This window comes from Acipenser ruthenus, chromosome 28 (genome assembly GCF_902713425.1).
Source record: "Acipenser ruthenus chromosome 28, fAciRut3.2 maternal haplotype, whole genome shotgun sequence".
Lineage (NCBI taxonomy): Eukaryota > Metazoa > Chordata > Actinopteri > Acipenseriformes > Acipenseridae > Acipenser > Acipenser ruthenus.
Genome location: NC_081216.1, coordinates 15,630,664 through 15,693,562, shown reverse-complemented (window position 1 = coordinate 15,693,562; position 62,899 = coordinate 15,630,664). Strand labels below are relative to the sequence as shown.

The following is a 62,899-nucleotide window of genomic DNA, read 5'->3' as shown; positions in this document are numbered from 1 at the left end:
ACACTTTGTCAGATATCCGTTACCCAGATACACGGCAGTCGCGTTTTACCGCCCTTGTATTAAGAATAAAATCAATCCCCATTATATATATATGTAACAAATTAATGCACTTACCCGTCACACATGATTTCCAACTCCGTCACCAGTTTGCTGATACAAAGCCCAACTCTTCAAAGTTACGATTTATTTGAATATCCGTCACAGCCCGTGTTTTTTCTCTCACATGCCAAATCAGTCTGTTTTTATTGTGCAGTTACACAGCGCTTCCTCCAGTTTCACCTGAGGAAAATGCAGCCAAAACAAAGGGAACGAGACAAGCTACAGTAATTTAACAGTTAATCATTAAACAGTTTTAGATACTGTGATGTATTTTTTTTGTACTCTGTGATCTTTAGTTGTTTTTGTGCATTTTCATTTGCAAGTGAACTGTGACATTAGGGCCTTATCAAGCACTGTAATCTGCAATTTTGAACACTGACTTTGGATGTGGTTTTTATTGTGGAAACTTTTTTTTTTTTTGCTAAATTTTATTACTTTTCTGTTGTATGCAGTTCTGTGCATGGGTAACATTTTGATTTCATTTTGCTATTGGGTCGTTAACAGGGAATTTTACATACTGCTATAATATGTACCAGATATCGTTCTGAATTAAAATATGTCTGTTGAAAATATAGTACTGTACCAACAAAACCAATACATCTAAATGGAAGCCTACTTATTTTAAAACGCTATGTATTTTTGACATTGTATCTTTTTTGTGTTCCCTGAAAAACGGACAAGGGTTGGGACGGGCCAAAATGAAATAATCAGATATGCGTCACAGGCGTTTAACTGTCACCACCGGCGTAGATTTAGCTAGGGACGGTAGGGACATGTCCCTACCAATGTTAAGGGACCGTTGAATTGTCCCTACCAATAATTTTGATAAATCTGAAACGTCTTTTGTCATGTTATTTTATCCGCTCCACAAAGGGTTAACTCTCTCAAGATCCCCTCGTTGCTCCTCCCTCCTCCAAAAAAAAAAACACAAAAAAAACGCTAATTTGATTGGCTTAGGCACTAGGTTCTCAACCGGGCGGTGAACGTTTGAATAATAACGTACTAGTAATAATAACAGTGACGTGCCAAACGATACTCCCGATTTCGCCCTTTGAGTGCAGCGAGTTATTAAAGAGAGAAAAAGAGATAGCTTTAAAAAGAATGGCACCCTGGGATTTGTAGGTGTTTGGTGGGGTTTTGGGGTGTAATCAGCAGACAAGAAAACTACAAATTCCATAATGCATCACTGTAACACGGACTCAGTGCGCGGCTGACGTCAGGGACCAAGCAGAGTGTTCTGTTTTCATTGAGGCGCGAAAGTGAACAAGGATTCGGGAGTTAAAGGTGATTCTCCGGGTTTAAAATAAGGAACATTCTAGTCAATCTTAAACGGTGTATATTGTGCCACATTTTTCACATTTATTTTAAAAAATAAGAACAAATGTAATCAGTTAAATTCAATATTTATTTTGTGTTTGTTGGTTAATGCGTTGTCACATTATTTCAATCCTCCTCCTTCCTCCCTTTGTAACTAACTTACTCCTTGCTTGATATTTTTGTATCGTGTGTGTAAAAAGCGAACATGAACAGTGTATTTGATCGAATGGACAGTGTGACTATCCAGGCGGCTAAATAAACGCTATATATTAGATAGGTAGTCATAAAAAAAAATATATTAAAAAGTCAAATTAACCGGGGGGGGGGGGGGGGGGATTTAGATATAAAAATAAATTTCAGTTGGGCTTGAGTAAAAAATGGTTGAGACCCGCTGGCTTAGGCTGGACTCTGGAAAGACGCTCATCTGAAGCTGCCGCTTGCCGGTCAGGCTGATATGAGTGTGAGCCACTGACTGAATGAAAGCCAGGTACCACGGCTGAAGGTATTGTCAGCTCGTCAGCAACATAGTTTGAGAGAATAAACCTACCTAATGGGTAGGTAAGTAGGTTTATTACGTTAGCGACCCATTGCTAGCTGCTAACCCCACGTCCTTGGTGGCTAGCTAGCTTGTTTCACAGCTAAATCATTATGTGTGTGTGTGTGTGTGTGTGAGAGAGAGAGAGAGAGAGAGAGAGAGAGAGAGAGAAAGAGAAAGAGAGAGTCAGTGTGCGTGAGCATGTTTTTATATCGTCAACCAACTAACGTTAGCTAATCACTTCAATTTGGCTTTAGGTGACTAAAGCATAATGGCAGCCAAAAAAATAAAGATGGACATAAGGAAGTTTTTTTTACAAAAAGTCAAAGTGTAAGTAGGAAGATGTTGTTAAAGTAATAAACACAATTGATACTGATTCTCATAGCAAATGAAAAAATAATTTACTAATGAAGTTAGCAGTCATACTTTCTCTCTAAACAGCATGCATCAATTTATCATTTTAACAGGTGAATGAAGCAGTGCAACCTGGTAAAAGCAGTACAGAGGCAGGTGGAGCAGCAGGGTCGCAGGTGAGATCTGTAATGGCTTAGTGATTATAACAGTGAAAGTGTTAGACTCAGTTTTGAGATATATTATTGTTTGAGGCACATTGTGATATGATAGTAGGCTAATGCTGTATAGTAATACTCAGCAAATAAAGTTAGCATAGCCATATATTTTCTCTCTATATGGCATGCATCAATTTATTATTTTATCAGGTGAATGAAGCAATGCACCCAGGTACGAGCAGCAGCACAGACACAGGAGAGTCAGGCAGAGCACGTGAGCGTGCATGTGCTCATGCTTGTAGTGGCAGGGGTAATGGTAGCTTACAGTAAGGCTGGGATAGGTTATAATTCAGGTTATTAGTAATTCTATAGCAGGGATGTCAAACCAGCTTCCAGGAGGGCCACTTTATCATAGTGTTTTAAGCGTATACCAGCCAACTTCATGTCAATCAGATTATCCTCGATTCATTCATTTCAAGCCACCAGAAGTGACCATTTAACAGCTGTCTCCTAAAAAATGTCTTCCCGGGGGGGCACGCCCCTGAACCCCCCCCTGAACCCCCCTAGCGACTGCGACTCCACCCCCCTAAAAAATTGTGTCCCCACCAATGTTCAAACCAAACCCACGCCCTTGACTGTCACTGAAGTCAAAATGTTATAGGGCCGGATATGTGAGTGCTGACTGTATAACTTTAAAGTATATTTAGAACTACACATTTGATATGTGTAGCTAATGGAAGTGCAGAATGGCTGAAATGTATGGCATTATTTTGTTAGCTACAATTGGAGGGTAGATAAACTGTGCCATATATAAGTAAGATACATTTTACAATTCTGTTTTTTTCTAGTTATATTAAAAATGTGTATCAGCTATCCTGTTTGAGTTCTGGAGTGTAATTTCAGGCCTGACGCGTGCTTTGGGGTGAGCTTGACGAGGCATATCCCCGACACCTCTTCATTATTATTATTATTATTTATTTCGTAGCAGACGCCCTTATTTCAGCACTACATGGCAATGCCTAGAGGTTGGAATAATGGCAGGATGCACCATTTCTCCACTGGCTTTTACCATGGCAATGGAAGTAATCATTAGGGCATCAAAATGGGTAGTAGGAGGAGAGCGCTTGGCTTCTGGAATGCGACTACCACCAATTCGAGCATACATGGATGACATGACAACCATGACTACAACAGTAGCCTGCACTAATCGATTATTGGGCAAATTAACCAATAACATTGAATGGGCACGAAAAGCAATTCAAGCCCACTAAATCAAGGAGCATCTCTATAATTAAAGGCAAAGTAGTAGATAAAACATTCTTCATTAATGGTGAGGCAATACCAACAGTGTCTGAGAAGCCAGTGAAGAGTCTTGGGAGATGGTACGACGGGGATCTAAAGGACACAGTTCGTGTGGGAGAAGTTAGACAACAAGCAGTGGAAGGGTTGAAGAGCATAGACAGCTGCGCTCTACCAGGTAAACTAAAACTCTGGTGCTTTCAGTTTGGTCTACTGCCGAGGTTGCTGTGGCCACTGACTGTGTATGAGGTTTCTTTGACAACAGTAGAGAAGCTGGAAGCTTTAATCAGTTCATACATCAGGAAATGGTTGGGAGTTCCACGCTGCCTCAGCAGAGTGGGACTTTATGGTAAAGGAATACTGCAGCTACCAGTCTCTGCTCTAACCGAGGAGTTTAAGTGCGCCAAGGTCAGACTGGAAATGACATTAGTAGAGTCACGCGATAAATGCGTAAGGGAGGCAGCACCTGTGTTGAAAACTGGAAGAAAGTGGGCGGCAAAGAAAGCTGTGGAAGATGCAAAGGCTGCCCTTCGAATTGGTGATATCATGGGGCAAGTTCAGCATGGAAGAGGGGGTCTTGGTTTCAGTTCAACTCCTCCTACATGGCACAAGGCGGCCCCAGCTCAAAGAAGGAAGCTGGTAGTCAACGAGGTGCAAAAGCAGGAGGAGAGGATGAGGTGTATAAAGGCCATTTCCCAGGCCAAACAGGGAGAATGGATGAGATGGGAGAGTGTGGAACAACGCAAGATTGGCTGGCAAGACCTATGGTCAATGGAACAGAGCAGGATCAGTTTCCTCATCAGGTCAACATATGATGTTCTCCCATCACCACAGAACCTAAACCTCTGGGTTGGAGAGGATCCCTCATGTCCTTTGTGTTCATCACCTGCAACATTAAGGCACATTTTGACAGGATGTAAGGTGGCTCTTAGCCAAGGACGGTTTACTTGGCGCCATGACCAGGTGCTGCGATGTTTGGCCTTAGCATTGGAAGACAAGCGTAACATGACCAATAAGTTGCCACCTGTTCCATCAAAACATTACACACAAAAGACAACATTCCTCCGCCCAGGAGAGCAACCACCAAGAAAAGGTGTTAAAACCAATCCTCGCCCAGGACAACTGGAAGCTGCTAGAGACTGGAAAATGCTGGCAGATGTTGGTCAACGGCTTATTTTTCCACCTGAGATTGCCACCACTAACCTTCGACCAGATATTGTCTTGTGGTCTGGATCAGCACGCCTTGTTCACCTGGTAGAGTTAACAGTGCCATGGGAGGACGCTGTAGATGAGGCGTATGAGAGGAAGAAACTGCGGTATGCTCAACTAGCCACTGAAGCGGAACAGCGAGGATGGAGAGTTCGGGTTTACCCATTGGAAGTGGGTTGTCGAGGATTTGTGGCACACTCTACAACCCGGTTTCTCAGAGACGTCGGATTCAGTGGCCAAGAGTTGCGTCGCACAGTGAAGAACTTATCTGAAGCAGCAGAGAGGAGCAGCAACTGGCTGTGGTTGAGACGGAAAGATTCTGGCTGGGGACAGGTAAGTAAGCTGGGCTGAGTTGAGTGGGGGACGGAGGGGGGTGATGCTGGGACGCCAGAATCACCGTCGAGCCCTCTTGAGGTGTCGTGGGCTAGTCGACGAAACACTGAGGATGGAAGGTGCCCACTTGAAAACCCCAGAGATGTACCCTACTTAGCTCAATCCAGACGGTTGTCATGCTGATGCGCTGGGGAGGCCGCACTTTGGTTGATCCCCGGAGCCAGCATCGCAGCCGTTGTGTGTGCTGATGCGCCAGGGAGGCAAAATAAGCTGATCCCTGGAGCCAGCATTACACTTCAGCCATTAACACCAGACGGAAGGATATCTACATCATCATATGGAAGGAAACGTAAATGGATGGAGATGCATATGGATCACATTAGTTTACTGTAAAGCTACGTCTTAGTTGGTGCTTATCTTGGCGAGAGCCGAGTTCAAATCAGCATGAAGTTTTAACATCTACTCTCGTGTAATGGAAATCAGGGCGACTTACAATTGTTACAAGATATCATATTATTTTTTACATAGTTACCCATTTATACAGTTGGGTTTTTACTGGAGTAATCTAGGTAAAGTACCTTGCTCAAAGGTACAGCAGCGTCCCCACCGGGGATTGAACCCACGACCCTTCGGTCAAGAGTCCAGAGCCCTAACCACTACTCCACACTGCTGCCCTTTGCCTATGAATGTTAAAAACGTCATAAAACGTTTTGCACTCAATTGCGTTTTCTTAAAAAAAAACATCCATGCTACAAGTTCTTGAATACGCTAAACAGAGAGTCCGCTGCCAGGGACATTTAATTACTATACCACTTCGCTACGTGTCATATAGATGACACTGGTTGCGAAAGAAGGACTGCGACTGGATTGTCGTTTTTTATTCACAAATAAGCTTACTTGACTTGAAAAAAGTCTTGAACGATACAAGCAAATTCATACACTACTTGTTTTATTGAATGACACAAAAAGTTTCAATATGAAAGCTGAACATTAATTTCAATAAACAACAAGTTTTTAATGAAAAATAAATATTGTAGCCTACTTCACTAAAGTGAAAACTGTCTTCTGTTAGTTTTAAATACCACTGCTTCCGATTATTACTACTGCTTAAAAACAGGACAGCATTTTATTCAGGGTTGATGTTGAACTTAAACGTGTTCATGCCTGCCTGTACCCCTATCCCTACACAGGAACATTACCCTGTTAACTTCCCAAACAAAACAATAATAAAGGTCTGGTTCTCTCTTGCATTTTTTCAATGAATAGAATTTAATTGACAGAGAACAAAAACAAAACAAACTATCTATCCTAAAGTGAATTTTTTTTTTTTGAAATCTCCACAAACTGCGCGTTCTGTTGCATTCACAGCGCTGATAATGTTCGATATAACTAGATATTACTACAGTGCGGACCATGGGCCAAACCAATGTTTGTGTAGGGTAGTCTTAATATTGCACTTTAAATTGCCGTCAATATGAGCAATTGGGACTGTAAAAAGTGTCTTTAATTTATGAGGTGGTCTTTGCAAGCTTTTACTATGTACTTCATGTACTGAAGCTGCTACAGGGATCTCATTAGCCATAGGGTATAAATATGGTACAGATTTGAGACTAAAGAGCCACAGAAGCCGCTTTACTATGTGTATTGCATTGCTAGTTAACAGTTTCTGTCTTATCGGGCTGCCGTGCAACAATTTATTTACACAAACTCTCCCAACTTGAAAACACACAAACTTTGAAGTAATTTTACATAATGACTAAAGTATGCTGTGAAATGAGTCTGGATAAAAGAGCAAATTGCTTGTGACATACCAGTACAGCTTTGTTTTTTTTTTTTTATATGGTCCCTTTCCTTAAAAGTTGGCAAAGGTACATCATAAAATTCATTTCTCTATACAAGGTAATGCAAACTGCCTGCAGTAGACGTGAAGTTGTTTTGAAGATACTGACTGCACTTCATAAACTGCACCACTAGGTGGAGACAAATGTTTCTTAATCTTAATGAAAATGTGCAGGCAGCAGTTTTACATGGCAATTGTTTTATGGTCAGTATCTCTATTTCAGATTTTAATATCAAAAATACATTTTCCAGTCACATTATTTTGTACCCACCTGAACAAACCTTGACCAACTCTTAAAGAACAAATTGGTATGTGTGGTTATCTTAAATGTATTCTTGTTGTTTCCCTTTTAATATCATTTTATGTTTCAATCATCAGCTGTCAGTCATCATCTTTTTAAATACTTGGGACTAAAGCACCCCAGTGGCGTCAATGGAGCTCTCAAAACCAATCTGAAGTCAATCTGATGTACTAGAGTTTATGCAAAATGGAATGGCTCTCCTGTCTGCTGATGAGTTAATAAAGCCAACATGACAGGTTTTTACATCTTGACAGCAATAATCCCTTGCCTTACCATCCAATTCAGTCGGCGGAGATGCCAACACAAGTTCAGCTAATATAAGCACAGATTTCCATGTGATTATTATGCCTCAACAGCCCCTTACCCATGCAAGCAAACATATAATTATAGCCATGCAGCTCCACATCTTGGTTTCGTTACATAGCCACCACCACCGTAGTAGACAATTGAATTTGCGCTGGCCCAGCCACCACTGAGAACTTTTCTTAACCATGCAGTGCTAGAAATACATTTTATCATTAACCATTAATGTGATTATTTCTATAAGTGAGTGTGAAATTGTGCCTCCTAAGATTTATATTAGTGAGAATGTCCCTTACCAAAACAAACTTTAGTTATCCAAAAAAAAAAAAAAAGTGCCCAAAACTGTAATTTTTTTACCCAAAATTCAACTCAAGCTATAGATAAGAAACTCTAGTTTTTTGTATAAAGTTATAGTTTTGTTTAATAATAGTTAAGGCTAACTGTAATTCCCTAAATGTTTAGTATCCTGACTATTCATTTACAATACATCGACCCTCTTCGCGGTTCTAGCCCCTTTAAAAACATGACCCAACACACTGGAATGGATTTTAAAGCACTGGTGCGCTATTTTTAATAAACAAAAATACAAAACAGACACCTAGCTCTGTACGAGCACTAACTAACACACAGGAACACCCTGACTACCAGTGGGACAGCTAAGCTGTTTCCCCACTAAACAATACAACACACTTTACCTTACGACTGCTGGGAAGCAGAGTACCTCTTCCTGCCTCCTTCTACTCAGCAGCCTAGAGCAGACTGGCTACTCTCCTTATAAACCCTGCACCTGGCTCTAATTTACAATCATAGCCAGGTGCAGGTGATAATTAACAATAAAACAATTAACAGAAAACAATTAAACAAATGTGCATTCCACACATGTTTTTACTGCAGAGAGGTTTTAACCCCCTCTCTGCTGTCTCACACATCCCCCCCCCCCCATGTCTTTTCAAGACACCGGTCATACCACGGCCACCTCCCTCCACCCTTAAAAGACCACCCAGCCTCAAGTCCAGCAATGTCCATTGCCGCCCTCTTCCACGGGCGGGCTTGAGGATGGGTCGGTCCTTCCGGCACTGCCAGGAAGGGACCGCGAACCGGCAACACGGGACCCCAACGGTTTGTCAGGGGCGACCGGAATGACAACCGGGGCTCTGGAGGCTGCAGCAGCGGGCAGAGGTCTGCAGCTGGGACCCAGTGCAGCGACGTCCGGTCACCAAGGGGGAGCGAAGCAGTGACCAAGGGGAGCGTAAGAGACGTCTGGGAGCAGTACAGCGACGTCTTAGTGTCCGGGAGGAGCGGAGCAGGGGACCAGGTGGAGAACTGTGCCCGATTCTGCCGACTCCTGGGCTCTAGGTCTAGTGACGGGAGGTCCAGGCTAACCGACAGGGTGTCCAGGAGCGAGGAGCAAGGGACCGCACGCAGCAGTGCCGGACTGGACCGCAGGGGTGGTGGTCGGGGCTGTGGTGGAGGTATGCCTTTCGCCTCCTCCCCTCTGGGCTCCGGAAGCGGCGGTAGCAGCTCCTCCCCTCTGGGCTCCGGAAGCGGCGGTAGCAGCTCCTCCCCTCTGGGCTCCGGAAGCGGCGGTAGCAGCTCCTCCCCTCTGGGCTCCGGAAGCGGCGGTAGCAGCTCCTCCCCTCTGGGCTCCGGAAGCGGCGGTAGCAGCTCCTCCCCTCTGGGCTCCGGAAGCGGCGGTAGCAGCTCCTCCCTTTCTGGCTCGGGAGTCTGCGGAGCTGCGCTAACCTGCTTCCACTCCTGGAGCAACCGTTCCAGCTCGGTTGGCTCCCGCTCCCGAGTCTTCGGCGGTGCCCACCCCACCTCCATCATCCATCTCTCCATTTTCTTTGTCTGCTCCTCCTGAGCAGCGGTGTTCTTCATAATCATTTCTATTAATTCTTTAAAATCCATCTTTGGGTCTATAGGGGCGCCCACCAAATGTAAATGAATCGACCCTCTTCGCAGTTCTAGCCCCTTTAAAAACACGACCCAACACACTGGAATGGATTTTAAAGCGCTGGTGCGCTATTTTTAATAAACACCAAAATAAACAAAAATACAAAACAAACACCTAGCTCTGTACGAGCACTAACTAACACACAGGAACACCCTGACTACCAGTGGGACAGCTGAGCTGTTTCCCCACTAAACAATACAACACACTTTACCTTACGACTGCTGGGAAGCAGAGTACCTCTTCCTGCCTCCTTCTACTCAGCAGCCCAGAGCAGACTGACTGCTCTCCTTATAAACCCTGCACCTGGCTCTAATTTACAATCATAGCCAGGTGCAGGTGATAATTAACAATAAAACAATTAACAGAAAACAATTAAACAAAACAAATGTGCATTCCGCACATGTTTTTACTGCAGAGAGGTTTTAACCCCCTCTCTGCTGTCTCACAGTATCTATTTTATAATACACATATTTTTCAACATTCTGACGGGACAACATCTTGAAATCCATAGAGTTCACACAAACGGTTTTAAAATTTAAGAAAATGAAATAAAAAAAAATGTGACCAAAGGGGATATTCCCAAACTGAAACAGCAACATAGTTTTGTAGTTGTGCTTGACTGTAGGGCACTTCAGCTTCAATTCAAAGGTGTGATTACATATCTGACTTTTTTAATGCTCTTACACCACATCTCTTTTTATGCCCACTCTGTGTATTAATGTAAATATATAATAAGCAAGCCCATTCTCCCTTGATAGACTTTCTCCTGTATTTCCACAGTATTGAACCTCGAGAAGTACAGCATGTGCAGTATGGACAAACAACTTATAATTTTCACTAATTGAAGTTTGTGTTCGTTAGGTATTCACCCTATGGCACACATGTTTGCATTGCAGACCAAGTAAATGAAAATGACCTTGGAGGATGACCCTGAGGCCATTGTAGTGACTTTCGAACGGGTTTGCTGAAGCAGTGAAATGGCCAAAGCACTGCTGGGCAACCAAGCTAGCTCCCTGTTTGATTGGGACAATAAGCACCTTAAACTATTACCTGGTGAAGCAGGTCATTCATTAGAGACTGGGGGTCACCAAAGAGACCTACTACCGGCCATTGGAAACCCAATGTTGCAGGTCAGCCCTTGAAAGACAGACACGGTCCATCAGTGAAACTGTGGAGATTCTCACTGTTGAGCAGCTGACCCAGATACGGACCCGAGATTCAAGTCTGGGTGCGGCATCATCATCCTAAAAAGCCACTCTACTTGCTGAGGCTTTCCAGGACACCTAGTCATAAATATATGTATTTCTTCGTCAAGTTTAATCAGAGATTACATTCTGCCTAGGACTACAATCCCACAATTCACTGCAGAGATCGCGCATATCTTAAGAAACATGCAAAATGAAATCAAATGATTTTATATCAAAAGGATAAAAGAAAGGTAATACAAATAATCGCATATGAAGTTTTAGTTAGTTCACAACAGGTAATATGTGAAATCATACCTTCAGTTTCTCAGTAATTGTGTAGTAAGGTCAACAGAGTGAACGCTTTGTTTTGTATTACGTAATTAACCAGTTTTATTCCATTAATTAATACCAACAACTTAAAACTTCTTAAAGGGAATTACTCGGAAAATACTATAATTATGGGTACACCCCTACATTTTTTACCATCCAAAATAAAAACAAACAATACATTTAAAAAAGCAAAGTCCTGACACCCATTCTGTGTATGTTTATTAAAATACCTACGGCGAGCTTTAGTTTTTCCACATTGTTAAGACACAATCACCCTGCACATCACTTGGCTGTGTCTTTACTAAATGAGCCAGTCAGGGACCCCTAAAATATGTCATTTAAAATTTTAAATGTGTTTCACCTCTCAGGTTACTTGACAGTGTGATTCTCTTGAACACACACCACGATACTACTATTTAAAAAAAAAACATTTATTATAAATTTAACAATGTGTTTATTACCTACTCCACAGCAATATTTCATGCACTTCAAGAGATACCTTTATTCCAAATGGTTTGCTGTGCCATATTTCCCCATTGGATAAATTCCCCTTAATTCAACTGGAAAATAACAAGGACAAACTTGTTTTTATTAAATGGAATTTTAAAAAAATGTATAAACTAGGGAGAAATTAAAAAGGGATACATAAGTAATGAGAAAGGCGAAAATATTTGGAAAATTCAAGGGAAAAATATGAACTTGAAACGGTTTGGATAGTGTTGAAAGTCTCAGCGTATTCCTCTGATAGGAAGGTCAGTATGCGCTCCCTTTAGAAAATCCCCCCATGTATGGCCTAATTTTGTTGCTGCACAAAAGTTTCCTGGCCTCACAGATTTGGACTGATCTATTTAAACAAAAAATGTTCCAGATGCAGTAAATGAATACTTTGCTCCCGGGGGTGGCGCTGAGTCTCTGTGAAGGCAACATTTCCTACTGGTCTGCAGGTCATTCTGCTCATGCTTTGACCTAACTCTGTGATGAAAGGCCCAGTATCAACATTCCACTATTGTATGCCTCAATGGGGTTAAGTTTCCATTTCCATGAATAAATAGAGGTTACTCCATAACCACTCTTAGAGCACCATGTATATTTACATCAGTGAGGGTAGCTGATTAGCCAAAAACCCGGGTACCCGTCAGGTTTTACATTATCTGGGTCTCTTTTTACTACTCGGGTATCGATTTATTGATTTGAGAATTTAAAGAAAATGTAGAAAATATGACAATACAGTTGTAAGCACCAATATATGTTGCAAAGAATCATGTAGCATGACGCACATTTAACATTAATTAAATGTGCATATTTAAACATACGTATTTAAACATACAGGTTTATTATTATTATTATTATTATTATTATTATTATTATTATTATTATTATTATTATTATTATTATTATTATTATTTTGATGTTTCTAGTACTCAAAAAGGGTACACAAAAGTCTACAGATCTGAAGGGACTACATGTATGTGTGCTGTATAGTATTTAAATATGTATCATGCACTTAAAACATTAATACTGTATACATGTGATTTTTTTTTTTTCAATTTTTTTAAAATTGATTTATCTTTGCAGATTTTTTCTTTTTTCTAGCCATTTTATCTTTTGGTTCTGTAGCAACAGCCAGCACAGATAATCACAACTGTACATTTCTTGTTGCTGCTGCTTAGAACATATTATTTCAATACTTCAGTGCATGAGCTTTCCTATAGGTGTTTTTACCCAATCCACCCTCGACTTGACTTGAACTTCATAAAGGTGTGTTCCGGGCTCTGTCTGTGGAACCTGAAAAATCTGGTATGTTGAGATCAGATATAAGAAATCAGTCACAAATGTGCCAAAAAGTGGTAATGGAGCCTAGCTTCCTGTCACCACATTACACAAAGAACAAGGATGTAGAAGAAAAGTTACAGAAATGAACTTGTCTATGGCCACATTCAATTTCATACATGTATCAAATAAGCTCACTTCTATTTTGCTCATTTTAAGGTCATTTATCCTATTTTGCACCCATTTTTTAATGTGAGCGCCATTTCTAAACAATATCAATATTTTGTTTAGCATAATGAGAGTTAGTAAATATTAAAAAAATGATACCTTTTAAAGATTATACCTTATGGTATTTCCAAAGGTAAAATAACTTCTGTACTTAATATTTTATTTTTGGCCGTCACTTGTAGGCAAAATTCTGACAGACCCTTGTTATTTGCTGTGGTGCAAAACCTTAGAAAATCTAGCCTAATGGGTAATCTAAAGAGCTGGGAAAAAAATATACCAGTAATCCAGTAAAACCGCTGATATTAAGGATCCTACAACATTAAAGTATTCATTGTGCTTTTTTTTAACATTATGTCTCTCACAATTCTTAAAATCCATTTCTGTTTTGTCCATGCAAGCACCATTACCATGAACATTTGGGTTGTCCAAAAAAAAAGAAAGGTCAGCGCAAAAATCAATCTGACAAAAACACCAGCAGACTGCGACGTCATACAGTTTAATGTGTGGGTCTAGTGCATTTACAAGGAAGTAATACATTAGCAGTTCTGCCGATACAAACAAGGCTTCTCCAAATACCTGCTCTAATGACTGCCTGAGTGGGGTCTTCACACAGCTAATGGGCCAGCAGATGTCAAAAGTTGTTTGGTCAATTTGTGAGATGAGACCTTTAAAAAAACTTTGGGAGGAGATATATACATGGTTCACTTGTATGGTGAAATACGCTTAGTCGTCCACTAATATATTTAGCATGGTAAACATGTTTAATGAAATGGAAAATCAAATTGCTCCTTTTCAGCCACCTGTGCAAAAGTCTTATTGTACCACATTGGTCGCCAAGTGATGGGGAGTATAAATACGGTCACGCCAAAGCTAACTTTCACAGCTACTTTCCACTCTCTATCCATCTCGCTATCTTCTAACTTCTGGTTTTCCCCTGAAGAGGTAAGCATTATACTTTTACTATTGATATTTTTGCTAAGCATTGCTGTGATACTGCAAATCTAGGATCTGTGAGCCTGGATTGAATGCGTGTGTGTTTGGCAGGGCCATTTCATGAAAGAACTCTTCAAGTTTAGGTATTATATTGTGTATATTGTGTTCTAGTGGTACCAAAAATACAGTCTCAATACTATATGATTCACTTTTTCAATGATATTCTGTCATTGATCTTTAAAAGGGTTCCATTTGTTTACAGAAACCTTTCTGGTTTAAACTAGTTTTTTAAATAGTGTAACATATTGTTGTGGATTTCCAACTTTTGACCTTATGATTCAGTAACAGAAAAGTCAGACATAATAAAAAACTTAAGTGTGTTATCTCAGCTAAATCTGGCAACTTGGCATTTTTATTCCAACCTAAAATGGATTTGTTGTTTTTGTTTTGATTTGTTTTAAAAACAACAACATGTGGCTATTGAGGGCAGTTGAACAAGAATTTGGGCAAAAACAAGAATCAGGATTTACGTCAGTTCGAGTAAAAGAAGTAGGAACTGGCACAAGCCCATTGTTTGGCATTCAAAGAAGAGGCGTACAATGAAATTGTATTGGCTGACAAAGTAATGGGCCAGACAAGATTTGAGATCTGTTCCAGCTTGGGTTGACTGAATTGACTAAAAAAAAAAAAAAAAAAAAAAACAACATCAAAAGTGCCCAGTCACTTCAATTAAAAAAAAACGGTCTCCACCCTTTGCGCCTATCAACCTAAAGCTTGTGCCATCTTTTGGAATGCATCAGACATTAATCCCTGTCAAGTTACTAAGCAAACTATGTGTACATAGCAAGATAGCAACATTCATTAGCACTGTCAGGCCCAGAACCCTGGGTTTTAAGTAGCAGGAGTTATTGTGCTGATTAGAAATGACAAACAAAAATGTTTGTTTGATCTTACCATCTGGAAGGAGTACATCTACATCTGAGGCAACCATGAGATAACATTTCAGTATTAATTAGCCTTGAGCGGATTCACTTTTGTGAAATGAGACAATACTTTGAGGAATAGCTTTTTAAAAACAAGATGCTAATAAGCATCAAAACCTTTTAGTATCTCCCTGAGGAGACCAACAAAAAGGGCTTTGTATTCTGGCATCAATCACACCTGCAACTATAACATTACAGTCCTAGTTTATTAGCCTCAAGTAACCCTAGCATAGCTAGAAGGATTACCATCAATGGCAATACAATTGATTTTAAACAAATACTGCACAGTGGTCCTGATACAGATATACTATGGTACCACTACCAGTTTGTAGTGGTTCATACCACTGTGATGCTGTTGGGATGTCACAATACAACAATATTACCCACTGTACACTGTGCTGCCATTGCCCCCTAATACAGAACCGTTGCCATTGTAATGACAGCACTGCATTTTAATTGAATACTTCAGCTAGAGGTTGGTAAAGCAAACAACTATTATACTGTCATTTATTGTTTATAAAATGTGTGGGTATGCATGGCTCTTTCTTAATAAGGTTATAGTCTTACCCAATGTTTTAAAATAAGTACTGAGTAGGGTTTACTTTGCCAAATCCTTTTTCTGATTTGAAGGACTTTAATGAAGCCCTCCGTAACCCTTTGCACTAGGCTAAATAGATTCAGTTCCCTCAATCTTCAGAATTAATTTCTGTGATTAGTCTGGTTGCTTTTCACACAATGCTGTTCAGTTTTTAAATATTGAAAAGTAAAATTAAACATTCAGGTTAGCACATTATCAGTGACTTGAGAATAGCAAAGGTGACTGAAGGACTCAACCTAGTCTTGTCCCTGTCTTTCTTGCCGTCATCAAGTGAAACAGTTAACATGTGATCTGACTTGATGTTTTCCCCCTCTCTGATGCAGTGCTCTGTACCATATTTACAATGGCCCTCTGGTTCCGAGTGCTCTCTCTGCTCGCTTTGCTTGTCTTGTCCTCTCCGCACGTGAGCAAGGCTGCCGCAAACCAGCATCTCTGCGGATCTCACCTGGTGGAGGCGCTCTACCTGGTCTGTGGAGAAAGGGGTTTCTTCTACACTCCCAACAAAGTGAAGAGAGACATGACCTCTCCTTTTAGTAAGTACAGTAAAAATACGATTTCTCAAGCTCTCCATATGTATTATTATAACAAATAACTACAAATGAATACAAATAATTTACTAGATGACAGACATGCAGGGGCTAATACTCTGCTAAGGATTGCTGCTCTCTTTACAAGGTACTGCATATAGTTTCCTGTGTTCCTGCAGTTATGTACAGTATATACAAATATTCTATTATACCACATTTAAGTTCTACTAAATGACCAGGCTGTGAAACAGGTGTTGATTCTTGTTTCAGAGCAGGGATATAGTTAACGTTTAGTTACAGGAGATGAAGATGTCCTGGTATAAATGTTCCAGTATTGTTTATTTTTCATATCCACAGATAAATATGTGACGATGTCTGTGAATTTATAAATCACAGCATGTGATGAATCAATTAATGGCATATCTTGAAAGACCCATAGTCTGCAAAAACAGGATTTTTTTTCATTCAAATAAACAAAAAAAGTACATGGAAAGGTGTTTCAGTAAATTAATAATTATCAAACTGATTTAATGTTAATGTGCCTACTTTTTTGTATAGTTAACTCTATTTAACTTAACACATAATTGGTTAAAATTAATTTAATTTAATACATAGTTAGTTTGACTGAACAAGTAACACAACCTTTAGACTTTCTTTCCATCAGTTAAACTTAATTATATTTTGTGCACATCTCTTAAATATGTTTGATGAATATATTCCACCATGTGGGCTTTTCTTTCTAGAAAACAAATGGTGCAAAATATTAATAACCCTGTTCCATTCTGCCATTCATTTATTTGCTTTACTAGCCTTTTTCCAATCTTGCCGTCTTAGGCAACAACGGAAAACAGAGCAAAACAAGGTTGATAAAGAACACTAGATGTTTTATTCACTGAAGGAACAGTTCCTTAAAGAACATGTGGCAACCTTAAGCACCATATGGTAGCAGACAACCTCCTGAAACTAATTTGTAGCTTTCTCCTTTGAGGTGACCTTTGCTCCCACAAACCTGGTTATGCCATTGTTTAACAATCAGTTTCTATACCATTGTAATCTCCGAGCAGAAACAGAAAAACCCACATGCATGTAAACCTGCACTCCATCCTCAGGGACACGGTGTGTCATGCGTTGTCTGAAATTTCCGCTTGAGCCTCAGTAATTGTGGAATTTTGAACTGTTTCTAGGTTTCCTGTCTGGAAAGACTGCTTCGGAGAACGATGTGGACGAGTTTCCATTGAAGCAACAAGGAGAGGCGAAAGTGAAGAGAGGCATTGTGGAACAGTGCTGTCACAGCCCCTGCTCCCTGTACGATTTGGAAAATTACTGCAATTAAGCACAATTTCAAGGTGTTTTTCTTTGTTGCTATGCTAACTTAATAAAGAGGCATTGTAAATTAATGTTTCTCATCAATCATTTTGCTAATGTAATGAGCCGTTTTATGTTGCACGTGAAAACAAATAAATACTGAAGACTTAGATCCCCCTTTTTGGACTATATTTGTGAATGAATGAATTAATAAATGCTCAGAGTGTCAAGTACCACAAACAAGAGCAAGGGGAGCACAGTCCAAAAACTGAGAACCACTGGGTTAAGTCCGACCCCAGAATTGGGTGTGTCATTCACCAAATATGGCAAAGCGGTCTTTGTATGATGATCTGTTTTGTAAAAGAGGTGCTCATTTGTAATGGGAATGTATCAGCTAAGTTGTGTTTCATCATTTCTATTTTCAATAACTAATGTTTAACCTGAATACATCTATCTTCAGTGTCTATTAAAGTAAACAATTCCTCCTTTTAGTCTATTACTAACCAAACTATAAACTAACATTAAGCAACTGACAAGTCTAACAACAAGGCCTTTGTTTTGCACAGACTGGCTATAGATATTTTCTTGTACTCCGCTACAGAAGTTCCACCTGTGTGCAAATAACTTTTCCTTAGTATCTGATTTTAAAATATATATATTTAAAAAAAAAATATATATATATATATTGACAAGGCCCTACCCATCGTTTAAACTGTGCTGCTCAGTGTACTCTGAAGGGAGAGCGTAAAAGAGAAGGAGGATGTAGCAGTTAGGTTATAATACACTCTTTTTAGGCAGAGACACAATGTAATGGGAACAGGGCCATTTCAGTTGAAGGATCTGAAAAGCAGTGCTGAAGATGAAATGAACAAAGAGGTTTTATCTGGTACAGACATTGATGCTAACCACTGTTATTTAATACATTTATCAAGGCAAGGTATCCTTTATATTATTTACACTCACTGCAGTCTATTTACTGAGTTGAGTTTCTCTAGTCAATTTCATATTCAACTCTGACATCAGTTGCATGACAATGTTGCTGATGCTTATATCTGCTCAGTTGAGTTAAACAGCAAGCCTGGGTAATAAAGATCTTCTGAGGAAACTAGGTCAAGGTGATTGGGTGTATTTTAGTAACGCTGAGGAGTACCAAAATCTAAGACTATTTTTGACACCACAGAAGAAAGCAAACAAAACTTGTTTCACGCATATAAGCTCAAGTTACAATTTCAAGCGAAGGGTATTCAAAACACAAGGACAGATCCTTCCAGCTTAGCTCCCTTCTGTCTCTTCCTTTGTAGCTTTATACTGTCAGTGTAGCTATTTAAGTAGCCAACCATTCTCTCTTTTAAGGTCTGATTCACAATTTACACATTTAACTTAAAACCATACCAATGATGTCCTTTCATATACAAAGCCCATTGTTTCAGCACAGGTATTACAAAAGCCTTGTGCAACTGTCTTCCTTGCGTGTAAATTGGACTCTTTTGCTAATTTAGTCCTCCAGCAGGAGAGAGATAAGAAGAACATCATCTATTCTAACGTTAGAGAAAACTCATGCAGTCTACCTTGTACATAATACACCTTTTACATGGGGCAGGGACTGTTTTATGATCCTGACACAAACCATGTACTTTCAAAACATGACACTGGTTCTATACCAGGTTAGTTTGCAAGTACACTTTGTCACATTGTGTTGCATGTTCTTGCATTTCAACTGGAGATTGAAATTGTAGCCACCCCTTCAGGTTCTTCTTTTCTCTCAGTAACCAACCAGCTGCTTCCCCTTCTGTAACCAGTATGATAATTTACCCCAGAAGACACTGCTGGGGTGAAATGACCAAGGAATTGAAGCAGTAACAGACTGGTCAGCAAAGCAGGAAAACAAAGAACTTTCTTAACCTTGCGTACCACCAGATGTCTGTTTTTAAAATGCAAATACAATGTTTGCTTTAACTTAAAATGCAAATACAATGTTTGCTTTAATTGATTTCAAAATTGCACATTTGAAACATATATTGTGAATAGAGTTGCAAGACAGGTAAGATTTATGAAAATGACCGTTAGCTAAACCACTTTACTAGCAAAGAACATGTTGATTATTTCTCTATATTTGCCTCTTACAGCATTGGAATTACATTAACTTTAGGCAGAAATCTACAAGCATTGAAAATTCCTCTGCACAAATGTATTGAGGGTTTTTGAATATATGCACAGGTCAGAGGGCTTGGAGAACAAAATAAAAAATGTAACGATTTCCTGTGAATGTTGAGCTTGTACAATGAGTTTCAGGGTCAGAGTGTATATTCCGTATGAATCTTGAAACTGGTATCATTTCAAGTTAGCACTGCAAACAATACATACTATCAGTGTGACATTCTTGAGATAGCAATGCTCTAGCCACCAGATCAAAATTGCTTTGGCTAGAATGGGTATTGAAAAGTCGGATCCTTTCCATATACAAACCTATAAGGAATATACACGCTGGAGTCCATTAGTACTAAAACCCTTTATTCATTTCAGTATTATTAGGGGGCAAACCAGTGTGGAACCTCCACAAAAAAAAACAACTGAAACTTTTTTGGGGGGGGGGGGGGGGTGGGGGGGGGGGGGTACATTTCAGCACATGGTAAATATAAGAAGTGATTGATCTACCATGAGAAATGCTTGATTTTAATTTGTTGCAATGTGGAATGACACCTTTGTAAATTCTAACACTGATAAGTACAGTATGCGTATAACCCTTCAGAATCACTGTGAAAACAACACAATGTCGAAACATTTTTCATCTAAGTTGATATTAGAGTAGTTAATAGATCTCATGAATTACAGAAAAAGCTATCATGGCTACGAGTCCCAGAAATGCATTTGAAACACTGAATTTCAATTGCATTATTTTTGGTTGGTAACAAATGTAATGATCACATGTTATAAATACCTTTATTAGACCTTGGTTTAAAATCTGTGATTCGTTAAAACACCATCACTTGACAGCACTGTAGCCCCCACAAAGTCCCTACAACAGTTTATATTCCTAGCAGTGGTACACATACTTTAGTTATTCGATAGCAACACTACATACTCTCATAGCAACCGCTCTAACCTACACTGACGTTCTCACCTTTCACATCACAAACAAAACATATAATGGAAGCTTGTTTTCCTCACCTTTCTGAAGATGAGCTTTAACCAAAATGTAAACAAAAAAGACCCTAAAAACACAAACGTTGTAATGAAAACATCTGTCGCCACCCTTCAGCAATAACTGGAATCCAAATCGAAGCCTTGGAAAAATATGAGCCCCAAGAGCTGAACTGGATTCTGCGCTGCCGTCCGGAAACAAGGACTATAGTTTTCTCCAGCCCATATTTGAATATGTATGTAATATTGGATTTTAAACTGACTGAAGGGTGCATGTAGTTATACAGTGTTCCATAGCTTTAATAATGTTATCATGGTGCAAAGTGTACAATTCATATGAATCAACTGTTCAAATTCTTTGGGACAAATATGGCTACACAGAGCACCCCACAAGCAAGCATCTTAACCATGAGTCAGGCTAGTCTGCATTTGTGTTTTCTAGAGCTTTTAACCTCATCTCATCAATAGAGGTCAGAATCTGTAACAGCAGTGCATCACACAACACTGCCCATTCCACTCTTCCCCCTTTAACCTCAGCAATCGGCTGCGCACTAATGTTACAGGACGGAGGCTGGACGTGAATCAGTGACCCCACACAAGCAAACCACAGTACTATGCAAAAGAGCCAGGCTCATCTGAAGGATTGGTTATAGAGTCTGTATCACACAATGCTGCCTGTTACACAGTATGACATATAGTACCAGACAACACTTGTGAAAATGGGTGGCTTACATTTAGAAACATCAGCTCATTAAGCACATTTTTGAGAGAACTCAAGGGATTTGTAGAAGATTCCTTCCATACACTTTGGGCTGAATTTGAGGTACTTGGCAAGCACAGGCTGGGAATTGTGCACCACAAACACTGCACTGGATATGCAGGGAGATGTGAGCAGGCTTTGTGGGCTCCTGTCCATCAATGACTAAAAAAACAATGCTTCAAGAATTAAGAGGAATCCCAGATGAGCTGGGGAATTTTGTCAAGGCTAAGATTACTAATTATGGTGTCTTGAATCATTGCAAATAGCTTAAAATGATTGAAGCTAAACAAAATATTTCTACAAACGGTTACACAATTCCGTTCAATATTAAGGTCTCAAATGTGCAGTCTCAAAAGAAACACTTTACAGTAAAGCTTTATTTTTATTTACAAACAGGATATCTGTTACAGTAGTTTCCGTGTATAGGAACACCTCCTAAGAGAACACTTTGCCTAAGAGAACACCCGTGTGGTGAAACACATTTTTCCCATTGTAAATGCTCCACTTAAAGGAACAGGAACTTCGCTTAAAAGAACACCTTTTTGGCACCGCTAGTGATTCATTCACAACTGATACAGTACTGTTTTGTAACCTGCTAACTCATCATCATCAGACTTAAATTAAAATGGTTTATTCCATCTTTTCAAATGTGACTTGTCATTGCGAGAGTGTGCGGCACACTGATTGGTTTATTCAATCTTTCCAGAACCGACGTCATCTCATTTTGCATCGTTTTGTATTCTGACTTCCACGAGTGCATCACATCGCTACAAAATGGCATGTAAACAAACTGCTAAACACGCCACTGTTTCTCTTGCTACAAGAAGTAGGAAATTGTTTGAGCTCCTGAAAAAAACCTGAATCAGACACAAGTTGGCGACCAATTTGGTGTTTTCCATTCTTGTGAATTACTTCACCATTCTGTTCATTTTGTGCATGTCTTGAATATTGCTCCTGTACAGATATTCACAATTCATCTAGAGCTGCTGCTGCATTTTTTAACATGTGTAGGGGTGCTGTGTTGATTTAGTTTGACAGTTAGTTTATTAACGTTAGTTTGTCTGTTACTTTATTATTATAGTTTATTAACATACACTTGCATGTTGCTTTTCTCTTACTTATTCTGTTCATTTCATATATTGATGCAAATATGTATTTATTTATTGATTCATAGTGTGCCTGGTGGTCAAAGAACACCTCAGCTAAGAGAACCCTTCTCTTCCGGAGGGGTGTTCTCTTAGCTGGAGACTACTATATTACGCAAGGTTAATCTCTGTTGCAAGACATTGGTGAATAAAATAATAATTGCAACTTTTCACAAACCCGATTGACAGCAGATCTGCCAATCAGAACATGAAATAAAATTATCGTCATTTTTTTAGGGGTTATGTTGAAGCCGTAAACAACCTATGAATCACTCAAAAAGACAATGATTGGTTAATGCTGCTTTGTGTCAGGAAGACATTCCTCTATTCACCTATCATGGGTGGCTCTGGAGATACACAAGTGGGAGTAAGTGATGCGCATTCAAGTTTGACTGGCCCGTCTCTGCGCCGCGGACGACTTGCTGCAGAAGCAAGTGGGGGCCCAACGCACCAAGCAATTCTGAAAGTACCGCAGCGGTTTAGTTTATTAAATGTTGTAGAGCAAAATTAGAGATAAACAATCAAACATTAATCAAAGCGATATACATTGAATCTATACATTATAACACTTAAGTAATAAGTATAAACGGCAGGATGTCAAAGAGATCAAAATGTCATATTTGACTCGTTTATAAAAAAACTAATACACAGTTAATCTCCAAATAAATATTAGTAAAAATAACACAGCGTTTATAGTGTTGCACTTAAGAGTCACATTAATTTACTTTAATGACCATATTTTGATATGTTTTAAACAAAACATTTCCCTTTTAAAATGACTCCTATGCATTTTAATGCAGTACGGACTGGGACAGCTGTTCAGTCAGTACCTTCCACTTTCCACAGTCGATTTACAGTGGGTGTTTTTAGAGGTAGCCTACCTATTGTACAACCAGCATGCATTCACTTTTAGTTTTTTAATTGTGATGGTATTTTAATATAATCTTTTTTTTTAACTATTGAAGCGCAAAGTTGGTTTAGCGTGCACAGTAATAAAGAGTTGATTTTTGCTTCAGAGATCTTTAAGTTAGGTTCGAACTGATTAATAAAATCCATTTACATTTTTTCTGCTTAAATCTCAAATAGGAAGAGGGGATAGGAGGTGGTGGGGGCTGCAAATTTCTCTATATGGGCCTGGCCATGCTTACATGTAAATGATCTCTTACTGGTCAGGTTGCCTAGCTAAGTTTAAATTACAATACTACAGAAAATAGCTGCGGACAAGCATTACATGACTATTGTCTATGAAGGGGCATATGGGTTTTGGGTTTTTTTTTTGCTGTTTACAGTGTACTTCATCTTTAAATGTTATTTCCAGTTTCCTAAAGTTGTATACTGGTACTGTATTTCAAAATAAACTGTATGGCTTGCAAATTACAATATTACATTTTTATATTTCTGTTAGCCTCAAAGCACAAAAGCACAAATACATGTTACTTTTAGGAGTTCATAATTGTATAGAATAGCAGTTACAATTCAAGGGTACAAGATAATCTTGAACCAGTGGGTGATATTATACTAGTGACGCAGGTTCAGAATATTTAATATTTTTATATTTACAGACACTGTTAAATACATTGGATACTTTTATCAATGGAATTGCCCAGTAAACATATTGAACTTTTACCTCCTTTATTCTTCAGTGGATGCTGTTTATCAAGTTTCTATATAAAAGTATCCATCTCAATAAACCTAATAACTCTTGTAAAATATTGCAAAATCCTTTGAACATCCACTGTGTAGGGTTATATATTTGGATAGTATTTTATTCAAAAGCCTATTATGACAGGACAGAGGAACTGCACACTAGGAAATGTGGGTCTTGTGGCTGCTTTTTAAACAGACACACAAGGTCAATTGGGGATTGAGCCAGGGTGGGAATCACCTGGCACTAATTTAATTAGGAACACCTGCCTGCAATTAGACAGGCAAGTATATAAACCAGGCCTGAACTGTTTAGTTTGTTGGTGTTAAGTAGTTAATACTTATGTGTATAAGTGTTGGTGTTGGTGTTGGTGTTGGTGTTGGTGTTGGTGTTGGTGTTGGTGTTGGGGTTGGGGTTGGGGTTGGGGTTGGGGTTGGGGTTGGGGTTGGGGTTGGTGGTTGGTGGTTGGTGTTTGGTGGTTGGTGTTTGGTGTTTGGTGTTTGGTAAACATGTTTAGCCATCCAGTTTATTAGCTAGAACTTGAAAATGCTTAGCTAAACACTCCTGGTGTCCACTTAATTTCCAGCTGTGTCCTCTGGCCCTGTGATTATAATATTGACTCGGGTTAACTCCTTTCAACATTGTAATAATTTCATTCCAGTTTCCCCAAGCCTTTCTTTGTAAATAGACTGGGTTCCCTCATCCTAGCTTCAGAACATTGTAGTCGTGAGATTTGTGTAGTTCCTCATCCCTTGATTCTTTCCAAAGCTGCAGTGTCCTTTGAGTAAAGCAGGGACCAGAACTTAATTTCAGTTGACAATTCTCAAGAATTTCCAAATATTTTGGTAAATGTGTTTTAAGGAGAAACACAGTCAGTTCTGCCTTGTTTGGCATTTTCTGCCAGTTACTGCATTTACAGGTAAACTTTGTATTTGATTATGCAGTATGCTTAATGTAGTTAGAAATAATTGTGACAATTGGCAATTGCGTAGACCCTCATACATCACTTGCTTGAGAAAACAGTGGACTATCAGCGTGCGATTAACCTTCTATTTTGCATCCATTAACCGTGCAAGATAAACATATTTAATTACCATTCTCTGCTACAGTATAGGCTACAGCATCACTGCTGATCAGCAAGTCTTTTACTGATGTAGCCAGTGTTGGGGAGGAATGAGTTACATGTAACAAGATACTGTAATCTGACTACATTTTTTCAGTAACATAACCGCAATGGTTTGTTTTTCAGACATGTAACGAAATGTGGTAACAGATTATATTTTACGTGAAAAAATAACCTGGTTACTTTTTTTTACATTTAAAATGGCTAATGCATAATATGGACATCAGAAAGTTCAATCAAACCTTACATGTCACACTGCATGTAGCTAACATGAATCTGTAAACAGTCTACAATGCACAATATACAATTCCCAAACCCGACCTTCCTATACAGTATTTAAGAGTATCTCTTTACTTTGGAAATAGAACCAAAATAGTTATTTACTGATCTGTAGCAGCAATAAAATCACTCTGTTTAACCTATCCTAATTAAAATACAAAGTTGATCTAATTAAACTTGCTCTGTAAACAGTATATACTGTGTTTTAAAATTGGTTTGTGATACAACTGTGTGTATGAGCTTAGACCCAGATATTTAAAATATCCAATACCAAAATAATTTTGAACAGTAGTAAATATATAAAATGAACTTTAAAAACACTTAATGTAAATGGTGGTGCAATAAAGACAATTGGCATAGTGTGTCAGCAATGGCTATTTACAAAATTAGCAAGTGAAATACCCCTGTTCTCGAATTTAAATAAGTGATAAGACAATGCACTGGGAGGTGATCCTATTGTTAAAAAGCATCAGCTGAAACAGTTGAAATCTCCATGTCAGCCTGTGGGAGGGACTGAATATTTGGACTATGAACACATCAATTAGAGAATGTAAATGCTAAACAGAGAAATTATTCAGACTTGAATTAAGATTTCATGTTAAGGATGCTTTTTAATTGGGGACAGAGCGAAGCCGTTAAGGAAACAGGAAAGTACTGGGTGTATTTTCCTTTAAAGTATTGTTGATATTCGTTTAAATAGTGTATAATGTATACCTCTTTAAACACTAGATCCATCCCCATTTTTTTTGTACTTGAATGCAAATATGGCGATATTTCCAAATACAAACCCAGACTGCTGTTTCCTGTTTTGTTGCATTTGACCATGTGACAGACAATCCATGGAGGGATTAGATACCAAGAGTCAGTCGTTGAAACCCTTAGTTGGACATGCTCTGAGTCATGTTCTAAAATATTAGAACAAAAGAAAATGTACAAATGAGAGGAGGTCAATTGGCCCATCTGAACTTATCCGGTTCCTAGTAGCTGATTCATCTCAGCACTGTGAAGTTGGGTCTCAAAGAATCCAAGTGCTTCTGCCTCAACAACATGACTAGGTAGCCCATTCCATACCCTCACCACTCTCTGGGTGAAGGAGTGTCTCCTTTCCTCTGTCCTAAGTCACTTAATTTCCAAGTGTGTCCTCTGGTCCTGGTTTCTGTGCTGCGCTTGAAGTATTGATCCGGGTTAACTATGTCAGCTCCTTTTAGGATTTTAAAGACATCAATCATGTCGCCCCTAATTAACATAGCTAACAAAACAATTCCAGTAAATCTTATTTGCTCTGTATTATCATCACTTCACAGATCTCAAGTTTTTCCTGTATAAAAGAAGCACTCATTATTTCAAATGTGCATTTGATTTTTAAAGGTGTTTTTATAGCATTTGTAAACAATACAAATGGCGAATGTATCTTGCCCTCTTTCCCATGCTGAACACACTCAACATGAGTTTGAGTCCTTGTACGAAAAACAATTCCCAATGTTTTGTAACACAAGTAACACTTTTTTATATCATTTTCTCCAGAAAAAAACCCCCTGAACATTCTAAATATTTGTCATTTATGAAGTACAGCACTGAAATATGTGGAGCATTCAATAAACATTCTTGTCTAACAGCTTCAAAAACTGTCACCAACATATCAAATTCACCAAAATGTGCTTTTTTTTCCTATAGGAAAATCTGAAACCTACAAAATGATGGCAATATATTATTATTATTATTTGTTTATTTAGCAGACGCCTTTATCCAAGGCGACTTACAGAGACTAGGGTGTGTGAACTATGCATCAGCTGCAGAGTCACTTACAATTACGTCTCACCCGAAAGACGGAGCACAAGGAGGTTAAGTGACTTGCTCAGGGTCACAAGTGACTTGCTCAGGGTCATAATATACATTAGGTAAGACTTACTGGGATCCTTTTGTTTGCGCCTTGTACTTTAAAATGGGGGACAATATCATTTTAAAAGGCGTTACAAGAAAGAAAGGCAATGTGCATGCTGAGTCAGCAGTGGATAAGAAAGGGAGAAAACCTGGGGAAAATATGCAAATAGAAAAGAGAAATACCAAAATGTGTGCTAATGTTGGTGTGCTTGGTTATCACTCCTTTAGAAGGTTGATATGTTATCTTCCTATAGTTAAAAAATATCAGCTCTGGCTATTTCCTGTTAAATGTTATCAGTATAGCAAAACACCATTTGGAAACAGGAGATTCCCTTTTTACATCATTTTTTTCCTTGGCTACAGTTGAGCTGTCAGATGATAATCATAAATTCTTACCGGTTTCGTTCACAGTGACAGAGGAAGACCCCAATGAAGCACTGAAGGCTGTAGAAGATAGGCCTTATCAGGTAAACAAATGTTCAGGAAACCAAAGAAAGCACGCTTACAATACCACCATATTTCACCAGATGGCGACCTTCTATTAATTCTTAAAAGGACACAAAAATACCTTAAACTGAACAATAATTTTAGTATGCTTAACAGTTTTATGAATGTGAAAATTACTTAGAAGCAGAAACCTTCAAATGTTTTTTTAGATGTGTTACACATGCTAATGAAGTCTTAAAAAATGAATGGGCTTTATTTTTTTATTTTTTTATTTACTGCATTTATATAGCGCTTTTTATACAAGCACTGTACATAGCAAAAAAAAGAACAAACCACAATACATCTGTATAGCATGTCACACATACAACTACCACAATCAGACCATTTAAATAGCAGATTTAAATAACAGTATACACAATAATACTACAAAAGCAGCATTTTAAAGTTTTGATGAGAGACTGCAAGAGTCAAGCTCATGTAATCCCACATTTCCTTTTAGCTGCTTTAGAGTGCTTCTTTTTCAACGTACATAACGTTGTTGACATTGTGTATATTATGGACCAGATTCCAGGCAGTACAGAGACAGAGGACACAGTTCGAAAAAAAGGGGAGACAGGACAAGGAGCAGGAGACACTTCTTTAAACAGAGAGTGGTGAAGTTACAGAATGGGTTACCAAGTCATGTTGTTGATGCTGATCCCCACTGGGATCATCTAAGACCCAACAGGTTTGGGGATTAATCAGCTAGTAGGAACCTACGGGCATTAATGGGCTGAATGGCCTCCTCTCGTTTGTACATGTTCTTATGTTCTTATGTTCTGAGGGATTGTGTCTATTGGTTTACACCACTGTGATATAGTGGTGATGAAGATGGTACCACTGGAATACCGTATGGAGCAGCAGTATGGAGTAGCGGTTAGGGCTCTGGACTCTTGACCGGAGGATCGTGGGTTCAATCCCCGGTGGAGGACACTGCTGTTGTACCCTTGAGCAAGGTACTTTACCTAGATTGCTCCAGTAAAAAAAAAAAAACAACTGTATAAACGGGTAGTTGTATGTAAAAATAATGTGGTATCTTGTAACAATTGTAAGTCGCCCTGGATAAGGGCGTCTGCTAAGAAATAAATTATTATATACCATTGTTGGAATGACTGCCTCATGGCATTGTAGCTACCCTTGTACCTCTTGGATGGAAGTGCACAAAAAGGTAAGATTTAAGGAATCATATTCTGTAGATCACAGAATGCAGGATTGTTGGTTATTTCCAAGGTTAATACAAAAAAAACCCTCAAATTATGGAATGATTTGACTGTTTTATTCCATTAGGAATAAAAAAAAGCATGGGTCCATTGCTGTGGAAGCCTGTCCTACACCATATACCAAGGGAGAAACTTGACGCCATCCTTTAAAACACACACACACACACACACCCACACAAATCTCAGGTTTTCCAGCCCTATTAGCGTATTCTAGGGAAACAATAGGTAATTCCAGATGTGAGTTTCATTAAACACACAACAGGGATCTCAGTTTCTAGGTTATGAGGTCAGGTATATATTTTCGCTTTTGAAGTGAGTTCTTTTCAAGAGTGACAACATTGGAGACTGCTTATATACCGAGCAGGAATAGCCCTGGTAACCACAGTGCAGGCTTCTCTTAAAATGGTTAGCCAGTGTGTGCCTCAGCACTACACAAGGGAGGGAGCTTTTTTCCAGGGGGGTGGATGTGTGGGTGACTGTGGCACCACACTCATCTTCTCCTTCTCTAAAGAGATTCACGGTAATTGAATATTTAATACTTCTCTCAGTGGTGGTTTTGGAATATTCTGCTTTTTACTTCAGGTACACTTGTTAGTGGTGTCTCCTTAACCGTTTCAGTGCCACAGTAAATGGAAGATTCCAGTCTGTAATAAAAGGAGGAACCACGTTAATGGTAAAAGGTAGAAACAATGTGTGTTTAAGAGACCTTGAACTACTCATTGGTTCTAGTTTGTAAAACTAACAGGTGTTTTTCTATTTTTTTTAAAAAAAAATAGGAGTTAAAAGGTTTTATAACCTCTTGTTGACACTAGCAATATTATCACTGTTCTCAGATTCAGCAGTTATTTCAAAGACAACACTATAGGAGTAATGTTGTTACCTGTTATGAAATTACTTCTGGTGCTGCTGTAGGGTATTGCCATGCAAAGAGCATTTGGCAAGGATGAGCTGGCAGTTGTATGGTCTTGTTCACGGTTGGTGAATGCACCCCTTTATGTGCATACTCAGAACTAAACTGATGCTCTAAAGATGAAAGGCATCAAATAATCAATTCATTAAGCCGCCCACCCCCTGTGGAGTTCTTTTGACTATAAGCTTTCGCTCTCTGAAACTTGATCTGATCACAAACATGCCTAATGTAGGTTTCCCACAGGTGCAAGGCACAAGATAAACCCCAGCCCCCTCCATCTCGGGTGTGTGAAACAAGTCCCTTGTCTACAGGTGTAAATGGAAAGATCAGCTCTAGTGCAATAATAACGTAGCAGCCAACAGTTTAGAAGTTTGCACTTTGTTCATGAAGTCTCTGAGGTTGGGAACATTGCTGACTAGCACCTTGTTCTCCCTACTAATGACAGCAGCCACACTGTTAACCACTCTACTGCCATTATTGACTGATCTAAATGGTGTTTGTGTAAGGCTAAGCCACTACAAGGTATTGTCAAATACTGGCACATGGCTCTGTGATTTGGTTTAAGGGCACATTTAAAAGAAAACAAAAAAAGCATATTTACTTTGTTTATTTCCACAGCTTGAATTCATTTTTCTGAAAAGGAAATTATTCAACACAAACAACTTTCAAACCCAGTTTTGTTGCTTACTGGCTGACAGCTACTAAAGGTAGGGGCTTTTAAGTTGGGGGGCAACTATGGCACCCCAAAACAGATTACGAGATTATGAAGACATGAAATGTTATAATCAGTTTTATTGTATAATGTTTAATTTCTATTAATATTTGAATATTACATAGCAACCATAAAAAAATGAATATTTCAATGCCAAAGTATTTTTGACACTCATGCTTTAACATTGATATGTCCAAGGATCTATACCTATGCAAGTGGTTTGAATTTATGGATACCCTTGACATGATTATTAAAACGAATAGGAGGACACTTGTTGCCATGTTATAAAGCTCAGTGTTATTCACTGTTATTTCAGCAGAAACTGTTGTATTGTGGATGGAACTTCTGTCAAACTGAGAAAAGTATGACGCTATTAAAAATGGTACATGGTTATTTCTAGAGGGCAACTAGATGATCTGACAGCAAATCAGAAACAACATACTATTTATTTATTGTGACAGCCCCCCTCTGCCATCCTGTTTCTTTTCTTCCTCCTTGTTGCAGCAGGTTTCCCAGACTTCTAGTCTAAACACTGGTCACTAAATGTAAGTTTCCTTTAGTATTTCTAAATATAAAAAACCAAACACTTGTAATTGTAGGGTTCCTATGTGCACCTAAGCTATTTCTTACTTGATGCCTTTCAGAAAAAAACTAACACAGGAAACATGATACAACTAAAGAAAATATTAAAAGAAAATTGAGAGGTATATGTTTTCTGGGGGAACATACAGTATTTAGCTTTCTTATTTTCTTATATTTCAAGATATATTTAAATTGCCACACCGCTTCATTTTTAGAGCAGGTTGTTAGATGTACAGCCAAGATGTGAACATGTTTTGAGGGATATTTCCAAACTGTAGTTCCCAACTCTTCCTGTAGATGGTTTATTGAATGTTTCATTTTTTTGTAACCTGAAACACTGGTTTATACTTTAAATAAGAAGCAGTGGTGGTGATGATGGTGCTGTTATCAGTTTCAATTTGCCAAAGAAATGAAAATATAAAAAACCAAAAAAGAAAAAAAAACAACGTTCGACCGGTCAATGCTCTTCATTTTCCATAACAAAGTAGTGCCAGACTAAGTGTACAGTAAAGTCCATATAAACACGTAGAATATATGTGTGATTCACACATCCTATAAATAGTTTATAGGTTTAATTATATAAGCCACATAATATATTTTCTTACAAGGCAGCTTAAAAACAAATACAGTAAGTAAACAGTGCAAGATATTTTTAAATGTAGTGTAATATTAAGGTACATACCTGTATTTCAATTTTACATAAGAATCTCCTGTCTTCAGTGAATGCAGTGACTAGTTTTATTTACACTTTTTTTCACATTGCTCCTGTCATTTTTGAGACTGGCATCTTACCTCACCTCCAAACGTGGGGTGCATGACTAAAGTGAATGGAGTTGGCTTTCTAGCTCATCATTGTTGTTTATCAGATGACGAATGAGATACTAGCCATTTCACTGATGAATGTTCTAGGTATTGGAGGCGCCTAATACGTTTGATGTTTACAATTTTTCTACTTCAAAGGGAGTTCCCTGCCTGAACCACCGCTTTGCTGGATTATCAGGATGTAAATAAGGTACACAATAGCTGGAACTAAACATACAGTATTGCTGGGAGATGACCACGGTCAGGGCCAAAGTATGGAGGCGACAGCATTGAAAGGATCCTGATCACTGGCCCGTCCTACAGTGGCTGGTGGATCAGCGGTTGCCCCCCTAGGAAGGAGTGGCACTGCAGTCCCCAGCGACGAAGGGCCTATGGTCGCAGTGGGCTGGACTGGACATTCGCGTTGGGGTCCAGTCCCGTCGCCAATGGAAGGAGCCAGCTACAGGAGAGGTGACATGGCAGGTGGTGGTCCCTCAAGCAATGAGGGAGAACATGCTGAAGGCCCACCACGGCAGCCCCTGCACTGGGCACTTTGGGGTCACTAAAACCCCGCACGAGATGTGGAGGACTACTGCACCGCCAGCAAAGGACCCTTGGATTGGTCACATGTCCCCTTCCAGCAGTTTCCTGTCAGTGGACCCATGGAGAGGGTTGGACTCAACATCTTGGGCCCGTGCCCCCACTCAGACAAGGGGAACCGATACATCCTAGTAGCCCTCAACTTTACAAAGTGTCCTGAAGCACTGCTGGAGCTGTTCTTCAGGCGATTTGGGGTCCCTCAGGAGCTCCACAGCGATCATGGACGGAACTTCGAATCAAGGGTGTTCGCAGGGGTGTGTCGATGGCTGGCCATCTGCAAGACGAAGGACCCCCCTTTACCCGTAGAGCAATGGCTTGGTTGAGCAGTTCTGCATGCTCGCGGTCCAGCTAGCCATCACCACCGCCACCATAGCAACGGCTCTGATGTGCTCACGCCTCGCTGTTGAACTTTCACAAACAATATGGTGGAAGCACTTTTTCCTCAGATTTTTTTTTTAAAATTATTTTCTCCCAATTTGTAATGGCCAATTATTTTGTTATGCTCGGCTCACCGCTACCACCCCTGCGCTGATTCGGGAGGGCGAAGACGAACACACACTGTCCTCCGAAGCGTGTGCCGTCAGCCGACCACTTTTTTTCACACTGCGGAATCGCCATGCAGCCACCCAAGAGCTACAGCGTCGGAGGACAACGCAGCTCTCGGGCAGCTTACAGGCAAGCCCGCAGGCGCCCGGCCAGACTACAGGGGTCGCTGGTGTGCGGTGAGCCGAGGACACCCTGGCCGACCTAACCCTCCCTCCGCCCAGGAGACGCTCAGCCAATTGAGCGCCGCCCCCTGGGAGCTCCCGCCCTCGGTCGGCAAAGGAATAGCCTGGACTCGAACTCGCGACGTCCAGACTATAGGGCTGCACTCTACGCAAGTGCTTTTACTGGATGCGCCACTCGGGAGCCCCTTTTTCCTCAGATTTCTGAAGATGAGCTTCAACAAATCACAAAAGTTGTAATAATAATAATAATAAAAACTTCAGCAATATCTCCACTCCAAAAACACAGAGTTTGATGTTATGGAGAAATACGAGCCTCAAGACCTGTACTCTTCTGTGAGATTTCTGCTAGGCACTATATGTAGGAAAGTGATAAACATGCTTTAGGTTGAAATGCCTTTTGAAAGACTAAAGGGACCTGCTGATCTAACCATTTAATTAGCTGTTGTTATGAAAAAGCAATTAAAACATAGTTGTAGTCAAGTTTACATACCCCAATGAAAATGTATAATTTCAAAAAATGTCTCGGAAACAAAGAGGCTGTGTGGTCCAGTGGTTAAAGAAAGGTCTTGTAACCAGGAGGTCCCTGTTCAAATCCCACCTCAGCCACTGACTCTGAGCAAGTCACTTAACCTCCTTGTGCTCCGTCTTTCGGGTGAGACGTAATTGTAAGTGACTCTGCAGCTGATGCATAGTTCACACACCCTAGTCTCTGTAAGTCGCCTTGGATAAAGGCGTCTGCTAAATAAACAAAAAATAATAATAATTAATAATAAGAAGAATTTTAGGAAAAATCTTTTGTAGCAAAAGTTTTGCTTTTGTGGATGAGGAAAAAAAAGTTACAAGAAATAAATGTCTACAATTATTTATTTCAGCAAATATTTTTTTGCAAAACTCCAAAAATTCTAATTCAAAGGTATTCATACACTTTGATGCTATGATAGTATTGTCATATGGTGTTAGAAATTTCAATATGATAATGCAGAACCTAATTCTAGAAAATGCTGGATTGTAGGTGAACATTCTTAGTGGTATAAAAGGGTTAGGCATAGGATGATTGCTGTCATTACCAATAAGTCAATATGGGAAAAAGTAAAGAGCTATCTGAAGACATTAGGCAGAACATGATTTATTGTCACAAAGCTGGAGAAGGATACAAGAAGATTTCCAAGCATTTGGGTATCCCAATTTCAATTATTGTTTCTATTATCAAGAAGTACAAGACTCCTGGTACTGTCACAACACTCCCTCTGTCTGGAAAAAAGAAGGTTCTTTCATCAAAAACAAGTAGAAAAATGGTCAAGAAGGTTAATAACAATCCAAGATTGACTGCCAAAGATATTCAAAGTGAATTGGCTGCAAGTGGGACTGGGGTTTCCATTTCAACCATAGGTCGAGTATTGCATGGTGAAGGTCTCAATGGTCGCAGGCCAAGGAAAAAGCCACTCTTAGGAAAACATCACAAGGACAAATCACTTAAAGTTTGCCATGCGGCATTTGAATGATGGATATGAGTTCTGGTCAAAGGTTTTGTGGAGTGAACTAAAATCGACCTATTTGGCCATGCTGATAGTCGTTACGTTTGGAGAAAATCTGATGAGTCGTACAAAGAAAAGGACACCATACCTACTGTCAAGCATGAAGGTGGTCCCTGTGGTCTACTGCTGTTGCTTAATAGAAGCATTCCCCCACATAAGAATACAAATTTGTTGTATACCAGGCTATTCTCACGTCAAACAGACAAACATTTCAGTATACTATCTCCCTTTGTGACCGGAACTGGATTTGAACCGAGGCCTCCAGGGTGAAAGGCATTATTATCTGTAGTGAATTATATAGATGTGAAGTGTGTGTCTTCTGTCTTATGTCAGTACAATTAGACTAGCCACTGTCCCAGGGCGCGGACTAACATGTAAGTGATGATTCTATGCAAGGTGAACCATAAAATTAAATCACTGGATTGAGGAAATAAGCATTATCATATTTCCTTTCAACATTATTTACCCCTTAATTAAAGGAAAGGAAACTGCCAAACACAATTTTCAGATCAGAGAAACTAGCAACTGTAAAAGCTGTTGCATGATATCTGTGGCATTAGATGATGAATGGTTTTAATAACTTAAATTATTATAATACTAGATAGTTAGATTGCTGGGTAACACAATGTCATGAAGTGTATTGCTAAAGTTATAGCTAATCTCAGCCTGTTTTCTTTGCTCTCATTTTTACTCCATCAATATCCCTTACTATCCCCTGCTGGGGATGTCTGTCTGTCACACATTTTTTAATTAATCTAACACTGAAAGAAATGATTGCATAAACAGAGTGTTCTGATTACACAAATTAATCTGGCGATGTAAAGCACACTACACTTATTAAGGACAAGCATTCAGTCAACTTTAACCACTTTTTAATAAAACAAAAATAAAATACACAATGTCTAGTAATTTAACAAATAATCTTTATCAGAAAACAAATACACTTATTTCATTTCAAGTATTTGTTCATATTAAATTAAATGAATACCATTCACATTACATTCGGTGGTCTACACTAACCCCCAGAGGACATTACTCCACACATTATAAACAATCATAGCACAATACCTATAATACACAAAAGACATTTACAAAGGCACTTTCTTACCATCTCATGACTGAGTGTTTAAAGGTTATGTATGATTCACAAGTAATACATTCACAAGCACCAACATTCCTTGACACAAAAGTTTTGAAAGTTGCTGACCTGGTATTTTATGAGTTTATCATACGATACAAGTCTGTAAGCTATAACCTTATTTTAAAACAATGGGCCATTTTCCCCACTGTGCTGTGAAAAGGGATGTCTTATATAATTTAGTAAGGTCATATGATGCTACTGTAGGATGCCTGTTTATGATGTTTGGTTCTTAATTATTATTTGTTTTGATAAATCTGTGTAAAGGTGCTTTGACTATGACCTGCTCTTCAGTTCTGGTTGCTTACACATGTAATGAAGGTTAAATTAGCAATAGTGTCTTTATATTAGTAAGCATCCACTCATGCACAGCAGTGTATTGTCCATAAAAAAAATCACTTGTTCTGCGATTTTTGACTCCCTATCCCGCAGGAGTGCCCACGCCAATGTGACATTCCCTGTGGAATCCCCAGCGAAGACCTGAAACTTTCCATAGCAAGGACACATACATTCTCAAAGTTATAGACTCCACTTTTTTTCTGCAAAGAAAAAAACAACAATTACAATTCCAAAACAAACAAACAAACAAACAAACAATTCAATTACTTTCAGAGCACTACATTCAAAGTCAGAGTTGGTTATTTCTGATTCGGTAACTTTACTGAAACAATTGTGCTAAGGACAATTTATGTTACATTAATATCAATAATGTGCTTCATATCATGCAAATATACCAAAGTACAAATGTTAGGCTCTTTTTGAAGATTTAGCATTTTCTATGTGTTCTTTAGGGACTGCAAAATCCTTGCATATTAGAGTATTTGTAAAATTTGTATGAAATCAACCTTTTCTGAGATTATATCCAAATGCAATCCTATTGGAGGCTAGCGTGTATGACAAAGGTGCAAAAGCAAGCCTGTTACCTGGTTCAGAGTATAGAGTGTGACAGACAGACACGACACAGTCACTACATAGGGGTCCCCATTGTTTTACCCTAAAAATTAGAGTCCTGAGTTTTTAAGAACTGGTATAAATTGTTAACAAGATTGATTTTTCCTCCTAAACAGGTCATACTTTCTGAACATGTATATTATTTCCATTAGCTATGAGATTACATGTCATGCTTTATAGGTTGCATATTTCATTATCATCTATTCTTTTAGGAAAACCTATAGTCTAGACCAGCACAACTTTAATACAGTTCTGTAACACAAAACCTGCTATTGTTTCGAGAATAAACATCTGATTTGTACTTACTCACTTGGTATAATGAAAGCCATTCTAGTTACATACTTATTAGTCATTGTTACCAGAACACTGAGATATACAAAGTAGTTGGAAGAAAAATACTTTTTTTTCCGCTCCGAGAGTTTTGGCAACTAAATGCTGTCTAGATGAAACAAAACAATAAATGTATATTGTGCCTAAAATCCCTGTTTTAATAGCCACTTATTTGTAATTGGTTTCAGTGTGGTAATTAAAGTACTGTAAGTTACCTTCTGTGCTCCGTAAAATTGCAACATGTTGTTAGACCGTCACAATGATTTGATTCACAAGTTATATGGGACAATAAGCTAAACCTGAAAAAAATACACAAACAAGTATATTCACTGACACCAGTTCTTGCATTCATGGTTACAGAGCTTTTAGCCTCATCTCATCTGTAATATCTGTAATAGCAGTGCATCAGGCAACACTGCTCGCTACACGCAGATCAAAGATCGATGATAAGGTGCAGTTTTTAGTCTCTGTATGGCCTCCTTGGGCGACTGTCCAGTAGGGGTCGCTAAAGCCTGATGGGATCAACTATCCATAGCTGATTTTCCTCCCCCAGCCATAATTCTACATTTCAATGAATGTTTTAAAAGGAATGTCAACAGGAATAAAATATGTATTTTGTTTCATATTAATCGTGAAGGTGGCAGTTGGACTAGCTGTGGGGTATTTTTACATACTTTCACATACCCTGGACAGTAAGAGGGTGTATCATGGTTGCAATTATACATAAAAACAGATGAGGTGTTAATTATTTAAAGCAGGATATCTCAATGAATATTTAGCCAAATGTTTAATTCTCTCTTAACCCTTTGGGCTAAGGCAATATTTAGCACATACTGTATCAACTTTACCAACAGTTGGTGAGGACTCATCAATGGTACACTGGAACATTTTAACAAGGAATTGACAGTGTTATCTGCATTATCCTTACAGCCCGCTGCTTCAATATCAATTGTGTAACTCCTGATTGCTTGTCCAGTCGTGTTTACTGTAAATAACATATCCCATTGGCCTTGGCTGGTAAAGAGAATGAACATTTTAATGCTGCTGAATGTAGAAGAATCAGTACCTTTTATAGAACACACCATCAGCCCATCTCATCATCAGCAGTAACAGGACTGGCAAGACAATAAAAAACAATAAAAACAATATTGTTTTTGACCTGGTAAATATTGGCACAGTTATCTGAAATAGGGGCAGCACTTTTTGAAGTGCAAAGTTATCCCCATTTAAGACAATGGTCTTAAATAGGGGCAACTTTGCACTTAAATGGTCCATTGGGTTAAATTTAGTACGTTTGCATCTGGTGTCACCTACCATGATTAGCACTAATCTTGATTGCCTTACCTGGTAACATTAGGGGTGTTATATTAATGTGAAACTTTCTCTGTCCAACACCATGGTTTACTAAACTTTTTGTTATTTAAAATATGGAACGTATCCAAAATGGAAATTAAATGTGACTTTTCAGCAATTTAAAGGTTTTTTGTGCTTTATCCTTGAATTTTTATTTCAAACATCACGGAAAGTAAGTTGGAAGTCTTCTAAAGCACTGACAGACTCCAATGGTCCACAGACGCTCAGAAATGCCATGTAGGTTTGTTTGCCTTTCCACCCCAAAAAATATAAAGGTCTGTCTGTGGAAACCACTCAAACAATGCACAGCTCAGTTCAGAATTTCCATTTTACTGTATGACTCAGTGAAAGCAACAGGTCACACTTGGGTAACATTTCTGGTGATTAGGCCCCAACCGTTTGTGGGTGACATTTGAAAAAACAACAAGCTCAAATAAAATGTAATGAAAGTTCCAGATGACACATAGAGGGAAAGGGAGTCACCCCAAAAGGTGTCACATTTGTTAACCACAGCTTAAAAATATGGAAGAGAATTATATAAGATTTAGTCATGGCCCAAACTCCTGTAAGCAGTTAGTATAATCAAACCATCTTGGTAAATGTTTGCATTTTTCAGATGTAGCATCCCCTAGCGATGATTACAAATAGGTATAAACCATCCTGGGGTGGGGCTCTTCAAAGTCTCCAAAAATAACCCAACACTCACATTTGGATAAGAGTAGCTGGTTTGTGCCAGACAAGGGATCCGTGATTCTAGGAAAACATTCTACATTATTTTGCAAATACATGTAACGTTGCTGATGTTTTTAAACAGTCCTGTCCTTGCTTTGAACGCCACAGGGATTGTTAGGGAACCAATGAAGTCCTGTTACAAAGAGAACACAATTCCATAGAATCCCAAACACCTTCAGCAGTGTAACCTTCTAAACTGTATTTTGTAATTGTACCTTTCTGTAAGAGATTTAATGCAAAAAAAAAACAAACAAAAAAAACACAGTATGTTACGATTGCCATAATTTTTAGATACATTATCGTGCAACTTTGTTTGCTGCCCTTCCAAATGTTAAATGAAATAGGATGTTCTCAGCACCCCAATGCTTACATATTTGCACTGTGAGTTTTAGATATATGGACCTTCTCATATCCAAGACTTTCTATGTCCCAGTCATTCTCATATTGATGATTCCTCCGAGCTGGGGTAAGTTTGGTGGTTTTGTGATGTGGACGAATGGTCTAAACTGAGAACACCAAAATCATTCCACTTGTGATGCAAGTCAGATTTGAACCCTAGCCTCCAGAGGTACTTCAGTCCATTTAGCTCCGCGCGTCGTTCAAGCAGAGACTGTGCCAAATTGTGTGCTTGTGATGTTGTTCTAGTAAAATACGTGACCATTCCTAAATGAATACTGCGTCTAAATCTATCAGAACATTGGGATGGGAATCTACAGCAGATGCTTTTCTTTTTCTATATAACAGATTCATCACTATTGAAAAAAGCAGTACATCATCAAGTAGTCTCAGATAGCACCTGCCCGACTTGAGTAAGGGAGATGCAGCTTTTATATATTCCAGAAATCATATCTGGGGTATAATATATTAATCTGGCAAGAGAGAACATTCACACAAATGGGTGCACTACATATTGCAGAGATTCATTTTTTGTTCGACCCCTTAAGATATGCTAATTGAAACACTGATATTTTAACTGCAGTTTAGGTACAACAAAAAAGACAATTGTGTAGGCATGGAAACAGTACCTTAGGGCTTTTCTGCTAGAGAAAGTAGTAGACATGACAGGCTTATTATAAAACTGTAGGCTTATAATGCCTACTTACATTACCAAAAAAAAAAAAAAAACACTCACTCTGCATACCGAATGTATTATAAGTAGAAGTTTTCAAAAGGGACAATATTTAATATGTTCTGTTTTTACAAAAGGGTTGATGAATGAATATATTCATGAATGTGTCTGGTTATCAAAACTGACCACCTAGCTGTGTACAACACTCCAGGAGATGGCTGTTCAGACAAGCAAATGCAATTGCACACCACTGCCAGATTTCAAAGTCAATATTAAATTAAGTTGATTTCTTCTTCCAGTACGAAGGTCGGGCATTTTTGTCTTCGGGACACTATAAAACGCAAGGAAGGTAGTGTCCCATAGTTTAAACACGTCTTTAGAAATGTTAGCTTTCAGGCACATCGTGAAAAAAAAAACCACAGCTTTAGTTTTTTTCTGTAGTTCGAAAAAGTAGCTCGTTAATAACACAAAATACTTTGTTTTGAAAGGAAATCCTTTTTTTCATTGTAAATGCCATTCATAACCTCCTGCTGCTGCATGCAGTAGTTTAAGAGTGACATGGCAAGAGGCTTCAGATTTGACAAAAGCTTGTGGGCCTATAGTCAAAAACAGAATGTAAACTAACTGGAAGCCAACAGTCTCATTTCATATGTAGTAAAATGTCATCCAGTTATATATAATCATACAGTGTAATTTAACTGTGGGACTATGCTACTCTAGTTATTTGAAAGTCTGTTTGTGCAATATAGGCAATGCCTTTATTTGACAACAGTATTAAAACCTGGGGCAAAACCATATATTAACTCTGTATAGTTGTTCCTGTTTTAAACACAGGAGTTGTATTAAATATCATAGCTTCAGTCAAACCTTTCATATATACAGAAGCAAGGGTTTCTTGCACAAATAAAGACTTTTACTGTCCCGGGGGAGAAGTTGTTTACCAGATAAGCACTTGTTTTTCTGCAGGCTTAAATTCTCAAACTCATTAGTTTCTTTTGTGTTGTGGATGGGGGGGTTAGTTATATCAGTAAGTATCTGAAGAAGTCAGCCTTAGGCAAATACCCCTTATTTAATACTCCGTATGCTGACCCTTTTATGTTAATGAGAAAAACAACAGGTTCTCTCTGGTCAGCTTTTAGATCCATGGAAGGTTTTGCTTTTAAGACTAAATTACCATAAAAAATAAATACAAACCCCCCCAGGCACTTGGATTGTGTTGCCATGCACATACATAAATGAGTTTTCGTTTTAATTATTTCTGTTGTGTAAAAACAATGACAGCTAGATAGACAATATAATTTTAAATATAAATTGGTTTGAACTATTTTATACAATGAACTCCAAGTACACTGTAAAAATGAACTGTAAGACTCGTGGACGCTGCAGTTACACAAACTAATAACATTCCAGTTTTCGTTTTCCGAAGTGCTGTAGCCTGTAGCTTCCAGCCCACAGCCTCGCTCAAGACTGCCGCTTGACTGATACCTCCTTCATTTACACATTAATGTTTTAGGTAGCGTCACACATGCGCAGCGCGGGGGGGGGGGGGGGTTGGTATATATTTGTTAACACTCTGAAGTTTAGTCTGTCTCCTCAGCAGTGGAGCAGCCTTACACAACATATCTGCAGCAGAAACTGGGAACCTGACACGAGACCTACAACGTTATCCTCAGTACCAAACGAAATCTAACAAACCACTTCAGAAATGGAAGATCATCTTAGCTATAACAAGCACCAAGCGTACTGCCACAACTGCATAGAATCTGGAAATAGTAGCAACAGCATAAAGGTAACGGAAAGGAAAAATGAAAATATGTAATTTTGTTGATTGGTGCAGGCTTTTACTTGTTTGTCTAATTTTTGAAGTGGTGTTCAATTAAATTAACGTCCTTACGCTTGCATTGCAATGGAAAGACTTTTTTTTTCTTTTCTAAAGCATAAGAATAATATGAAATGTTTGCAAAAACAAACTTAAAGACTGTTTGATCCTTATGCAATCTTGCTGTCTTTAGTGTCAATGAAGTTTACAAACTCATTTGAGGATGTCAAATGTTAATCGAGTATTTAGCATTTGTTTTCTTTGAAATAGATATACACACACACACACGCACACTAACTTGTTTTGCTTGGTGACATAGCGGTCTTTGAGTTTACTATTTGGTCCACGAGGGGGCGACTACATTTCATTTTAAACGGGTGCGTGATATAAGTTGCTTGATGTGAAGCTGTTGCAGCTCCTAATATGATATGATATGGCTAGAGACAGCACATTTCATTTGCTTGTGTGTGTGTAATATATATATATATATATATATATATATATATATATATATATATATATATATATATATATATTAGAGAATGCAGAAAAAAAACTATTTACTGTAATTGTTTATGGAGTTATTGAAAATGTCAATAAGTTTTAAAAATTATGCTGGTTGTGCCAAAGGTGTTAATGGAACACTGTATATATCCCTCATTATAATCAAGTCTATATACCATTTCTTGCAACACAGTAGCAAGATTTATCCTCATGTGCCTTTACTGTACACAGCTGAAGTCAGTGTTGTAATTCATAGCGTCAAATTGGCTACAGCGATTTGCTACAGATGTATTGTTATTGGGGCAATGAGCTTCTTACTTTTGTCTTTTAATCAAATGCAAGATTAACATGACGACCACCTGCAGCTTCTAATTGTGTCCTTGATGGGGGCATTAACATATTTCTTACCTTTTCTTAGGTCAGAAAGATGTCTACCTCAAGACAGCTACTGGTCTTCACCATCGCCCTGACAGTCTACATTGTAGATGTGGCCAATTCCATAGCTTCAGCTGAAACGCTATGTGGTGGCGAACTGGTCGACACACTACAGTTCGTTTGTGGTGACAGAGGCTTTTATTTCAGTAAGTTCGGAAAAAAAACCTGCTATTTAATGTAAGTCAAGGTTAGTCAAGTTGCTCAGGGACATTGAGCATCCTTGGAATGGAATTGAACACAATGGGAAACACATCCTTTCTGTCTTGTTTTGTTGATGTCACTGCTCATAATTGTGGGGTCATTAGTGTGTTTACACCCAATAAAAACAGAACTAGAACTAGCAGGGTACAGCAACAATCCTTTCTTTTATTCTGTTGCACAGTAAGTGCTCCACTTATCTTCCAATGTTATAAACTGGCTTTTGAGAGTAAATTAGTTCTTTAGTTAAGCAAATAATACACGACAGCATTCCAGCTTCTTAGGGGGTAGTCACTGGTGTAGCCTGCAGGTATGCAAATAAATCCTTGCAATGTGTAAACTGTAGCTAAAGATCCCCGACCCTGTGATTGTGATGAATGGGCACATTTTGTCACTCAGTTTCTCCTCAATATGAAAGGGACACACAAAGCTAAGGCACACTGCTAAATGAGTCACAATGGACTATTTGTTTACTTCTACATTCCTTTGATGAAAGTAGTACCGAAGTAACATTCCATTCTCCACTTCAAAACAGTTCCCAGGCTTCCTTGAAACAACTTTGTGTGGACAAATAAATAAAATAAACTTTCATCATAAATACATTTTAAAAAATAGTTTTGTTGGGTTTTTGAGTAAACAACCTGCTATATAGTGTGTGGGAGAGTAGGGTAGCTTCGATGTTTTGTTTGTGACATGAAACTAAGTCTGTGTCCTAAAGCTATTAAACCTGTTCAGTTTCTCAGTTTGTATTTCAAGTACAGCTAATACATGACACATTTCTAGAAGGCTGTGTGATAACTGTCACAATGGCTGATCTCACACACCCATCTCCAGCAGCTCTTTGAAGGCTTTTAAACGATGGGTAGAGATTGAAGGAGTTAAATAAGAAAGTGTAGCTGTTGTGGGAGGTCATGCTCAGAAACGTTATTGTGTGGTTTATATATTCTCAAGCAAAACTGAGATACTAGAAGTAAAATAGTTGTGTGCACTGAGAAACAACAAGTACATTTATCAGCACAGCCTCCACCTGTAGAATGGGCCCAGAAAAAAGCTGAGTGTGCAAAACGTGCAGGCCACAGTCACTACCTGCTGTCCGATGTTAATGCCACCAAGTTTAGTGGACTTCTCCCCTTCACGTCACCTCAACAGTGCTGAGCTGGCAAGGTCAGGCAGTGGCCTTCAAATTTTTGTTTCACAGAGAAGAACTGAAAGTTTCTGTTTTTAATGTGAAGGTCTGTTTGTTCAGAAAGATACATGTTTCAAAACCACAGCATAGCAGCTGGGTTCTATGTGATTCATTACAATAGCTTTAACTTTGGGTTTGGGAATTTACACTTTTGTGGCATCATAACTTCACAAATGACCAAAAACTTCATATATTAGGTAAAACTATAAAAACTGCCTGAAACATTTGTCTGCTTTACTTTGTCTACAGTTTAGCCTCTTAATTTATCATTTTAAAAAGGTGTTAGTAAAAAAAAAAAAAAGCTCTTATTATTTTTCTTTTATTGAAATGTTCCCAAACCAAAGAGTTGAACAGTTTGATTACTATATCAAAACCATGTGTGCTGAGCTAGATCTTGACCGCATTCACAATGTATTTCTGCACTAGTAACATTGCTTCTTATTCTTTAGGCAAGCCACCAAGCAGATCAAACATCCGAAGGTCACAAAAAGGAATTGTAGAAGTGTGCTGTTACAGTAGCTGTGATCTGAGACTTCTGGAAATGTACTGTGCAAAACCTGCCAAGTCAGAGCGAGATGTGTCCTCCACGCAATTCCAAGTCATCCCTTTAGCATTAAACAAGGTACGTGCAAGTAATACGCTGACATCTCAAATCGCATGCAGAAATCTGCTATCTTTTTAAAGATCTGTACTTTGGGTTTTGTTTATTAAAACCCAGGTACCGGCTATCACAAAAGTGCTTGCCATTGCAAAATACACTGTAAACTGAGATCTTTTCATGCTGATTGATATGAAAAGTAAACAAATAGGTATTTTCACACCATCCAACACATCAGATATTGTATTTACCTCAAAACAAGCCCTTGACTTTAGTGCTGACCAGAATCTGCCTGTGTTGATGCTGCCCTTTACCCATCTGGCTAGTTAGTGAGCTTTTCAAATTATATGTCATTACCATAAATAAAGCCCCAAAACAAGCATTAGAGTATTAACTGTCTTGTTGAGTCATAACGCTGTGTGCTTGGGCGATATTTTAAACACAAGCATTCCTAATTGCACACCAGCATCAGACCTATGTATTATATAGCAAATGATACAAAATGTAAAATACATGCTCAACAACAAACAAAAAGGAGCATGCAGTTTGTGCAACATTGAAATCTCCTATTTATAACCACAGTGTTATCTGAACACTATCCATGTCCCAATGACCTTTTGACCAATTTTGAGGCCTTGTTTACCAGGAACAGGAGTAGAATCGGGAATTTGTTTACTTTATTGGTGAGGGATGCAATGTGCGAAGACTTCTGTTATCTGAAATTATCACTTTTAAGAAGGTATCTATTTACACAATGCTTACAAGATGCTGAGAGCTTTTTAGATAAGACTCAATTCACAAACTAGTGTTGGAATGCAATTCAACCATTGCCCTGAGGGTTGACTAATGTCATTCTGTTTTATTTTTAATTATAGGATGTCTCAAAGAAGCCAGTCATAGCCAAGTATTCTAAATATGAGTTGTGGCAGAAAAAGGCTGCCCAAAGGCTGAGACGAGGCGTCCCATCTATCCTGAAAGCTAGAAAGTTTCGGCGGCATGCTGAAGAAATCAGGGCCCTGGAGCAGACAATATTCCACAGGCCTCTCATCACCCTCCCAAGCAAACAGCCTGTTACAGTTAAACCTTTGACGGAGAATTACACCAGCAAGAAATGAGTTTGGATTTTGTTTGCACAAAGGGAGATAAAAAGACTAGGGGATTATAGCTTTGTTATTGGCGTCCTTTCTGTGGCATTCTTTGTGCCCCCCCCTTCCCCCCCCACCCACACACACACACACACACACACAATCTTAAAAAAAGGAGAGTTAACAATTGAACAGAAGGCAGTACAGGTGGAACGAAAAAAGAAAGAAAAGGTATGTAGCGTGGCATGCTTAAAATGGAAAGAAAAAGGTTGGGGAAAAAACAAACCAACATAAAAAGACTCTATTCCATGCAAAAATTTCTCCTTTTGTTAGTTTTTTTTTTTTTTTTGTTATTTTGCACCTGTAATAATAAAAGAGAGACCAACACTTTTAAGGAGTTTATATCTAAATTCCTGACCCAGCACCTTCTAATCACACACAAACAAACAAAAAAACAAACAAACAAAAAAGACGGACATTCAGCATCATGAAGAAAGTCTGCAGTTGCACATCGCCACGGATTACGTCGATTTCTTTTTCTAAAGAAAAAAAAAGCACTATTTTTTTATGAACGATTAAAGCGTAACTATACAAAATGTCATGGTGCTATCTTTGAGAACTGACTCAAAGAAGAGGGATATGAAAATGCACGTCTTTTTTTCATTTTTTTTTCAATAATTCTAGAACTTGAAGTGAACTTTCCGTTTTAGGGAAAGTGTGATTATTTTTTTTTATCTTTTTTTTTTTTTTTTTTTAATAAATAGCTTGGTTTTGGCTGGTAACATAGGGATGTCACAGTACACCATAATGGCAGTGATTTACAAACAGCACCATCAATTTGCAACTGTTTTTGCTTGGAGCATTTTGCCCTGAAGACCATTGGCACATCGTAACAAAGGGAATAGGAGTCACCTGGAACAAGATCATGTCTAACTTGAAAACAACATTCATTCATGTTCAATTTGGAAGATGTCAAAAACTGTGGTACTTTGGTAACCATAAAATGTTGTTTTCCAGGCAAAGCTGTCACATCCTGGTATTGTGACATTCCTGATGCAAGTTAGACTTTTGTTTTTGATAATTTTTTCTTTTTTTTTTAAAAGGCACAAATGTCAAGTTAAAGGGAAATGCAGCAATAATGTCAACTAACATTTTTCATTGTGTATCAGTAGTATTCACATGCTTTTGCTTGAAAAAAAAAAAAATACTTGAATATGTTTAAAATGAGTTTCCAGGGACACCATGTTATTTTGTCAGTCAGGCTGTATTTTGCATAATGAGCCGCCAAGCCTATTTGTTAGTAATTTTTTTTAAAAATACAAATAATGGCACTGTATAAAGGCATTATTTATTTTCTTATAAAATATATATGAAATTGGTCCAAATTAGCACTGATACACAACTGACAGATGAATTATTTTGTTAATTTTTTTTTTAAACTAGTAATGCTTTTGTAGATGCTTTGTACCAAAAATTATTATTTTTGACACCGAGTTATGTTAAACATATGAAGCCTATTACAATGAAAAAGCTGCAGTAGCTTTCTAGTTATGTCAAAAAGGAAGTAGATCTTGTCTCATGGGCGCATACATTTGCTGTCTCAATTTTTCTCTAGATGTTCCCAGTAAAAGTGCACTGTTTTTCCAAATACTGAGTATTTGATCCAACACACTTGTATATCTACAAAAATTATATATATATATATATATATATATATATATATATATATATATATATATATATATATAATGTATATACCCATGAAGACTGCGTTGCATTTACTAAACCTTATATTGTCACGCCACTTCCAGTATTTATTTCTGCAGAATAGTAACATTATTTAAATATTAGATTGTAATATAAAAATACACCCACTCATGCCCTGTTTTAAAGTGGGTTGAATGTGTACAAGTGGCACAGGAGGTTACTGCAGCCTCATCTCAATCAGTAAGCCTTGAATGAGGCACAGATGTGTATTTAATCCTGTGTACTCAGACCTGACTAAATTCAGTTGTCACAATTCAGTGCAATTATTTGTTCAGAGCTTCTATTTATGCTATTCCTGCAAACCATCCATGTACATTGTGGACAGCATTGATACACAAATAGGTTACTAGACCTCTCTTTGTTTATCCTACATTTGATTTGTAAGGAAATCATTCAATATGAAGGGATGTAGGTCTGTAATTGCTTCACATGGACAGCATTTATGTTATTAAATCCAGTTAAGCCCTACGTGTTCCTCATTCATTTAACCTCTGCACACTAGACTTCCAACAGGTAAGACTCACATTTGATGTATTTCATTTTTAATATCAATAATAAAAAAAATATCATAAACCTCAGTATGTTCTGTCTTTTTTCTCATCCACAAGTAATATACAACTGTTAGAAATTATATTTTAAAAGTTACTGTTTGTTATTGGTACTGCTTTTAAATGTAAGTGGTGCCAGAATTATAATGCATTGGCAAATAACATTGAATTTAGTTTTTCGGTATTATAAAAAACAAGACAATATACAAATATTCGTCACGTTTCATATATGGGATAAAAATTTTAAAATGTTAAGATAAAATGCTTCCTAAAAAATGAAATTAAATCATATTTTCACCTGTAATATTGTACAGTATATATTGACTGTTGACTAGTTATACACTGTAGAATTGCAGTGCAGTATTGTGCATTATATATATATATATATATATATATATATATATATATATATATATATATATATATATATATATAATGTTTGTATGTTGAGGAAAGCTTTTATAAGTGTCTGGAAATGATCAATTAGCCTTTGATGGTAATCTAGTGTTTATTGTAATCACCAACAGATAGGGTTCATCAGCGTGTTACTAATCGCATGTAAAAAATAAATCACACTCATGGATTCGACAAAATACCATCTTCTCTTCTGTACAGATAGCTTCCCTATATTAGAACACAGAAGTCTAATAAAGGTTAGAAAAACACGTTGTATATAGGGTGTGTCTTGTTTCAGTTTGAGAGACTCAACTTGGCTCTTGCACCAAACTGCAGCTCTTATACAATAAGGTAGCATAGACATGTGAACTTATATATCGATATTGTGACTATAAATCTCATTTAGTGAGATTCAGTGGGCTTAGCCCATGACTGGCATGTTAAAGTTACACACAAATCTACTTGTCCTTCACAAAGCCAGCATTCTGTAACCTTGAAGATGTGTAAATAAAAAGCAGGTGTATCTGCAACCAGTATCCTCCTAAATCTGCTCTCAACTGATCAGACTGTACAGGTCTTTAATTTATAACTGGCTGCAAGAGATCTGGGGCACCAGAGGGAAAGCAGCTCAGAGGTATCATTCAAACACCGGGCTAGTGCAGGATAAAGGTTTCCACAAATCAGGGTTTCCAACAGGGCTGTACTAGATGTTTTTGTTATACAGTAACATAGGAGGAAATGCCAAATTAGCTGTGATATCCAACCATAAATTAAATTCCAGATTCCCTTCCCTAAATATTTACAAAGCGATTTGATCTTTCCGAATACAGCATATACAAAGTACCAACAATGGAAGCAGTCTGCATCCCAAAGCCCCTGTTTGCCAACAAGCTCACCAACCCTGTTCTTCCCATAATCAATTTTACCATCTGTCTCCCCTTTTTAAACAACTTCCCTTAATTAACTCCCTCTTCCTATTGGTGGCTATCCACAGTAAATAATTAACTTCATGTCTAACAAAGCTGAAGTCTGAGTAAACCTAAAAGCACTTCAGAACTAAATCCTGAGCTGGCTAGCAAGCTAGCTAAATGTATAAACCACAACAATTAGAAAAAAACAACACAAACTAATCAACAGGAAAGACAAACTAAAAAAAAACTTGGTAAGGTGTTCCCTGTAAATTGTATTAGTATAACATAAAACACAAACATATCCTTCATTTTACTTTTTACATTTTTAGACTGAGCTACAGCAGAACTTCTGAGGTGGCATACCTGCGGTTGTTGCAGTTTTACTTAGAAATGGGTGGAGCTAGCTTTTCATGCCAAGGGGGGGGGCGGGGGCAGTCTTACTCTAGGGGCCCACTCGGGACAGACCGACAGGGCTTATCAGGCACAGTTTTTGGTTTGGTCAGGCTGCAGTTCAAAGTACTCTTTTACTGTGTTTACACTTACAACTTGTGCCTGAATTGGCTCAGAGTCGATCAGATTTCAAGATTCTTATCATTTGAGCCACCCGTTTACACTTGAGCATGACCTGTTCTGTCTCCAGCCCAGTATGTGCATGCATAGCCCCTGAACTGCAGTGCGTGCCCGATGATGTCATATCAAACACCCCTTGCGTGAAGACATTTCCCCTCCCCAAAACAGAGGCAGAAGTGTTTAAATCATTTGTGTCTCTTGTGTGTTTCTACTTTAAGATTTAATTTTGCCATCAGATCTGGAGCAAAGCATTGAAAACTTTCATATCGGACATTTAAAGAAACAGGCATTATTGTATACATTTACACATCAGTATGACAACTATACAGAAGCGTATTGCTGCCACGTAGAGCAAAATAAAATTCAGCACATATATCGTTAAAACGATATAACTATTTCGTTAAAACGATATAATTATTTTGTTAAAACGATATAGTTATTTCGTTAAAACGAAATAGTTCTCGTAAAAATGGAAACAGAAATCAGTGTCAGTCTTGAGAACGTCCACAACAGCAGACATCTCTACTGTACAGCCCCCCAATCTGTGCAAGTAAGTCACACAGTCTGTTTTTAAGTAGACCTATTTATTTCTATAAAACTTTATTAACACGATGATGTAGTTAATATATACGGAAACTTCCATAAATGTGGAATGTGTTTGTGTGAATTAATTAAAAACAATGTTTAGAGCTATAGGCCCAGCCTGTTCAGTCCACTGAGGCACTTGCTCCTGTAAAGAGCTGGTAAATACATTTGATAAATACCACTATAACTTTATTGTGTAATTATACATTTGTACTCAATAGTCATTATAACGGAAGATAACTTATTTTCCAAAAGGTTAAGTGTCGTCATGGCAAGAGCAACAGAGGACAATGCTGTAAGATTTCTCAGAAATCGCGGTATGCCTGACGATCAGCTTTACGTGTGTATATGCATGTGTTTTTATTTATTTTTATACATGAATGTGTCTGCAATGTTTACGTTTTGCGGTTAAATAATGCATTGTCATTCATTTTTAAGTTTTCTTTTTTTTAGCCCGATATACGTTTTAAAATATGTTTATACAGCAGGCCTACATACAAAAATTAAACGATCGCTGTCTACAGTCTTAACTTGCAAACCACTTGTCTGGGTTCAAGGAAACTTTTGCATGAACATTTTTGTGGGTAGCTCTTGGATGTATGTATGTCATTTGTCAGTGTAGTATTGTCTTATGTTTGGTGTATATTGGCGCATTTTACTGATACACTCGTATTGTTTTCAAGTGAGCAGGTTTTATGTAACCCTTTACAACCCTAAAAAGGGTTTTTATAAATTATTTTATGACCTAAGGTCTGTTTTGCTGTTTTGCACTATTGAAATCAAGAATCAATTATGTGTATTTCTTTCATGTTTACAGTGATACGTAAATGGTGACATTAATGGTGTATGGTTCCTCATTGTTTATTTATTTGTTTTGTGTTTTTATTAATGGTTAATAGTAAATGATTATGATTACATCTCTATCTGATTTTTTTTTTTTTTTTTTGGTGATATTTTAAAACATAAGTCAAAAGGTTTAAACGTATATTATATTAAATCAGCAGGATCACTGCCTCTTTAGGTCAGTGGTCTTTTTTTATATGCCAGGGGATATGTACCCTTATTTCAATTCTCATATTTGTTTAAAAGGGAATTTACAAACGTCAGTGTAATTATCCACATTCCTTTAATTGCATTTCAGAAATCTGTGTGCCTGAAAAACACTGAAAGTTTGAAAAATCCAAGAAGCATTTCATAATATGTTTTTTCCTTTTTAATTTGAACGCCAAAATAAAAAGTAGGGGGGTAGATAAAGTTGAACTATATCCTACATATTTCATAGGTCTAACATCCATAAAACCCTACTGAAAAAAAGTGTTGCAGATAAAATACTTTTTAGACGCATTCATTAATGCATATAAATGTTTTATATGCTCTTAGAACAATGGTTTTAGAAACAACACCTTTTCAAAGAATGCTTCATACTTTTTTGTGATTTGTGGAGGTTCTACAGTATAGAATAACAAAACATTTACTAAACATTTACTAAAATGTTAAATATTAATATGCATCTATGGGTCTGAATATTTTCTGCAACACTGTTTCAATAGTGTACCAACCAACTATCAATTTATTTTAAATATATAGTATGTGATGGCCTATGCCTCTTGTTCCTTTAAAACATTTCCTTGCAAAGCATTGTAACAATGTCACATTTTATTTACTATGTTATATGTAGATATGTAACAATATTTTTACCTTTACAGATTGACAGAGAAGTAATCTGCCTAATGGATGATGACAGTCTGGCCAAATATGTCCCGATCTTTGGTGACAGGATTGCAGTACGCAATTTTTGCAAAAGCAGAGAATCAGAATATAAGGAAAAAGCAGAAACAAAGAAACAGAACTGTGGGAGGGTAGTGGGTGGAGCTTTAGGGAAGGACCAGAAATGACAGCACACAGGAGCCGGAAGTGTCGTTTAGTCCTTGGAGCCCTGTACCATCAATGGTACAGGCAGGATTTTATTTTAACAAACAAAAATAGAACAGTCCAGTATTCCAGAAAATAAACAAGAAAACCACCTGGAATACCAGCGATGGTAAACTCAGGTTTCAAATAAAAAGAATAAACAAAAACGTCCCATTACACACAACAATAAAGGAAGCACTGGGTTTCTCTGTGCTCCTGCAGTGGGTTTCCTCTCACCGCCTCCTGGCCCCCTTCCACGGATTACTGGCTTGTCCTGGGTTTCTTCCACTGCGGCAATCCACCAAAGTCCCTTAAGTTTCAAGCTTCTGCGAATTACAGCAGTTTGATAAAACAAAACAACAACAAAGCACAGCACGTGTTTTCAGTTCAGGACAGGGGGCCGAATGGCAAAACCATACTGCTTAAATACTGCCAAGTCCCACCCCTGCAATCAGCACGCTGCCTCACGTCAGCCAATCGATGAGAACAGCACAGCTGATTGCAATGATGGGACCTGACGGCCGCATGGTCCCACCTTGGGCCAAGATGGCCGCCTGACCCGGAACTTCCTGTATGGTCAGAGTTCAGCCTCCTGACCCAATCACGGTCAACCCTACACAGCGCTGCCGGTGGTCGGGAGGGCGAATTACAACAGGGACTCCTTTCAATCCTGTCACACATCCCCCCCCTCAGAGTGGAGCCGTAGGCACACTCGGCCAACCCTAACTCCCCTAAATGACCCCCCTCCCTTGAAAAAAAATCAGCATTTTGATGCTCCTTACCCGAACGATGTTTAACAGTGAAGTTAAAGGGTTGCAGCGCCAGACTCCACCGAGTAATCCGGGCGTTCGTGTCCCTCATCGTGATTAGCCACTTAAGAGGAGCGTGATCTGTGACAAGAGTGAAGGACCGCCCCAGGAGATAATATCGAAGAGAGTTTGTGGCCCATTTAATGGCCAGGCACTCCTTCTCAATAACTGAGTAGTTGCGCTCCCTTTGAGCCATTTTCCTGCTAATGTATAGCACGGGGTGTTCTACCCCATCGATCTCCTGGGACAAGACGGCCCCCAGACCGACATCCGAGGCGTCTGTCTGGAGGATGAATTCCCTGTTGAAATCTGGTGAAACTAGTGCAGGGGCTTGGCAAAGTATCCGCTTTATCGTGTCAAACGCTTCCTGACACTCATCTGACCATTTTACAGTGTTTGGGGCGCTCTTCTTAGTGAGGTCAATCAAGGGGCTAACAATGGTGGAAAACTCGGGGATAAAACGGCGATAATAGCCTGCCAGCCCCAAAAGTGACCTCACTTGAGCCTTGGTTCGTGGGACCGGAGTGTCCACCAAGGCCTGGACCTTGGAAGCCACTGGTTTCACCCGACCATTACCCATGCTAAAGCCAAGATATTGGGTCTCTTGTTTGCCAAACGCGCATTTGCCTAGGTTGACTGTTAGCCCCGCCTCCCTCAAAGACTGCAGGACAGCCGCCAATCTATCAAGGTGCTCCTTCCAGGTAGAGCTAAAAATAACAACGTCATCAATATATGCTGCCGCATACTGATGATGGGGACGTAACACCTTGTCCATCAGTCTTTGGAAGGTAGCTGGGGCCCCATGCAAACCGAAGGGCATGGTCTTGAAATGAAACAAGCCATCCGGGGTAGCAAATGCGGTTTTCTCCTTGGAACTGGGTGTTAACGGGATCTGCCAATATCCCTTTGTCAGGTCCAGAGTGGACAAGAACCTCGCCTTACCCAGTCTGTCGAGGAGCTCATCCACTCGAGGCATGGGGTACGCATCGAACTTAGAGATAGCGTTCACCTTTCTAAAGTCCACACAGAAACGAGTGGAGCCATCCTTCTTAGGTACCATTACCACAGGACTACACCACTCGCTCTGGGAAGGCTGCACTACTCCCAGCTCGAGCATACTGGCCACTTCCCGGCGCATTACACCCCGCCGACTTTCCGGGATCCGGTAAGGCCTCTGACGCACCCGAACACCTGGCGGAGTAATAATGGCATGTTCAATAATGTCAGTTCTACCGGGCAACTCAGAAAAAACATCACTGAATTCCTCAATTAATTGACCCAGCTCCTGTTTCTGACGGGGAAGTAACTGTTCCCCCATCGAAATTTTAGCTGTTTGACCAGATGGCCCTGCCTCAGGACCGAAATCCTCCTCGGGGCTATCATTAGCAACAAACAGGGCTTCTCTGTCTCTCCAGGGTTTTAACAAATTTACATGATAAATTTGGAGTGGTTTTCGATGGTCGGGCTGCCTGATTTCATAATTCACTCTCCCTATAGCCCGAACCACCTCATAAGGCCCCTGCCACTTGGCAAACAACTTAGATTCGGCTGTGGGAAGGAGCAGCAGTACCTTATCTCCAGGTCGAAAAGTCCGAATTCGTGCTTTTTGATTGTACTGCTGCTGCTGCTGATGCTGAGCATTGCGCAGGTTCTCTTGAGCCAAACGACCGACTAATTCTAAGCGATCTCTTAGCAGTAGTACGTATTTGACTACATTTTTAGAAGTAGAGGTTTGGTCCTCCCACCCTTCTCGCACGAGATCGAGAATGCCTCGGGGTTGTCTCCCATATAGCAGCTCAAACGGGGAGAACCCTGTTGAACTCTGTGGCACCTCTCTCACTGCAAACATCAGGAAGGGGAGGAGTTTTGCCCAATGTTTTTGTTCCTGGTTCACAAATCGCCTCAGCATTTGCTTCAGGGTCTGATTAAATCTTTCCACCAGGCCATCTGTCTGCGGATGGTACACAGAGGTCCTGATGGGACGAATTTTCAAAATTTTGTATACTTCTTTGAGGGTATCGGACATGAAGTTGGTTCCCTGATCCGTCAGAATCTCTTTGGGCACCCCTACTCTAGCAATGATCTCAACTAGTTCTTTAGCAATGGCGACGGCACTAGTGGAGCGCAGTGGCACCGCCTCTGGATATCGCGTAGCATAATCCACCACTACTAGAATGTGCGTATATCCAGAGTCGGCGGGATGCACTGGGCCCACTATGTCCATGGCTATGCGATCGAAGGGAGTACAAACCAGGGGCAGTGGGACCAGCGGGGCCGGGCGAACCCGCCCCGGCGCTACTCTCTGGCAATCGGGACACTCCGCTACATATTTCCTCACATCCACGTGGAGTCCCATCCAATAAAACCGGGCCAGTATTCGTTCCAAGGTCTTTTCCCGCCCCAGGTGGCCAGAAAAGGGAATATCATGTGCCAACCGCATGACCTCCCGGCGGAAAGACCCCGGAACCAATAATTGGGTTACAGGCTGTCCTGTGCCCGGGGCTTGGGATACCCTATACAGCAAATGCCCCATCACGATGAAGTGAGGAAATGTGAGCGGCCCGCAGCCTTCAACTTCCTTCCCCTCGACAGACCGAACCCGCCCCCGGATGTGCACCAGAGTGGGGTCGTTACTTTGCTCCCACTCTAGGTCCACACCCCGGTCCCAGAATTGCGGTATGCCGAGCGGGGCCACAGTAGCTTCTGCTCTAGGGATCTCAGTAACCCGCTCCTGCTGGTCACACTGGACACCCACCCCCTTCTGTGTTCGTTTGACAGGCAAAGCAGACTCTCCCACCAATCCCCAGCCTTGCCTCATTAATGCCCCCTCAAGTTTCTCGGCCCTCCGCTCTCTTTTAGTTTTATGGGGCCGGAACCTGGAAGTAAATATGTCGGCCTGCAAGGGGAAGATCTGGCCAATTGGATCCCCCATTGCGACCACCTTTTCTACAATAGGTGGCCGAGCCGCATTGACCTTAACTTGTGTATAGTAAGGCCAATCTCGACCCAAAATTACTGGGTATGGCACCTTTTTAGCGACGGCCACGACTACGTGGCACGTCCGACTTTCCACAGTCATTCTAACTTTAGTGGTAGGATACGCCTTGGTTTCTCCATGAATACACGAGATGGTCACAGACCCCTGTGGCCGCCAGGGCGTACCCTCCAAGAGAGCAGACCGAATTATAGTGTGACTACACCCTGAGTCCACTAATGCGTGGGTACTCATATTACCAACAACTACATTAATAATGCAAGGCCCCTCCCGACCCCTTCCCCTGTACTCACCACCCTCTGCGTCCAGACATCGCAAGGCCACGTCACACTCCATTGCGGCAGGACAGAATCTCGCGATGTGTCCCACCTCATGGCACCGGAAGCAGGTAGCGGAAGGCAACGCTGTGGGAGACGGCTGCTTGTCCCTTGGTCCACCACTGGGGGGGGGGGTCCAGGGATTCTCTCTGGCCCAGCTGGGAGCTAACCTCGGTCTCCACTTTGGAGTCGAGGCGCTCAAAGGGACGGGGAAAACTGAAGGCCTCGCTGCAGTCCTTGGGTGCGCTGGTAAAGGGCGATGCTTCACTGGGACTGCTGGGGCTGGACTGGGGTCCACCCGAAGCAGTGAATCCTCAAAAGCCTCCGCCAGTTCGACGGCCTTGTCCATCGTCTCGGGACTGTGGCGAGCGACCCAGGCTCGAGTCTCCGGTTCCAACACCTCCAGGAACTGGTCGACCCCCACAGACTCCATGATTTGTTGGGTGGTCCGTTCAGTGGGACGCAGCCAACGGGTCAGATGGTCCCAGAGTTGCTGGGCCGCAATGCGGGGCCGGGTTCCCTCTGGACGCTTGTAGGTCCGGAAACGCCGGCAATGCGTTTCCGGAGTGATATTGAGGCGTTGGAGGATAGCTGCCTTCACCTGGGGATAATCCTCCGCTGCCACATTGCTCAGGGCCCGGTATGCTGCCTGCGCCTCACCAGTCAGACAGGGGGCGAGTTGTGCCGCCCAACATCTGGCTGGCCACCCTGACACTGTAGCCACCCGCTCAAACGTGGTCAGGAAGGCCTCCGGGTCATCTTCTGAGGTCATCTTTTGCAGCCGGATTTTGGGCGTCGGCTGCGCTGGTCCAGCTGCTGCGGCCGGGACCTGGGCTTGGGCCTGGGCCTGGGCCACTACCAGGTTCTGAATGGCCAGACACATGGCCGCCATCTTGTCAGTCATCGCGGTCAGATGGGCTGAACGCTCAGCATCCCTCTGAGCATCCCGTTCTTCCCGACGCCGCTCTACACCGTCACGGTGTCTCTCCTGATCCTCCAAGACGGCTTGCAGGGTGTGCCGGTCCATGCTCATCCCACTTCTGACACCACCTTGTGGGAGGGTAGTGGGTGGAGCTTTAGGGAAGGACCAGAAATGACAGCACACAGGAGCCGGAAGTGTCGTTTAGTCCTTGGAGCCCTGTACCATCAATGGTACAGGCAGGATTTTATTTTAACAAACAAAAATAGAACAGTCCAGTATTCCAGAAAATAAACAAGAAAACCACCTGGAATACCAGCGATGGTAAACTCAGGTTTCAAATAAAAAGAATAAACAAAAACGTCCCGTTACACACAACAATAAAGGAAGCACTGGGTTTCTCTGTGCTCCTGCAGTGGGTTTCCTCTCACCGCCTCCTGGCCCCCTTCCACGGATTACTGGCTTGTCCTGGGTTTCTTCCACTGCGGCAATCCACCAAAGTCCCTTAAGTTTCAAGCTTCTGCGAATTACAGCAGTTTGATAAAACAAAACAACAACAAAGCACAGCACGTGTTTTCAGTTCAGGACAGGGGGCCGAATGGCAAAACCATACTGCTTAAATACTGCCAAGTCCCACCCCTGCAATCAGCACGCTGCCTCACGTCAGCCAATCGATGAGAACAGCACAGCTGATTGCAATGATGGGACCTGACGGCCGCATGGTCCCACCTTGGGCCAAGATGGCCGCCTGACCCGGAACTTCCTGTATGGTCAGAGTTCAGCCTCCTGACCCAATCACGGTCAACCCTACACAGCGCTGCCGGTGGTCGGGAGGGCGAATTACAACAGGGACTCCTTTCAATCCTGTCACAAGAACCTATTGCAGAAACTCAGAGACAAAATGATGCTACATAACAATGGGAAAGAAGTTGTGAACACTGGAAGGGATGGAGAGGGCTATGAGAACAACAGTAAAAGAAGATGTTACTTAAAAGGCAACAGGCATGCAGTAAAAGAAAGTCGCAGGATTGAATTGGGATGGTTGCATGAAGGGAAGCAAGTCAGGAAGCGAAATGGTGGAGGAACACGTGTGTTAGAAGTTTCCAAAACAGCAGACAAACAGGCACTTATACAGTTGGCGAAGGATTTGTTCTTTCCCAATGGAAATTCCAAGAAAGGTTACTTGGAAGACTTCAAATATGACATCCTGGATTTCTAGGAAACAGTAATGCCAGATAGTTCAAATGTAGGGGAATTGTACAATGCTCTAAAATGAGGTACTTTAAGATTTTACCTGGCAACCTATCCAATTTCTGAGAGTACATTAGTTTCAGACAGTCAACCACAAAAGGATATTTTGCCTCAGATTGATCTAACTACAGACATAAATTACTCTAGACAATCCCTAGCTCAAATCCATGGTGAGGCCAAAGATGAGGGAATTACTCTTTCCACATTAGCCATGGAACAAGAGGCAGTTTTAGAGACCATGAACAAACACAGTTAAGACAGGTCAGAAATAATAGTGGAACAAACTGCACTGAATACAAATGCTGTAAGTGAAGAACCCATTGTGCATGAACCAACATTTCATGTTGTAGAAGGATTGTCTGCAATCAACATGGAGCCAGTTAACCAAAGTTTCTTGTATGAAATACAGTTTGGACCAGTGTCTAAGGACATAGCAGCTTCTCAGTTGACTGACACTCTCCCATATGAGACACCACCACCTCTACAGAGTCAGTCAATTCACAACATGACCCATTCCACTCCAGAGAATTCACAATGTGTTGTGCACCTAGATTTATCTTCAGTAGAGGTGGACAGTGTCCCACCATCTGCAAGAAGACTGACCTCTTCTCCTGAAGACCAGCCCATAACTACAACTATCAGACTACATAGATCTAATCTCCTTCATGAAATGAATGCACACTTCAAGAATCCAGATATACCGTCAGCACAGCTAAAAATGTTCTTCATAAATGAAGCAGGAGCTGATGTTTTAGGACTGTCTAGAGATGCTTATTCTGCCTTTTGGACAGAATTCTTTGCTTCTGTTGCTGAAGGGGAAAATGTTAGAGTTCCTGCCATATGTCCTAGGTGGCAAGAAGAAGAATGGAGGGCTGTTGGCAGAATTTTAGCCAAGGGATATTCAGACCACAGTTACTTCCCACTACAGCTTGCCCCAGCTTTCACAATAGCACTCATTCATAGAGAACACTTTGTTAATCCAGTTATTTTGCATGGGTCATTTCTTTCCTATATAAGCCAAACTAAAAGAGATTTGGTTGATGCAGCAATTGAAGGCATTCTTACAGAAGATGACACAGATGACTTGTTGGATTTTCTGGACAGGATGGGGTGTACCACTATTCCAACAAAGGAAAACATGAAACAAGTCTTCCTACAGATTGCTCACAAAGAACTTATCCAGAAACCAAAATACGCCCTTGATAAAATGTCGGAAGTCTCCAGAGTTATTCTGAAAGGGTTTTTCCCAAACAGTCAAGCAGTGGAGAAAATGTACACAGAGAAGATGCCAACTGTAAAAAAAAGTGCTGAAACTGTAGCTAGCAACTCCATTAAGCAAAGCTGAAAGCCAGAGCTTCAAATATTTACAGCAATACCTCAGAGGTCTAGATGATGTGTTGTTAAGGAAGATGCTCCGTTTTATGACTGGCTCAAATGTCATGGCAGTGGAGAAAATCCAAATTATGTTCACCAGTTTGGATGGTCTAGCAAGACGTCCAGTTTCACATACATGTGGCCTTGTGTTTGAACTTCCTTCAACGTACCAGAGCTATCCAGAATTGAGAGGGGAAATGGAGAATATTTTGTCAAGCAAGGAATGTTTCAAGATGGACATTGTTTAATGTCAAGTACAATTTAATTCTGTAGAATCACAGTAACTACAATTTAGAACAAGTAGAAACTAAAAAAGATAAAAGTCTAAACATTTGTTTCTGGAAGTTTTGAAAATGTTGTTTAGCACCTAAATAACCACCCAATTCATTCATAATCTGGATTTGTCCAATTATTTACACCATTTTTGTGAAAGTGAAATCAGACTGTTAATGTGAAGATATAGTAAAATAAATGGCATTTAAGTCCATAAATTAGTAATGCAAATTTCTTGTTCAGAGTTATGTAACATTAACAGTTTGGATTTCCTATCACAACAAATGGTATGAGTTGCAGTTTTGAGTCTGTTTTCTACAATTTCAGCTTTCCTTTTCAGGAAGCATTTCAGAAATGTTAAAATATAGACACATGGTATGTGATTTACGGATCATTTTATTTTTATACTATTTTTTGTTGTCTCTACTTCCTTTTATAAACATGTCTCCAGTTAACACACAAAAAAAGAAAACTTTTTTTGCAGCCCATACTTTACTTATTTGATACCAACTGGGAACTTTTTTTAAAATCTTACAACACTTGACTAGTACTGCACACATTAGACACTGATGCTTTCCAAGTTCATCTGGTCAGGTCCACCATCCTGCCACGTTATAGTGTCAGAAGCGGGATGACGGTAATAAGACTCAGGGAGACAGAATTGCAGATTAAGCACATAAGCGCATGTTTATTTACACAGAACACAGCACACAGTATCACCCTCACCCCACCCCACCCCACCCCACCCCACCCCACACTCTCCACTCTTCTCCCTACTCCAACAACTCTCTCACACACACCTAGCCCCCCCCCCCCCTCTCTCTCTCTATCCGTGCATTACACAGTCACAAACAAACCACCACAAGTGAACAATAAACAATTATCTAAACAACACACACACACACACACACATGGATTTGAATCGCACACGCACTCACACAGGTTTTAATCAATCAAACAAACATTCTCACATGGACACAATCTCACAACAATACACTATGAAAGATGAATTCAGTACTTTTGTTTTTCAATGTAGTGAAAAAAGCCTAGTCTTTGAAGGGCTTCTGTTAAATACCCAGAGAAATATGTAACATTGACAAAAGTTGTTGTTCGTTTGATATTGTTCAAAATAAATAATGAAAAAAAAAATTTTGAAAATGTATTTTATTTCATCTCACCTACATCAACCTTTAATTATTATTATGGGTTTAATGCATTGTTATAGAATTTCCGAGTAATTTTTATTTCTGATAAAAAAAAAAAAAAAAAAATCTTTTAATCGTTCAGACACATTTATGAGGAACAGTGCATGTTTGTCTTTAACACACTAGTTAGTACATCTGATAGCTATCATGAAATAATTACATTTTATTGCAATTGATCCCTGACAACAGGGCTCGGAACCACGCCTTCTCAAACACCGCACCAATCAGCGCGGCCACTTCACGCGCAGGCAAAGTGACCACACACACACACAGAGAGAAAGCGCGCGCGAAAGAACAGTACCACACTCAACCATTCACGCACCCTCTGGGACTCCACACGCACTCAGCGGTAAAACAGAAAACACTAACTATATACACTTCCCAACATACTCCCTGGTAAAACACACTGGACCAGCCATTATTCTATTTATAAATCTGAGTATATTGTGTTTCGAAGGAACTCATAGAGCAGAACTGCATCTGATGGGTTGGTTGCTGGGCTGCAACCATTTTCCTGCATCAACAAACAGCACAGTTCAAATACAGTTTTGTCACAAGGAAG

General features: G+C 39.6%; 2 protein-coding genes across 3 annotated transcripts; both read left to right on the top strand.

Annotated features, from left to right (window-relative positions):
* The first annotated feature begins 2,260 nt into the window (after nt 1-2,260).
* LOC117434440 (insulin-like) lies at nt 2,261-17,732 on the top strand. 2 transcript variants are annotated; one of them, XM_059003336.1, is made up of 4 exons: nt 2,261-2,281; nt 2,419-2,481; nt 16,052-16,261; nt 17,440-17,732. In XM_059003336.1, exons 3-4 carry the CDS (start codon nt 16,072-16,074, stop codon nt 17,586-17,588), a joined length of 339 nt encoding a protein of 112 aa, XP_058859319.1. In that variant the 5' UTR covers nt 2,261-2,281; nt 2,419-2,481; nt 16,052-16,071; the 3' UTR covers nt 17,589-17,732. The 2 variants fall into 2 exon arrangements, with proteins under 2 accessions (XP_058859319.1, XP_033912877.1); XM_034056986.2 differs by lacking the exons at nt 2,261-2,281; nt 2,419-2,481 and adding an exon at nt 13,979-14,156.
* Nucleotides 17,733-42,253: 24,521 nt separating this feature from the next.
* Nucleotides 42,254-48,851, top strand: LOC117435150 (insulin-like growth factor II). Its single transcript, XM_034058139.3, has 4 exons — nt 42,254-42,470; nt 43,423-43,585; nt 45,273-45,445; nt 46,297-48,851. The coding sequence occupies exons 1-4, from the start codon at nt 42,387-42,389 to the stop codon at nt 46,534-46,536; spliced, it is 660 nt and encodes a 219-aa protein (XP_033914030.1). The 5' UTR covers nt 42,254-42,386; the 3' UTR covers nt 46,537-48,851.
* Nucleotides 48,852-62,899: the final 14,048 nt, after the last annotated feature.

What these genes read in the sequence shown, in the direction of transcription:
- LOC117434440 (XM_059003336.1), top strand. Translation starts at nt 16,072, where the DNA reads ATGGCCCTCTGGTTCCGAGTGCTCTCTCTGCTCGCTTTGCTTGTCTTG. An exon ending in AGACATGACCTCTCCTTTTA is followed by an intron (nt 16,262 to 17,439) that starts GTAAGTACAGTA and finishes AACTGTTTCTAG; the next exon opens with GTTTCCTGTCTGGAAAGACT.
- LOC117435150 (XM_034058139.3), top strand. Translation starts at nt 42,387, where the DNA reads ATGGAAGATCATCTTAGCTATAACAAGCACCAAGCGTACTGCCACAAC. An exon ending in ATAGTAGCAACAGCATAAAG is followed by an intron (nt 42,471 to 43,422) that starts GTAACGGAAAGG and finishes ACCTTTTCTTAG; the next exon opens with GTCAGAAAGATGTCTACCTC. An exon ending in TCCCTTTAGCATTAAACAAG is followed by an intron (nt 45,446 to 46,296) that starts GTACGTGCAAGT and finishes TTTTAATTATAG; the next exon opens with GATGTCTCAAAGAAGCCAGT.